Source organism: Tympanuchus pallidicinctus, unplaced genomic scaffold, assembly GCF_026119805.1.
Source record: "Tympanuchus pallidicinctus isolate F22 unplaced genomic scaffold, pur_lepc_1.0 scaffold19, whole genome shotgun sequence".
NCBI lineage: Eukaryota > Metazoa > Chordata > Aves > Galliformes > Phasianidae > Tympanuchus > Tympanuchus pallidicinctus.
In genome coordinates, this window is record NW_026294710.1 from 6,881,360 (window position 1) to 6,953,055 (window position 71,696).

The window sequence follows — 71,696 nt, forward strand, 5'->3', positions numbered from 1 at the left end:
AAACCACTTCTAACTGAGTCCATATTTGGAGTTCCACTGGAAGCAGTGAATTTAACCTTTTTTTTTTCTTCTTTTTCCTATGTATAATAAAAGAAAAGCTTTCCCAGATTTTAGTTGTACTGACTTCATGATTTGACTGTAGTTTCTTAGAAAACTAGATCCCTAGATAAATACTTGCAGAGATATGTTTAGGTCTTTTTCTGACAACAGTAGTCATGCTCTGCGAATACAGAAAAGTGTAGAGTTGTAGAATGCACAAATTTGTAGGACTATGCAAAGAAATCAAAGATAATCCTTGGGGTAGATACTGCATCAAGCCCTGAATTCAGCAGAGTTTTCAGAGAGCATGTAACAGTATATTAGGAGTGTGTTCCTCATAAAAAGTCATTGCTTGTAAAGTGATCTGCAAATGTGAGTTTAGGGATTTAGATAGGCTTGACCTCTTTGCATGCTGTCAGGAATGTACTCTAGGACAAGCTTTCTGTACTTGCAAATACTTATAAGTCTCCTAAAGGGAGAAGACTGGTTAAACAAGATTACTGAGCAGGGTGCATGGTCTCCTAAAAAAAAATTATATTGGGCTTTGTTTTGGAGTCTATGACATGACTAATATAGCCACGGAATGTGCTTAGTAGCCACTATATATGTCATTCGGGAAGCTGTGCTTCTTTTACTCTTGTATAAATAAAACTAGCTATGTTTGGTTAGAGCAGTCATCTTGAGTTGAACACTACTCCACGCTTCTCTGTCCTTATTCAGAACTGAAACCTATGAGCTGTGACTTCAGTCATCTATTGGAAGCCAGATGAAATTTATTCCTTCTATTGACTCCCAGACATAAGACTGAACAAGTGAGAAAAAGAAGAGAGATTGAGGTAAGGTGAATGAGGCTTGTAGCCCTCTTCTTTAGCACTATTTAATCTGTTCATGTGTATGGCCCAAAATTCAACTTGATAGACAGAGATAGATGTTTATTTGAGGTCAAGGAAAGAGCAGGAAAGGAGAAAGTAGTAGCAGAAGTTAGCTAGTCAGTTCACTAGGAAGATACAGTGTTGTGAACTTTAAGACAGTAAGCAACTAGCATAATTTTATCTGAAGGTAATAAAATAAGCAGAATAAGAATAAGCTCTTCATCTTTGGGAGGATTATAAATACTGCAGTAAACAGGATCGGGGTGAAAAATTCTACTGAAAATAACCTGTAATTTTAAAAAGTCAGTATAGTATAATATTTATGAAGGTGAAATATCTCAATATGACTCAATAATCTGAGACTTCTATGAAAATCTGAGGAAGTTAAAAATTATTGCAGAACACTTTAAAAATATAATGTTATTATGAAGAAAAGACTATCATTTTTAGGTGGTGTCTGAGAGACTTGTAAGACTGTAAGTAGGGTAAGAACTACCAAGAACTACCAAGAAAACCTGGAGAAAATCCAGAGGAGAGAGACCAAGACTTATAAAAGAATGCATGATCGCTATGCGAAGACTGAATGAACTTTGTTCAATCAATACTATGAAGGGCATAATAATACAGCACTGTGTAACATCATAAAGAGTCTGGTGAACAGTTTTCCCTATGTTAGCTGAAGGGAAATATGCCTAATTATTAGAAAATAAGATCCACAGTGTATACTCACAATCTGGGAGATTGGGGAGCATCTTTCCCTGGATCTCTTCAAGAAAGTAAACTACTATTTATTGCTAGTTTACAGGTTGCTTATCTACAAAAAACACTGTTTACAAATAGCAAAAAGTATGTACAAGGAGCATGTCAGGCTACATGGAGTACTGCAAGATACTAAGAAAAATAGTAAGGCTTTCAGGGGACAGGAATTATTCTTTTTCAGTTTTCAGCAATGGTAAAAGCCAAAGAAGGAAGAACCAAACACAGGAGGGGAATTCATGATACAGTTTAGGTTACGGATAAAAAGATTGATTTCAGCAAACTATGGGTTGCCATTCTGCTGAGAAACATCAAAGGATAAAAATCTGAGAGATAATTTACACTGTATTTGTTTTGATCTCGAGGAAAGAAATTGGGCTGGAATATGAAAATCATCACAGGGCTTTGGAAGTGACAAAAAATCAATGGAGCTACCAAAACTGTGCTCGAGTTCTCTCAGCTTAGGCTCTTGCACTGCACTACTTTTAATCAGCTGCTGATAATAGTCCTTTACAGATGTGTGTGTGTGTGTATAATGATCAACAGAAAGAGACTGAATGCGTAAGTTCACACCTATTTATTAGGCACACTAAGGTCAATTAATGGTAAGTATCTGAGCCATATAGTCTGAAATGTTCCTCTTGAGGGGAGTGGAGGTGCAGGGACTGATCTCTTATCTCTGGTAACAGGATTGGGACCCAAGAGAAAGGGATGGAACTGCATCAGGGAAGGTCAAGTTGGATATTAGGAAAAGGTTCTTGACCAGATGACAGGGGGAATGGAATAGGCTGCTCAGGGAAGTGGTCACAGCTGCTGGAGTTCAAGGGGCATTTGAACAATGCTCTCAGATACAGGGTTTGAATCTTGTCTATTCCTGGGTGGAGCCAGGAGCTGTACTCACTGATACTTTATTGATCCCTTCCAATTCAGGATATTCTGTAGTTCTATGATTCTGAATATCAAGATTATGTAGAGTTAGGAAGAAGAAATTGAAGTTTGAGTGCCGAAATAATGAGGATTAAAATAACTGAGGATTAAAATGCTTGGTTGGAGAAGAAATAGAGCAAGAATATTCATATATAAAGATATAGCCTTTCCCAGTTAAGACAGATTCCTTTCTCAACAGAATGTAATCACTGAAAGTGCACTATATCTGTACATTTAACGGCCTTTTCCAGGGACAGAACATGGGCAAATCTTAATTATCCACTTAAATGTTTGAAAATGATAGACTGACAAGTTTTTGGAGGGTGTTGGAGCAATTTTTTCTTAGAAGTGTCTGAGCAAGTGCTCCAACTGGCAGTATAGTTTGCCTCTCTTGAAAAGGAGCATACTGCCCGAGAACAAAAAGTTAAAAAGGTATTACCATAGCAACTCATCAAAACATCATACTGCTTACTCAGGCAAGGTCACAAACTTATTGCTGTTTTATTGCTTCAGAAGCTTTAAAATGATAGGCAAGGCAATTTAGATCTCTGATTTATGACAGACTTTGAAATAATCTCTGTGTATATAGAAGACTCACAGTTCAACACCAACTCAGGAAATTTCTGGATTTATTCTTATGGTATTATACAGTAGAAAAACTATCCGTTACCAAAATGACAGTCTTAAAAGCATAACAAAAGCCACTGAAAGGAAGAGAGATAAGAATCACAATAAAAGCACTATAACTGCATTTGGACTTCTTCAATAACTACGTGTGGGAGCAGTGAGACAAGAATGATCATGACTGTGACTTTGTCTTCAGACTTTCTTGGTGATGGAAATTTAAACTCTTCGTTCAGGGATAACTAAATCTACAATTACAACATCCTTGGTGGGTACTCACATCATTTTTACAGATACCTCTGCACATGCTTGTGAGAAAAATAACTTATGATGGCTTAGTGTTGAGTTTGTTCTAGGTGTTCTGTAAATGTTCGCACAAATCCAGGATCATTTAGGATCTTTTAGCTTCTAAAACTTAACCTCAAATCTGAAGAACACAGTTCACGTCAATGTTCTTGGTGTAGTTTCTCTCCTGTGCCTCATGTCTTTGTGATATAAGTCAAATTTTGAAACTCTAGGAGTGTAGGAAAAAATCTGTGTGTGCTTATGTCCTGAAAACTGGACCTGGATGTATCTTTAGGCATTTTGTATATCTACTGTATTTAATATATTTTTTAACATGCTTGTTAACAGCACAGAGAAAGCAGTTGAGTCACAGGATTTAACATATTGTACCTAGTTCATCTGACAGAAGCTGAAGGCTGCTCCGTAGCCACATAAAGTATGTTTTAATATGGGGAGAAAAGATACTCACTGGCTGCAATTTTAAGTCGTTTGGAGATCACAAATGTAGTAACTAATGTAAATGAGCAATGAAAGATAATTAGTTATCAAACAAAAAAAATTTCCACATTGGCTGTATCATGCCTGTCAAATTTCTGACCTTGCTTAAAATAGGGAGGTTTTCTTTTTCTTTTTAAATTAATGCTATACCATTTCATGCAAAAATTCATTGTCTGTCTAAGTTAAAACAGAGTAGAACCAGCAGCTCTGCTGCCAGAGATAGGTGTCCAGCCTTGGTGGAGGGGCTTACTGCATTTTTTATGTTTTTTGAAAAAGCTGTGGCAGAATGACAACTATCCCATTCAGTGTATGGAAGTAATGCTGTAAAACTAATGCTTATGTGCCTCCCAGTATGCAATTAATTTTAGAGGGCATCAAGAGTGACTCTTTATAACTGTCTCTGTGTGTTATAACACCATTCTATCAGGTAGATGGTGATTGAAGCAGGAGAGGAGGAAGGTAGGCTGTATTTTATTTTATTTTATTTTATTTTTTGAAGTTTGAGATCCTTCATCCTTTTTTTGGAGTTCAAGATCCTTCACTTTCATTGCTAAGTGCCTTGCACCTACTTTTTTTCCTTTTTGTTTTCACCTTATGCTTCTTATTGGGTTTGTGATGTTTATAGAGGATATTTCAGTCCTATTTCCTTTCTCCTCCCCATTTGAAAACAAGGGAGATGCTCCTGGATGTGAGGCAGGAGAAAAATGGTGGGATGTCACTTCTTACAATGGCAGGACAGTGAGGATTGCTATGAGTCCTGGAGATAACCCAGGAGGTCAGTAGAGGTCTGCAGTTATATTATTTTTCTGTCAAGGTCCTGAGGGCACAAATAAACGTTGTTGTCCCTGCTGACTGGGATTGACTGGGACTGGGACATCCCACACTGTCTATGGCTCAGGTCCCCATGCCAGCCACTGCCTTAGCTGTGAGGCTCTGCCCTGCTGTGATGGTGTACTCCCTACCATCTAAAGACTTTTAATCCTTATACCAAGGCCTCATTCAGACAGTGACTGTGCTACTGGTAACGCCAATTTCTTTACTTTCTCAGATTCATTCTATGATTCTTGCTGGGGCAGATAGCAGCTGGAGTACTGTCCTAAACTGGGTTCTGGAGGAACTAATGGACAGATGTCTTGCTCAAAAGCTGAAGGCCGATTGAGCATGCACTCCATCTCCTTATCCCATAAATAGTCAAGAGTCTAAGAGCCCCGTGAGCTCTCCTGCCCAGCAAGTGGCTGCATGACAGCATCTCCCTCTGAGTAGGGGCACCTCATAGGTTATTCCTATTGTAGAGATGCTTTCTACCTTGGTGTGAAGACACTCTGCTGATACAGATCCTTGGTAACTGACTAATAGTCTTCTAAACTTTGTAAGCTTTCCTAAGATTATATAGTATTAACTATATGCACACAAATCTTGTAGACATAAATGGTTTACCAAGTCTGGGACTAGGAGTGGATTCAGCCTCACCTGGGTTCCTTACCTTTTCATTTCAAGAAGTTTAGAAAGCAAGTGGATCCATTCTGAACTTTGTGACTCAGCAGAAGCTTCTCCTCAACCTTTAGAAGTAAACTATAGACTTGGACTAAATTTGGGTCAAGCTGCACCTCTGAGAAGAAGTTTAGGAACTAAACTTCCACTCTGAACCTCTTGATTCAGTAGGAATCTCTCTTGAGTATGCATAATTTTTGTGTTTGTAACTGTATGAAATACTCACTGTGTACAAGCGGGTTTAGGAGTGCCATCTTCTTGGAAAATAGAAGCACAGGTAATTACTGTGTACTTCCAAAACTTTCAACATTAAGCGCTGCAGTAGAAGTTCCCATGTTGAAGGCTGCCATTCCTACTTTCAGCTATGGGCATTTCTACAACTTAGAAAATGCAACCCCCCCCCCCCCCCCCCCCACCAAAATAAAAGAAAGAAAGAAACAATAACAACAAAAACCAAATCAAATCAGTCAACCAAACACTGTGTATTTACTGTTGTCCACAGAAAGTGCTGAGTCAGGATTACAGAGCTTATATAATTGGCAAAGATAATGGTTAGAACATTTTAAATTTCCAGAGTGTACAGCCTATGCAATGGAATAGTTAATCCACACCCTGCAATTTCGGATTAGGGAGCATTGCATTGCATTGCATTAAGCCATATTTTATGCAATGTTCTCATTAGGGAACATTTTTTATGGACATTTTCTTAATGAATAATCATAATAAGTATTTATTCCTTGTTACTGGAATTACACTGCTTCCTTTCTTTTCCTTTCTTTCTTTCTTTCTTTCTTTCTTTCTTTCTTTCTTTCTTTCTTTCTTTCTTTCTTTCTTTCTTTCTTTCTTTCTTTCCTTTCTTCCTTTCTTCCTTTCTTCCTTTCTTCCTTTCTTCCTTTCTTCCTTTCTTCCTTTCTTCCTTTCTTCCTTTCTTCCTTTCTTCCTTTCTCTTTCTTTCTTTCTTTCTTTCTTTCTTTCTTTCTTTCTTTCTTTCTTTCTTTCTTTCTTTCTTTCTTTCTTTCTTTCTTTCTTTCTTTCTTTCTTTCTTTCTTTCTTTTCTTCCTTTCTTCCTTTCTTCCTTTCTTCCTTTCTTTTCCTTTCTTCCTTTCTTCCTTTCTTCCTTTCTTCCTTTCTTCCTTTCTTCTTTCTTTCTTTCTTTCTTTCTTTCTTTCTTTCTTTCTTTCTTTCTTTCTTTCTTTCTTTCTTTCTTTCTTTCTTTCTTTCTTTCTTTCTTTCTTTCTTTCTTTCTTTCTTTCTTTCTTTCTTTCTTTCTTTCCTTCCTTCCTTCCTTCCTTCCTTCCTTCCTTCCTTCCTTCCTTCCTTCCTTCCTTCCTTCCTTCCTTCCTTCCTTCCTTCCTTCCTTCCTTCCTTCCTTCCTTCCTTCCTTCCTTCCTTCCTTCCTTCCTTCCTTCCTTCCTTCCTTCCTTCCTTCCTTCCTTCCTTCCTTCCTTCTTTTCTCTCTTTCTTTCTCTCTTTCTTTCTCTCTTTCTTTCTTTCTTAGGAAAGTCAACTATTGTGCAGAATAAAAGAATAAGAATGAGTTTGGAGAAAGACAGATTCCTGTGTAGTCAGAAACCTGAAAATTTTGTGTGGAAATTATGGACAGTATTACTGGCTATGATTTAGAAAGAAAATGAACACCAGGATTTGGAAAATAAGTTACCAGTCATATAGAAAAGGATTTACTTTACATCAAATAAAAGCTCTTTTGACCTTAAAAGGGTGAAGAATGGCTGAAAAGGAAGCAACAAATTGAAACATTTGATGGTGGTTATTTGTAAATATTAATTGATAGTTCAAACACTAATGGAATACTTCCTGATTACTTCACTTATTTTTATAGGAATTTTCTCTTCTAAGAAAACCTAAGAAAACCTAAATAGAAAATCAAATAGGGGTCTGGAGCACAAATCTAATGAGGAGCAACTGAGGGAATTGGGATTATTTTGCCTGGAGAAGAGGCAACTCATGGAGACCTTAAGGCTCACTTCAACTACCTGAAAGGAGTTGTAGCAAGGTGGGGATTGGCCTCTTCTCCCTAACCATAGGAGTAGAGGGATTGGGCTCAAGTTGCGCCAGGGAAGATTCAGGTTGGACTTTAGGAAAAATTTATTTTCCAAAAGAGTGGTCAGGTGCTGGAATGGGCTGCCAGGGAGGTGCCTGGAGGTCCTGGTTGTCCCTGGAGGTGTCCAATAAACACTTATTGTTGCACTAAGGGACATGGGGTAGTGGGGAAATATTAGTGGTTAGGTGGATAATTGGACTAGATGATTTTGGGGGTCTTTTCCAAACTTGGTAATTCTGTGATTTGATTCAAATTTAAAATTCATCACAAAAACTACCCCCTTAGGGTCATGAGACTCTTGATTGTTTTTGTAAGTCCCTTTGAAAGAACTGTAACAGCGAAATGCCTCACTCGACTATTAAGCATCCCAATGTGTCTATGCTTTGTAACCCTAGAATCAAATGAGATTTAGGTGAAACTCAGGTGAGTAACATGCTCACCTTTCAACAATGTTCATGGAGAAACTCTTTGTGACACCTTTTATTAATTCTCTAGTTTGAATACACTTGTCACAGTCTCTAGAGGAAGAGATTCCTAATCCGCTACATAATGAAAAGGGGCACACCTACACAGCACACCAATTTTAGAGTGCCAAACTGTTACCAGGAACCATAATATCTGCCCACAAAACCTACCTGCCAAATGTTTGTATCTCATAATTTTCTTTATTCAGGCTCCTCCTCAGAGTACTCTGCAGTGAAATTAGTTGAAATGACAGAGTGTTATCTGCAGACAACACAAAGTCACTACAGGGAAAAGTGTGTAAACACTCCTAAAAACGTTTAATAAAGTTAATCTCATGATCAATTTTCTCTCAGAAGTGCTCTTCTGTTCTGTTTAACAGTGACATTTTACTCATCATAACAGGGAGAGGATCATAATTGAGAAACAGAAAGTGGATCATAATTGAGAAACAGAAAGTGTATATTCAGTTTAAATTCAGTGGCTGTTCTCCTTGGTATTACAGGAAATACCTAGTTTTCACAAGGATATAAAAACAAGAATATGAGATCAAACTGAAAGGCCACTTAGCCTTGTATGTCAAACACTGAAAAACAGAAAATACTTATAGAATAATCAAAGAAGATAGCAGGTTTCCCTGAGTACTCCTCCAGCCTCTAGCATGCTGTTGCTTACTGACCAAGAACTTTTGGACTAGATAGAACTGAATATATTCTTTTTAATATATATATTTTTTCCTGGTACTGTCTGAATCCAAGCAAATTAATGGCAGCAAGTAATTTTATAGTTTAGCAATATAAAGGCAAATGCCCTTTGTTTTACATCCATTTTTGCCTATGGTTTGGTTTCATTTATTCCTCTTCGAGGGTTAATAAGTTTCATTCCTGTCTGGAAAGAAAGAATCACACTTTTCCCTGGCCAGTTACAGAACTCTGTCATACCTCAGCAGTCCCTTCTGGAGCATAAAGAGCTCAATATTTTTCTCAACATTTTGTTTGTTATTCAGGAAACATCAGTGAAACTGCCTATTCTACCCAAAATCTCTCATCATTCTGATTTCTCACTGGCAACAGCTAATGTTCTATCAATTTTAGCTCTATTTTCTTCTTGCATAGTCATTTAGCATCATTAAACTTTTCTAGGATTCTCCACGTGCGCTTTTCACCATTACTACCTGAGTAAGTTTTTATTAACACTAAATTTATAGGTTCACTATTTCTCATCATTATAGCTATGCTGATCTCCATGAGCCCCAATACAATCTGAATCTCTAAGCTTTGTAAAATTATTTTAGAAAAGCTTTATTACGTCTTGCCATCTGTTGTCTATCTTTTATGCAGTTCTTCATTTACACAGGATTTTGCTACTTACGATTTGCCACCTTGACTTCTTGTGGAGTATTTGATGGATGATTTTGCTGAATGATTTTTTCAAACTGAAGTGGCTTCATACACAGATTTCCTGTGTTCATTTTTGCTCACTTCTTAAAAGAAAACTCTGAGGCACAGCTTCCTTTGACAGAGGAGAGGATTTTATTAACTCTTCCCTAGTACTTACCCACATCCTTCAGTTATGCTAGAGGAAAGTTCACATCATCTCCCACTTTCAAATTAGCAAGGAAATTTTCTGAGTTCTATGCAACACTGATATCAGACTACTTGGCCCATACTTGCATATGGATCTAGAAGACTGGACATTCAAAAACACAGTCAACTTCCTAAAAAAATTAAGACCATTTCACAACTGGGATAAAGTTCCTTTCAAGCTATTTAAATGTTAGGTAAGAAGCAGAGAAAAAACATAAGTAGTCTCAAAGGCAATTCTTCATATTCTGAAATAAAATGGAATTACAAGTAATACGTTGATGTCATTAGGCTGTAGGACTGAGCTTCTTCATGCTGGCATAGAGATCTAAATGAATGTGATGAAACTAAACACAGGTGCTAAGTTGCTCTTGTGCCTTTGGCAAAAGTACTTTTCTTTTGAATAGAAGAATATCAAACACATATTCTTTCTCAGCATGCCACATTTCACTCATTACTGCAAAACAACAGGTAAGAAAATGAACCTTAACCTTTATACAGGTGGAGTCAAAATGTTCTTTAGAAAATAAGCCAGGATTTTGGAATAGCTGTTCAGTAGTTCAACTCAGCAGAAGACATGGTAGCTAACAGGAGATGATACCAATTTTTGCCACCTTATCAAAACTTTCCTAGTTTCATCTTACTGTAAGTTCCCTTTTCATGCATCCCTTTTTCCTTTTATTTGTGCAGTCCTTCCCTTTCAGATGTCAGCTGTTTACTTTGGCTGCAAAACTCTTGTACCTGCTTAAAAAGCTTAGGGATCCTTGCACTTTTTGATGAAATTTTTATGAATATCCATGACTATGTGTCTGTGTTATTTCAATGCCGAAATATATTAAAGTGCTGAAATTTCCAACTGAATTTGTTACACACTGCCTTGTAGCTGGGCCTCTCCGCTGCATTGTAGCCCCTTTCTTTCTTCCCTTCTACTTGCCATTGTGGACTGCAGCCCAGCAGAACCTACTGTTGTTAGAAACAAGCCCAGTATTGCCAATGATGCTGGTACAATTCCCAGAAAATTACCTGTCTCCAACAGGAAAAAAAAACTTTTGCAGATGTTTTCTGCAAAAACCTTTAGGAAAATTCTGCCTTCTGGTTCTATTATCAGCTCAAACTTATGATTTGTTTCTTCTGCATGCTTTCAGTTTCTTGTGGAACTATTATAATCATCATATGTCACTTATTTAAAATAGAAAAACATTATCTTAATCCACTGCCTATATAATTTTGTCTATTGATTAGACCAAATAGATTAATGGGTTAATAGACAGTAGATTAATGCTCTGCTGTTTTGATTTATCTCTAAGACTGAGTTTAAAAGATAAATGCTTCAGGGCTTTTCTGCATTGATTTTTAACACATTCTACCCCATATAGAATAAAACAAGCTAAAATATAACGACGTAGAATACTGTACAGCAACATTTACATAGTCTGGCTCAGAAGGAGAATTTTTTAATTAATAATTTGTTATAATGTTTTCCCAGACCCAATTTCAATTCCAAAAGTTTTTGAACACTTTTTTATTTTATCCTTTCTCTGATGATCTCCTATTGTCAGAAAGGATTTCAGGACTTTGTTTTACAATCAATCTTTTATGTAATTAAATGAGGATTTATCTAAATATGCTAACATTCTGACTGAACTGAAGAAATCCCTACCATGTACCGCAGTAGATGTTGCATATACTGATGTGGGTTAAAGGCCCAATAAAAATATCTTAATTCTTAAGATATTCTTAAGATATTTTCCTGTGCTTTGAGGACACAAGTATATAAAAGAATATTTGGCAAACTGTATTTATTCTCTGGATTTTGATCTGTACTTAAACAGGTTTATTTAGATTTTGTTTTCTATAATTTAGCACAGAAATCACAATCTAGACACTCAAATAAATTAAATTTCAGTAACTGCTCACAGCTCTCACAGAAGTAAGAATTATCTGTCTTTACCAACCATCGTAATATAGAATAAGTTCTTCCATTACAGATTTTGTAATTGAGCTTTTTATTTTTCAAAAAAGTAAATAAAATACGGAGAACAGCAAAATGCCAGTTCTCACCTCCACCTCCAATCTCCTTAACTCATATGTGTTAGTGAGCCTCACCTACAGATAATCAAAACCCAAACTGTGTTGGAGCACCTTCTCTATTTAGGTTCACACTGACAGTGAAAGAAAAATAATTCAGTTTTTGTTCCTGTATGTCTGCTTGGCCTTACTTCAGTGGTTTATTCATTACAGATATCAGGAAAATCATCATTTAAAGTGGGAGGTAAGGAAGTGCTGAGGTGGGAGGGAAGGAAAGGTAGGATTTGCAGTCAACATTCAGAGCTCTCATTTCAGTCCAACTCATATGTTGTTGAAGGTTTAACTTGAGAAATTAAGACAAGTGGTTTACACAATATGGAACATTGGAGTGTAATAATATTTAATGCTATTGAACAGTTCAGATAAGCCTCACCTTAAATAAACACAATAGGAAAATTTGAAAAAAGCAATGACTGTGACACAAGTGCCTGCTGCTCTTCATGAAAAAAGCAGATACTCTTGGAAGCTCTCATGGCATGAGAAAACAAATGTGCCAAATGTATCAAAATTCTGTTTGTTCTCTTGCCCCTCAGCAAAACACCAGGATTTTCAGTATATAAATATGCTTTATCTTATCAGATGTGGATGTAAGCTAATCAGTAATATGAATAGGCTTGTGATAATACATCTATGAATACAACTCTTTCATTAAGTACTTCTTGAAAGCAGCTTTGTTACTATTACATTTTTTTCCACACTCAAGCATAGCTCACACTGAATATGTTTGATTTCAGCTATTTTGTTTATAAGTTTCTTTTGGCATCTAGCCCTCAGCAACTCTGTAATTGTGCTTTCTAAATAGGACTATTTTAAATCACTTACACAGCTTGAAGTAACTGCTAATTTGGCCAGCAATTGCATGTGACAGATTTCTAATTGTTAGATGGATGACAAGATGCTAGAAATAAATGATGCATTAAAAAAAACCCAAACACTTAAGAAATCCTCCCTCACACTTAATGACTGAGGCAAGGTCAGTGCTGTCTGCCTTGTGATTAAGTGCTATCTTCCTTGTTTTGTTCACTTACCGACTTCTCTCTGCAGGGAAACTGTGACACTGAGAAATCAGCAGCAGAATATTTTTCTCTTAAGCAATGTTTTTAAGTTGGATTTCTTTCACTTGCTGTGTTTCAGACCGTTTCTAAACATAGCGAGTTCCTTAGGTGCTATTGAAAGACCTGAAACTCCAGAATATTTTCTTGCATTTTCAGCTAGATTATCAGCAGAAAATCGGGATTAGAAGAATCAGAAGTATAATCAATCAGAACAAAGCTGCCTGAAGAACATTTATGCTAATAGCTTCCTGCATTTATGTGATTTGAAAACTGTAGGAGAAGGAATTATTTGACAAGGACACTTAGAAGTGGCATCCAAAAATCATCTGAATAAAAAAAAAAAAAGATATAAATAATCTTCCATGGAAATGTACTGATCTCCAGAAAAATCACAGAAAGTAATTAGTACACACACACTTGAAATAAAAACATAATTTAAGTAAACATCTATACCTTTTTTAAGAACTGCTACGAAAACACTGATTTGTGTCCCTCCTTCATTCTTCAGGGTAAAGGATCTGATTGTTCCCCTCTGTTACATTCTCACAAGGTTCCACATGCAGCACTGCACTCTGCTTTGGGTTTCCAGCACAGGGGCAGGTAGCTACTGGAGCTGGTTCAGAGCAGGAACACGAAGATCATCAGAGGGCTGGAGCACCTCTTCTATGAAGACATGCTGAGAGAGCTGGGCTTGTTTAATCTGGAGAAGTCTCCAGGAAGGCCTTGTAGCAGTCTTCCAGTACGTAATGGAAGCCTTCAGACAAGATGGTAAGGGTCTCTTTACTATCAGAGAACATAGTGATCGAACAAGGGTAGTGGTTTTAGACTAAAAGAGGTTAGGACTGTATTTGATGCTAGGAAGAAACTGTTCGCTATGAGGCACTGAAATAGGCTGCCCAGAGAAATCGTACATGCCAAGTCAGTGGAGGTGTTCAAGGCCAGGTTAGATGAGGTTTTCATAGGATCATAGAATTGTAGAGGCTGGAAGGGACCTTGAGAGATCATTGAGTCCAAGCCCCCTGCCAAAGCAGGCTCCCTAGACCAGGTTGCACACATAGGCATCCTTGTGGGTTTTGGACATCTCCAGAGAAGGAGACTCCACAGCCTTTCTGGGCAGCCTGTTCCAGTGTTTCATCACCCTCACTGTGAAAAAGTTCTTACACACATCTGTGCAGAACTTCCTATGCTTCAATTTGTTGCCATTCCCCCTTGTCCTATTGCCTTGCACCACTGAAAAGAGTCTGGCCCGTCACTTTGCCTCCCACACCTTAGATATTTATAGACATTGATCCAATCCCCTCTGAGTCTTCTTTTCTCAAGGCTGAACAGACCCAATTCACTCAGCTTTTCCTCACAAAGAGATGTCCCTCTGAAGGACCCTTTCCAGGACAGTTTTGTACAACCTGAACTGGTAGGAACCGTATCTGTCTGTGGCAGAGAAGTGGAGACTTGATGACCTTAGAGACTCTTCCAACCCAAACCGTTCTATGATTTTATGAAATCAACTGTGAAGTTGATTTCTCTTCTGCATATAGTTTAGTATAGTATAGAGGTACACTGGCTTAAAATGATGATTTTCTCCCAAGAATTAAGTAAAAATAGTAGAATCCAATATTTAAAATGTAGTCTTAGAGTTATCCAAGTGCCGATAACATTTTGCAAAAATAGAATTTTCAACACAAATACTCTCAGTCACCAAGAATAATGAATAAGGCATTAGGAGTTAAGAGACTGATTGCTCTACAATAATAAAAATATATTTTTTTCTCCAGTGTTTTTTTTTTCCAATAGCTATAATTGCTAGAAACTTACTTTCTTTTTCAGAAAAGAGAGCTGAGATACTTACATCAACACTTATTAACTCTCTCTCTATATATTAACTCCATAAATGGGAGCTTAACAATGTCAAACATTGTAGGATCCAAAGTAAAATAATGAAATCATTGGGTAACACTGATTTAATTGAAGTCAGTTAACTGATATATTTTCATTGGTTTTCTGTTTCATATTTTCACAGTAATCTCTGTCTCTCTCTTTTTGCTTAATTTTTTATTTTCTTTGTAATTGTTAATATCTCTTTAGAATCTTTACTTTTCTCCCAATTTCCTTCCATATTTTAGTCGTGCTTGAGAACTGTTGGTCTATTTACTGTCTTGTCCCTTGAGGCTGTTCAGTCACCACTTAAGCCTCATTTTCTTTTAGTAACAACAGTTTCCTTTACCCTTTTACATACTCTTTGGAGCTGAAATTTGCCTCCCAGCTTTCCTACAATTGGGTATTGTTTTATGTGGAACAAAATGATTAAACATAAAAAGAGAAGCCAAGTATCTTTGAGTTATTGGCCTCTGAATAGTCATTTTTGGCACTTACTTATGTGTGACTTGTGCAATGTCAAGATCTGTTTCAATCCCAACGTTGCTTGCTCTTGACTTTCCGGTTTCACATCGGCTGCTGTTCTTCCCACAATTTCTGCCAGAGCCATTAGAGATTCCTGTGTAGTTCCAAGTCCTCACAAAGTGCAAAAAGCATTCTCATGACATTTTCTTCAGTAACTTCTCCATTTAACAAGCATCAGTGCCCATTACTGCTGTCCGGTAGGGGAGATAGTCTTTGAGCACAAGATACACACATTTCCATTTTCACATCTGCATTCTGACAATTATAATAATGCAAATGGCAGAGGATTTTGAACAAAAGTCATAATTTGGACTTCTCATTAATTAAAAAATCTGCATATTCCAGAAGGAATAGGAGAGGTTCAATGGGCTGTTTAAGCTTGTAAACTTTGAAAAAAAGAAAAGTGTTTATTCAAGTTCGAAAGAGGTTTAAATTCTTATTGCAGGTGAACTCACAGGGCAGCTTTTCTTCAAAGAAACAAGAATATTACTGCCACTTGTATATTTCCTTAAGGGAGATTTTATTTCGAACTGTAACGTACAGATATATGAATCTTAGAACACATATAAAAGTTTTAAAAACAGAAGATATAAAAAGTAAATTTTCACATTAAGATGTTTTGAGTATTCTCTGACAATAAACCTGGGACCTTATTTTTAAAAGAATGTGTTTTGAATTACTTCCTTCATTTAGAGTATGTCTACTGAATTGACTTTAGACATAAAATTTGGGAAGCAGAGCATGAGCTCATGAATTCAGATTACTATTCAAAAAAATCTGATTTTTCCCTCCCCACAATATTTTAATTAAGAAATAATCAGGTGTGGGTTTTTTTGTTGTTTTGTTTTTTTTTTAATCTGATGTTGCAGAAAAAGAAGGGCTTGTATGAATTCTTTGTAAAGTTTATGGCTTTAATTTCTGCACCTTCATCTGCTCTTAAATACATATTTTGTAAATCAAGAACTCATGGAAAAGGTGTTCTGAGAATGGATGTGCTTAAACACACACAGAGTATAGAATCATAGAATGACTTGGGTTGGAAGAGACCTTAAAGATCATTGAGATCCAACCCCCCTGCCACAGGCACATTTGCCAACCACTAGGCACCATCCAGCCTGGCCTTGAGTACCTCCAGGGATGAGGCATGTATAGTTTCTCCAGGCAGCCTGCTCCAGTACCTCACCATACCCTAAATAAAGAATTTCTTCCTAATATCTGATCTAAATCTCCCCTCTTTTAGTTTAAAGCCTTTCTCCATTGTCTTACCATTATCAGACTGTGTAAAAGTTGATCTTCCTCTATTTATATGCTCCCTTTAACTACTGGAAGGATGCAAAGAGGTCTTCCTGGAGCCTCCTCTTCTCTAGGACAAACAAGTTGAGCTTCCTCAGCATTTAGTCATAGAAGAGGTTCTCCAACCTTCTGATCATTTTTGTGGCCTCCTCTGGACCTGCTCCAGCAGCTCTGCATCATTCCTATGCTGGTGGACCTCAGGTCTGGATGCAAAACTCCAGATGGGGCCTCACAAGGGCACAGTTGAGGGGGACAATCACCTCCCTCTCCCTGCTGGTTGCCCATCTTCTGATGGTCATACTGACAGTTGGACTTATGGGCTGCAAGAGCACCCTGCTGGCTCATGTCCAGGCTTTGGTCCATTAAGATCCTCAAGTCCTTCTCTGCAGGGCTGCTCTCAGCAGTTCTCTATGATATCTGGGATTGTCCCAACCCAATTGGATCATCTTGCACTTGGCCTTGTTCAACCTCATTAGTTTCTTGTGTGCTCACTTTTCTAGCTTTTGTAGCATTTTTTTTCTTTTTTCTTTTTTTTTCTTTTTTTAGTGGTATGAGCAAACTTGCTAAGGGGGCACTCAATCCCACAATCCAGGTCATTGATAATGATTTTGAAGAATGTTGCTGGGGGAATCACTTGTTGTCAGCCTCCACCTGGACATAGAGCCATTGACCACAACCCAGTCATGTAACCATCCGACCAATTCTTTATCCACCAAACAGTCCAGCTTTAAAATCCATATCTTTTTGACTTAGAGATAAGAATTTGATGTGGGACTATATAAAAAGCCTTGCAGAAGTCTGGATAGATGACATCAGTCACTCTTTCTTTGTTCCTTAAATACCACGTAGCAGGCCACAAGATTGGTCAGGTACTATCTGCCCTTCATTAAGCTGTGCTGGCCATCCCAGATTACCACTTTGTTTTTCTTGTGCATGTATACTAGAAATCAATACTGGTTCAAGAGATATATATATATATAAGACATGCTCAACCTCACAATTTCAGAAGAAGTATGACAGATACCACTTATGTTTGGAAAATACTGGAAGCACAAAAGAGTGAAAAAAGTTAAAGACTGCTGAGACGAAAAACGAATTTTAAGAATCTTTAAAGTAGGAGAGAAGCTGAGCATGTGACTGTCCTGCTGGGAAAATTCCTCATATATATATATATATATATATATATATATATATTGTTTCAAGTCTTGGGAGTTTCAAGTATATTATCGGCTCCCCACATCTCTCAGCTTCCCTGTGGGCTCTGTGGGAATTTGATGTGAATGCTGTCAGCTGGGTAAATCTTTCAGGGATGGGTTTTGGTTGAACAAGGAACTACATTACCTGACAATTTCTAAATTCAAATCAGAATGTAACTCTTGAACACGCAAAGAAGACATTAAAAGTAGATAACGTTCTGGTTACGATTTTATTCATGATTTTGAGACAGTCAGAGTCTCTATTAACAAAAACCAAGTAAAACATTTGTTTCAAAGGGTCTAAAACTTCATAAACTCAAAGTATATTTATCATGTTAAGGATGAGGCCACTGAACTCTCCAGGACGTAATTAATTCCCGACTTTTTGTAAGTTAAAATTGTTCCTGATAGCCTTATTTTAACTGGTGTCAATTATTCATGCAATAAAAAACAAAGACTCCTCTTGTGAGTAGCTTCTGAATATAAATGCACTGCTATATTTTAGATCTTCTGTTATTAGAGAATACCAAAATGCATAGCATACATACCAAATATTTGTAAATGTAGTATTTCTTCAAGAATATCACTCAGCATTGTATGTTTCTGGATTTAAGACATGCTTGGTAAGCCCTAATATTGAACTTAGTCATATATGAATATCTTATTAATTAAAAGCCATAATTAATTCATTGAAGAAAACAACTCGTTGCGATTGTGTCAGCACTCTACTAATCTTAGGCAGAACATTGCAAACAAGAGTGTTTAGCAAGTTTTAATTGTTAATTAATTATATATTAAATTAATTGCTTATTAATTAAAATATGGTGTAATGAAGAATAAGAAAATATAATAAAAATCTAAGTGAATCAGATAGAATAGGACAATGTTATGTTGCAATTATTTAATAACGTGTTAGGAACTCTTTCAACTGAGATGAAATTCACCCCTAGCAAAACAGAAACAATGGCCACAGGCTGTTTTAATTCAAGGTATTTCACTGTATTAAATTCTACTAACTGCAGTACTTTCTCAAGATGAAACTCTTTCCATAGCTCATAAAACTCAGAATGAAATAGGTCCCAATTACAAAATAAAGATGAGATCATCCTAGATAAATCTTGTATTATTATTATTTTATTAGTTGCTGCTTTCTTTGAATTTAAAAAATTCAAAACTAAATTGAAGCTATTTCAGAAATCCTAGAAAGCCATAAAGATCTTTGGAATGACTATGTACAATACTTGGTATGGTATTATATAGGATAATATTCCCTCTTATTTGTTTACTAAAAAAGGAGACACAGCATCTCACACTGGGAAATATTCTGAGTAAAAATTTTCCAGAGGAATAGGCACTCATGGCAGATAGCCCTTAGAAACAATTGTTACTTATCATCTAGTAAGAATGAGAGGACTCAGCTCCTAGAAAGATCTGTTCTCAGCAGACAGTGAAGAGATTTCAGATAGACATTCAGATATCTACAATGTGGACAACTAAAATTGGAAAAGAGAATCATAATCTCTCAGTTTATTTCTTTCACTTCACAAAATTAATGTTGATTCACAATCAACTGAACATTTTTCTTTTTTTAAAAAAAATTGTGGTCTGTTACATATTTTTATTTGCTTGTTCGGTTTTAACTGAGATTGATTAGCTTTTAGACCTGGAAGATTTGACAGAAGTTCACAAACAGGAAACTCAGTTCTGCTACAGCACGTGAAGACTTTACATTACCTTCACAACTGGGAACCACAGTGTGAAGATTTCCTTCAGTGAGGTGGTATTCATTTCATGTATACTTATAAACCAGCTTATGCTGGATTTTGATCCTTAGAATTGTAAGATCCAATTAAGACATATTTTAGGTGATCCAGAAAGATGTGGCAGTGAAATCAGAAATTGTATACATTTGCATTGGGTCTATACCTCAGAAGTTGATCTTGTCCCATCTACACAATTTTATCACATTTTCAGTGCACAACATCCAGTTCATAGTGTGAATTATACATGAAGTATTAAAACAGAGCTTAGATGAGGCATAGTTCTAAAAGTGGAAATCTGTTATGAGCAAATTTAATCTGAAGAAAAGGAAGGGTACAGAGAAATACAGTGGCCACATTAATGGAGGCTGTAGTACCTCAAGGGTGACTGAAGCAATAATATAGTACATGTGGCAATATGCCAAAGTAATAGAGCTGTGTTACTCCCCTATTCTTCAGGTGAGGAGCTTGAATGGTATGAAAAATATAGCTTGGCTAAGCTGTGTGTAACACAATTTCAAAGGTCTTTGTAAGCACAAGTCCATCTAGTCACATGTGTTTCAGTGTGAGGCACACGCATGTGAAGTTGCAAGAGGTAAGAGAACTCGGTTACACACCAAGGCTTTGGAGACATGTTTTGAATTTGAAACAATGCACCTATATGTGCATTCATGTGTGTACTATATGTATGTTCTCATATTTAGCATCTATGGAAATACTATCTCACCAATTCATAAGGCAACATATGTCTAGGATGCCAAGATTAAGATTCTTTTCATTACATTCAGATGAAGAATCAAAATCTCTTCTATCTCCAAATGACTAAGTGATTCTCTTTTACTAGGATTTGTATGGGGTTGGTCTATCAGAGGATTCTGCCAGGATTGCTGTTGGAAGGCCATAAATTAATCTATACAACTGTTTTGATCTGATAGAAGAAGATTTGTACAGATCACTGAGCGTACATATGCTGTTTAGCTATAGATAGATTACAGTTGTAGACATTAAAACGTCTGGAAGACACACAGTAGATAAACTGACTGATATCAACTGGGTGCTCTCTGTAGTGTTTGATCAAGATTCTGGCATGCTTCCATGTGTACATGGACTTTGGAATAGAGAATGTTTGGTAATTCTTAGATTGGATAAATGTTGTAAAAACTGTTCTCACGTGCCAGGAATTACAGAGGGATGGAATTTCTTGTTACACTAAGGTGCGATGTTGTGATGGGAATTGCAGTCTGCTCACTTGAGACTTTCAGTGGTAGTGTTAGTGATATGATGAAGATTTATTCCTAAAGAGGAGGTGAGCAGCAGCCTAACAGCAAGGTTTAAGTACGGAAGATGAAGTCTGTATCAAATAGAATCTGGCAGCTAAGTAAAGGAATTTGGAAGGAAAGACTGGTGAAAAACTAACAAGAAAGCCACTAACCAAGAAGAATGCACAGTGGAAGTAATAGCTACCAGAAGCTGGAGGAAAAGAGTATTTACATGCCTGTAATCCTGTGGCTGAGACTACTCAGATAGGCTTGGGAGTGCCCTGCTGAATCCTCTCCAATACCATTTAGGGAATCTGATAAGTGGCTGTTGTTACTTTTTCCCCAAAACAGAGAAGACTGGGTATAATTAGATGGAGGGTGTGCACTCCACCACAGTGCCTGGGGTGCTTCATGCTATGCCCTGTCTTTGCAAAGCACAAGGCAGTGGTGAAGGATACAGCCTATTACCTTTCTAGCTGCTGTGGGATGGAAAGGCACTGCACTGGCAGTCCAACATTTCTACTCCTGCACTGAGGCTGCATACAGAGAAGTCCGTGCTGCTCCCAGCTTCTTCTCAGATCCTCTCTCAGTTCTGGAACAGGTAAGTGGAGGATGAGGATCGCCTTTCCTTACTTAGAAGATCTGCTTTGTGTATGGACAAATCTGCTGAAGATTCATTTTCTTGGGAGTAGGAGCACTTCAAAAAGCATGACAGCTGGACAGGGAAAAAGTAGTTGGCAGGAGCACCACGAGCTTTGTCTTTTGAGACTATTGGAAGGAATACTAACAAGAACAAATTACAGGATTAAGGTAGTAAACAGTAATTATTTATAATGAATCTTTTCATATAAAAATCATATTTGTACCTAAGAGCACTGATAAAAATGTCTTTCAGTTTCCCAGTTGCAGTCAGTTTTTGATTAAGTGATAAGAAAGTCTAGGACTAGGACTTCAAAAAGGGGGAAAATGGGTAGAAGAAAGAAAGAAGTAATATGAGAGATTTGAGGAGACATAAATACTAATAGCATGAGACAAATATAGAATTGATTGCAAATTCTGGAAGTGAGGGAGAAAAAAAACCAACACAATACATAGCATATAATTTGATGAAGGAGGAGACAGATGTGAGGAGATACTTAATGGAGGAGTGACCACTGAGATGATAGGTTGAAAGGTGAGAGAGAGGGAGACAGGGAGCTGGAGGAGGGTGGAGATTCTATGGGAAGGAAATAGGAGTCAAAGGTATCACATGTAGAAAGGGAGGCAGAAGGGAAGTCTGGCAACAAGCTGAAGGCTGCAGCTGCGAAAGCCATACAGGAAGCAAGCGACGGGTCTCCAAGAAGACCAAAGGTAGAAAAGCAATATTTATATAAACAAATAGGTCAGAAAATATTCATAAATGGAAGTTTCTGGAGTATTTTTTTCCCTTTCCCTTTTCTTGTTTCTTCATTTTCTGACAGGCTTTAAAGATGGAGCTTTGCAGAAAGCAAGGCAAAGAGGTTTATGACACTGGTTGATTCCTGTGTGCATGCAACAAGTAGCATTCTAGCCCTTGTCACGCTGTCTCACTTCAGGGTTTTGTTAACCCTCTATGAAAGGCCATGACAGCCAGGCTGCCACTGTTGCTGTTTGCTGTAACTGTCTGTTAGAAAGTGCTTCAATCTGCTGTTCAAATCCAAAAGTAAACTAAACCCTGGACAGTTCATCACTGCTGTGAGAAAAGGATCTTGCATGAATCCAAAAAGGCAGCAGGAGAAAGCAGTGACTATCATTTGACTTATATGTTCTATTAGACATAGATCAGAACCAAAGCCTGTGAAGTTCTTTAAAAATAACAATGAATTGGAACATGTGTATCCACAGATGTGATCCCTCATTCTGATCTGTCTGTGCTTTATTTAACTGAGAATACAAACCTGAATCTAAAGAGTTATTTCCAGCGTGAAATGCCTCACCTGCCTTGCAGGGTCTTGTGGGGATTAAGTAGGATTTAGACTGTGTTTGCAAAGAGTTGTTGCAAAGACAAGAAGCAATTAAACTTGTTCTGGATTGGCAACACGGAACTGACACATTGTCTGCAAGTGCTGCGTTATTGCAGAGGTTAAGGAGTGCTGAGGCAGGGGTTAGCGCTGAAAGGATTTCTTACAGCTGGTCTTTCTTGCAAAGCAGGAGGGTGAAAGAGTATTAACTTTGGCATCACTTGAGACAGTTTGTCTACTGCAACTTTCTGTTTATCTTTGTGGCCTCTGTTGTCTTTGCACCCATTGGACACTGGGCAGCTGCAGAATTGCAGTAGAACTGCTGCAGAAACTCATTTTTTCTGTAAGGAGCTAACTTAGCAGACACCCTCCATACAGGTATGTAACCCTGCTTCTGAACTGAATGCAGTTTCTCAGCAGACAGCTGCACACTGTATTACTGTACATTGTATTAGCACACAACTGCTATGAAAATACTACTACATGTCTTAAGTTCTGAAATCAAAGGGATCATTCAGCTTCTATTTCTTGTCTGCTTATAATTCTAAGAGCCCATTTACTAGAATTTATAAATAAATATACTGCCAATAAAATGATTTAATTGCATATTAATGTATTGTTAATTGTAAAGTCTAATTAAAATGAAGATACTCAGTTTCAAACTGTCTATAACAAGTATATATAATCATTTGTCTGTGAGGCATTATCTTTTTTATGTGTCTGTGTTACATATGATTGTATATATTTATTACAAACATGAAAGGAAAGAATCATGTGGTATGGCTGCTTATAAAATAAATGTGTTACAAATGAATGTGAAAATCCTGACATAATAGTGAAGGACAGAAAAATGTGTATGTCTGAGTAGATTTACAGTTATAATTCATGCCCAATAAAGACTCTGATGTAACATTCTGAGATAACTCAGAAAATGTACTGTAACCATGCATATACTAATAACCTGTTCTGCTTTAGTGATCTGATTCTCTTTCAAAGCAGATGTAATCACTATGATAGAAACTCAATTATTTTTTCAAATTGTTAAAAATACCTTATTTATGTAAAAATTGTAGTCTGCAGTTGTCCAGTGTCAGAGTTTTTTTTTTTTTTTTTTTTTTTTCATGCCCTCAAGTTATGCTTCATGGACCCATAATGAGCACAGACAGGAAAATAGTAAAAAATGCAGTTTTTTTTTTTTTTTTTTTTTTTTTTTTTTAACCAGTTAAATTATTATATTTTGGATCTACTTTGTATGTAACTGATAGTTACATGTGTATTTCTGTAACATGTTTTCATCTGAAAGTATAGTGTCATGTCTCAGCATCAGAATAGTGTATAATCTGAGAAGTTCAAGGTATCTATTAGCTGCCCGTTTCTTTCCCTACCAGAGCACAAATTTCACCACTAGTATGTTTTCTACTTGCTGTTCTTCGTAGTTGTTAACTCTTTCCTAATGTGCAGTAACTCTCCACATGTTTTCCTAATCTCTCTAGACCTTCAGCTGTTGCCAAGGTATCTTTTTGTGGCCTAGCTCACCAGATCCATAAGGAAAGGTTACAGAAGGTGAAAAACGGTTGTAGCACATTTTCTTGAAACAGTCTGAATACTGCTCTGTCATGCGACTGTTAGGCAAGACCCACACGGTCTGTACTGCTGCTGTCAGCTGACGGGGAAGATGTGGTTTTTTCGAGCGTTTCCATTAGCTCTGTGCTGCTGTAGCTGTTGTCTCTGATATCCCCTCGAGAGACAAACCTGCATCAGGAAGGACTTTGGCCCATATTAATTGTGTAGATAATGTTTTCTGTTTTCCTTTCTTCTAGTAGGAAAGCTTCTGTCTCCTGGCAGAGGTCTGGGTCTCCAGATTCTACTTCAGCTACTGATTCTGACTCACAAGGAGAAGATGGTAAATTGTCCCAGGACAATTTAAATAGGACTATTTAAATAAAGACCCCTCTGACCCCTTTGAACTTGGGCTGGAATAATAACAGATACATATACAGACTGGGAAAAGAACTCCTTGAGAGTAGCCCTGTGGAGCTGGAGTTCCTGGTGGATGAAAAACTGAACATGTGTGCTCTTGGAGCTTGGAAGGCCAGTGGTATTCTGGGCTCCGTCAGAAGAAGGATGGCCAACAGGGACAGGGAAGTGATTGTCCCACTTTGCTCTGCCCTCATGAGGCCCCATCTGGAGTACTGTGTCCAGGTATGGGGTCCCCAGCTTGGTAAAGATGAGGAGCTGTTAGAGAGGGTCAAGAGGAGCCCACAAATATGATCAGAGGCCTGGAGAACCCTCTGCTACCAAGACAGGCTGAGGGAGTGGGTTTTGTTCAGTCTGGAGAAGTGAAGGCTCCAGGGAGACCAATATTTGAAAGAAGATTATAAACAAGAGAGAAACCAACATTTTTACCCAGTGATAGGACAGCAGTGATAGGACAAGGGGAAATGGTTCTAAACTGAAGGAAGGGAGATTTATATTAGACATCTGGGGAAAGTTTTTCACTAAGGGAGTGGTGAGGTGCTGGAACAGGCTGCCTATAGAGGTTGTGTATGCTCCAATGGGGCCCTGGAGTTGGTATAGTACCAGATTTGGAGATTGGTGGCCCTGCCTGTGGCAGGGATATTGGAACTTGATGATACTTGGAGTCTCTTCCAACCCAAGCCATTCTGATTTTATGATTAAAAGGATCGAAGGATTAGAGGATTAGCCCAGGTTTTTGGTTTTTTTTTTTCCAATTTTCCTTTATATTTTTATTTTTCCTGGAAGTAGGTTTATCATTTGGCTTTAATGCTTCGTGTTTATGGTAGAAATGAAGTCTTGGGGTAGATCTGCATGTTGCTCAGACCAAGGATGTCTCTCCAGGCCTGGAAGATGTCACCTAAAAGAATAAGTTTTCTATTACTTGCCAGGACTCCATCACCAGGGAAGTCACCAAAATGTTAAAAGTGGTTCTTAATTTATTGGAAAACTCACTTGTAAGTATTCTACAAACAAAATTCTGGTGTAGCTGGTAGGCAAAAGCTAATATAACAACTACCTTGTCATTCATCAGAGCCACTTCCACTGTCTGGTTGGGATGATTCATTATGATGGCTGTTTCTCAACCAGGTATTGCAGCAGTGAAGGCGTTTAAAATTACTCTATTATTCTGTGACTTCTAAGCCAAGGAGCAGAGTTTTGCAAGAGGTGGAACATGTCCAAGTGAGGACAAGATTTGTTAAATTTCACTTGTCTTTCAAAAGATATCTGTTTCAAAATTTTTCTCCCTTACCATAAAAGCCTGCTCTCTGTGTCCTCCTTAAGTTTCTAATAGAAAAGTCTCTGGCATTAACAGACTGACCCAGACCTTTAGCTAACAGGCTTTTATAGGCCTGCGTTGCTTCAGACTCACACAGAAACTTAAGTTGATATATTACATATTCTGTATTGTGTTCATTTCTACATTCTGACTAGTTCACACAAACACATGGGAGTGGAAAAGATGAAGCTTGCTCTACCCCTGCCTCTGTTATGCTTTCATACCTGCTAAAATGAATTGAAAATAGCTTTTAAATGGAACTTTGAGAACTGAGAAAGGCAGTAGTTCATGCATGCTATCATGACTAAAGAAGAATGCAGAATGAGTATTTTTGGGTAGAAAAGAATTGAAATGGCTAATGGGTCTTCTATTGCCCATTTTGCCCTTAAATAACCTAGTTGCAGTTTAATAGAGAAACACATAATTGGCAGGAACCAAATGTATCACACTCTTTCCACTGTACTACTGCCAAGTTGGCTTGAGTCAGTAGTATTTTAAGATGCTTTCCATACCATCAGAGCACACTGAGAATCACAAGGGATAGCACCTTAGGTACAAAAACTTCATAGAACTGAGAAAACTGCTTTTGAGAGTCACGAGTGGGTAACGAAAAAGCAGTACAGCAGCAGTTCAAAATGAGTCTTCCGGGGTATTCTGGTGGGATCATGTATGGTGTGCTTGGGAGGATCTTTTTGCAGGCTGAAGCAGGCTGAAGACTGCTTGATATGAGTGGCTGCAGTATGCATTATGGGATGCACTGGAAAGCCTTGAAGGCCAACACATGTGCAGTAAATTTTATGATGCAAGGTGGGCAAAAAATGCTACAACACCTCTGCAATCTTTGTCCAAACTTTGTCCTTTGATGTCAGATAGCAAATATTTTGAACTTTTTCCATTAAATTTTCTATTTGCTTTGCAACTTGTTTGCACTCACCAAAACCTTGTATAACTGTCATGGTACTATTGATATGACACACTGATGAAAGGACGAGCTGAAAATCTCACTGGGGAGCCTGACCAGAGTTGCTCTAATATTAACTATTGAAAATTTAGATATCTAACTTAAGCAAGTCATTTTGGTGCAAATCATTTAGGAGAGGACAGGAAATCAATGCCTCTCTCTTCCTTAGTTCATATAGTTAATTTTCACATGGTTAATATTATTTGCAGCAATATTTGTAGATAACGTTAGATAAGAAAAGAATTGCTATGAAAATAAATTTAGGTCCTTAAGCGAGGAGATGTTAAAAGCAGAACTGAGACAACTGAAGTATCTTAGTATTTCCCTCTTTAAAGTGAAGTTAGTACTCTATGCCATGTAACCTTCTTTCCTATGGCTTTTGGAAAATAAGATAGCACAAAATGCCAGTCGCAGTGAGAGTAGCTGAGACAAAGACAGTGAAAATATCATTTAGGAAAATAAAATTCTGTTTGTTTATTTGTTTTTTTTTTTTTTAATTGATTGGTGTTTTGTATTCTTTTCAGGCAGTATCTTCATGTAGGTGAACGTTCGCACTAGGGGATCCTCATACACAATAGGAGCAAAGCAAATTGTTGAAGCTGTCCAAGTGGAAAGCTTGCTTACTGCTTTTGTATTATATGATTAGGTGATACACAGCAGGTTTTCACTGCCAGAGGAAATCACATTATCTTTTGTGAATACAAAACTTTACTCCATATAAAAGAACATTTCCTAGTATCTCTCATGCATGCAGAAGGGCAAAATTCTTATCTAGCTGGTAGCATATTGCACATTTTCTTCTGCAGATGATTCAGTTTCCTCATTGTCCTCCTTAGTAAATCAGAGTTCATAACAGAAGACAAGTGCGCTGAATCGGAATGAGGTTATTTGTGAATAGAAGACACTTGCTCCTATTTTTGGTCTTATGAATGCTTTGAATTTGTCATGACTAAGTATGATACAACCCTTCTTGTAGGACTTAATAACTTTCGGTAAACCTGAGAGGACCAGTGCGTGGTGGCAGCAGGATTTTGAACTACCCAAAACAAACTGTTGCTTTTTCTTGCCATAAAAGGGGGTAAACATAACTTCTCACACCTTTACTTCAAAATAGGAAGAGTAGCTAAAATATTTTAGAAAGACAGGCTTTGAATGCTGACAAGATTAACTTCATCTTCTACTGTACAGACTGACACTTTATTTTAAAAATATTTATTTGAAAATCTTCCTTTCTTCCTTTCTTTCTTCCTTTCTTTCTTCCTTTCTTTCTTCCTTTCTTTCTTCCTTTCTTTCTTCCTTTCTTTCTTTCTTTCTTTCTTTCTTTCTTTCTTTCTTTCTTTCTTTCTTTCTTTCTTTCTTTCTTTCTTTCTTTCTTTCTTTCTTTCTTTCTTTCTTTCTTTCTTTCTTTCTTTCTTTCTTTCTTTCTTTCTTTCTTTCTTTCTTTCTTTTTCTTCCTTTCTTCCTTTCTTCCTTTCCTCCTTTCCTCCTTTCTTCCTTTCCTCCTTTCTTCCTTTCTTCCTTTCTTCCTTTTTCTTTCTCTTTTCCTTGTTATTTCTGTTCAGAGAGTGCAAAAGTAATGATAAGTGTATCTTGGAGTTTTCTAATGTTTTGAATGTTAACATCAGAGAAATGAAGAAAACCCAGCAAGTGGCTTTTCTGTGAGTGTGGAATCATGCCATATAAAGTCATGCCTTACAGTACATCAGAGAATTTCCACAGGAACATGGGAACATTTATGTGGCCATACCTCAGAATTCAAATTATGTGAACCATAACAGTATGTCATCCCCTCTGATAGATAGGATCTTAACTTAAAAACAAACAGAACACCAACCTCCCAAAAAACCCCCAAACAGAATAAGTTGTTGAGTATTTAGTTACCCCACACCATACAGAAAGATTGTATCTCTCCTCATTTGCTCCTTCTATGTTTAGAAAGCATGCCAAAGAAAGTGATTTTCAGAAGTCCCTATTATGAGTTTTCTAAAAAAGCCAGGAATTATGCTAATCTCATTAGAATTTTCTTATCAGTGGTATAGTTACATCAAGAAATGAGGGTAGAGTTCATACAGGGTGCTTCCTGTGGTTTTCTATGTTTTCATCAAGTATATGCGTGTCATTTCTCTACAGTCTCTTTGTGAAAGCACACTGTAAATTCTGATGAAGTATGTAATTTTTTGCTTTCTCTGTCATTACAGTTCTTGTTTTGTTTCTGCTTTCTTCCCTATAATCTCTGAAGTCTGATCTGAAGCCAGAAACAGAAGTACCATTAAGTACTTTTTTTTTCTTTTTTAAAAATTCTTTTATGAAACAGAAAAATAACAGGCATTTGAAAGTAAACAACTCCCTTTGTTTCAAATCCCTTCAGCTGGTTTCTGTTGTTGAATCTGACAGGCCTGGTTTCACCACCAAACACAGCTTGCCAAAAGTGATTTTCCTTCAATGGCTCTTTGTCCAGGTGGAGACCAGTCAAAAGTGGTGCCTCCAGGAGGCTGTCTTGGGACTAGTACTCTTTAACGTCTTTATCAGTGACATAGATAATGAGATTGAGTGTCCCTCAGCAAGTTTGCTGAAAACATCAAAATGAGTAATGCAGTTGATACAACAAAAGGAAGGGATGCCATCTAAAAGAATCAGGATAGGCTCTAAAAGCAGGCCTGTGAGAACCTAGTGAGGCTCAACAAGGCCAAGTGTAAGATACTGCACGTGGATTGAGGCAATCCCAGATATGTGTACAGAGTTGGAGAAGAATTCCTTGACAGCAGCCCTGCAAAGAGGGACTTGAGGGTTCTGATGGAAAACCTGGACATGAGTTAGTAGTGTACATTTGCAGCCCATAAGTCCAATTCTATTTTGGGATGCAAGACAGTGGCCAGCAGGGAGAGGGAGGTGATTGTTTACATCTGCTTTGCCCTTGTGAGGCCCCATCTGGTGTATTGCATCCAGGCTTTTGGCACCCAGCTCAAGAAAGATGCGTATCATTTGGAGTGGGTTCAGAGGAGGCCATGGAGGAGATAAGAGGGCTGGAACACTTCTCCTGTTAAGAAAGGTTGAGGGATTTGGGCTTGCTTAGCCTGGAGAAGAGAAGACTCCAAGAACAAAACAAAACAAAATAAAATGAAAAAAACTTAATACCACAAAAAGCAGCAGCAGACATTCTCCTCTCTTGCCTATTCACATTCACATTCATTTTGATACATACTGGTCTCCATGTATTGCAGAGGAAGAATGGGCATGATAGAGAATATATCCACAGGCAGATATGAGTAATTGGAATTGCTTCCTTTTAGAAAAGAAGAATAAGTAGAGAATAAGGCAGAGTAGCTTGGGAAGAAAATGAGGGAAAGAATTCCTAACATAAGCATCCTAAGGACAGTATTTTGTGAATATACTTCCAATGGAAATAATGATATTTATAATCAAAGAATCACAGAATTGTAGGTATTGGAAGGGACCTCTAGAGATCATCAAGACCAATCCCGAAACTATACCCCCCAGACTACCCCCAGAACTATAAGGTTTGGAAGGGATCTCTAGACCATCATGTTCAAACCCCTTCTAAAGCAGGTTCCCTACAGCAGGTCGCATAGGTAGGCATCCAGGTGGATCCCAATTATCTCCAGGGAAGGACACTCCACAACCTCTCGGGGCAGCCTGTTGCAGCGCTGTCACTCTGACAGTAAGGAAGTTTTTCCTTGTGTTAGTATGGAACTTCCCATGTTCCAATTTCTGCCCATAAAAATAGTGCACATGAATCATAGCATGAAGGACAACTTCTTTCCACAGCTAAACTTCAATCTTTAATTAGAAAAAGTGAATAATAGTTCTACTGCACTTTTCAAGGATGTGAAACTGGAGTTAGTCAAGGTCACCAACATTTCCTGTCAGTGAGTCTACTACAAAGACTGACCTTCATGTTACTTTCTAAGAACTAGGATCACTGTCACTATTGCTTTCCCCACCAGGAGAAAAAAATCGGATTTCTTAATCCATTTTGGACTGATTTAGAAGTGGATTAAAGGAAGAGAGCTTCTTCCACACCAGTTCAACTTTAAAATAGGGCAATATCAAAAATGAAACAGTAAACAGGAAGTTAAAACATGTAACAAATGCTGAGTATGTGAATCACAAATTCACATGCAGTGCTATATCCTGAAAGTTTGCACCTAATAATCTATTTTTAGGAGTATTTTCTCTCTTGTAATCAAGAAAACCATTTATAAATCACTTCCTTTTGATGCTGCCAGGACCTCTTAAAACAATTCATTTGTTTAATTCACATGGGGTAAAGAGGTATATAAAAAATACATTTTTCCAAGTTTGCCCAACTGATAATTTTTGGTATACACTGTGCTGGGATAACTCTTTGGGTGATGTAAATGTAAACCTAACTGAGTTTTAGATACATTAATGGAAAGGAGCTTGGGATAATAAGTTTTTTGAACTTGCAGTTCAAGAGGAAGAGCATTAGCCCTTTGTGAGGAAATGCTGTAATCCAGTTTGTAAGATTGTAAAAGATTTGTGGATTGTAAAACAACCAAAATCTGCTGTTTCCTAATTTTTGTTTTGTTTGAAAATATACTGTCATGATGATTAAACTGCAGAGTGTTTCGTACTGTACTCTGACACAATAACTTCAAATAGTAAGGCTTAATACAGCAAGGCATGCTGTGTAGAAAAGGGTATTTGTAAATATTCAGCATCTTTAAGAAGCTGCTAAGCAAGTTAGTCATAACTTGCTAATATGGGTACTTTCAAAGCAAATGGATATTAGGAGAGAAGTGACCAGGAACCAATAGGGAAATTACCCTTTTGTCTCCTTGACCTTTGACTTACTTGGATCAAAATTTGGCAAAGATTGCAGCTGCTAAGTATATTACCATGGGATGTAGGTAGTGGCATTTAGTCAGACTGCAAAAATAGACAGTCCCCTCCCCAAGCACCAATACAGTTTAATTTTTTCTTCTGGCAGAAAGATAAACAGGGAACTGACATCTCTTGGAATATATAAGCACCCCCTCGAAGCTCTGAGGGTTTGTGCTTGGTGGGGAGCTCAGCTGCTTGTCCTCTTGTAACTTGATGCAAGTCGTGTGCTAAGTGCCTGTACATTCAGCTGAAAAGTCAGTTGCCCTTATTCAAGGTGAGTCATATGATTCATTTAAAATCAGGGAGTTTTCCTCAGAAATCCTTTTAAATTCACTTGATGGAAAAATCTTGAAAGTACTTATTTGTAATGTAAAATAAAATGATAGGATTTTGCAACACTGCAAGGAGAAATAGAAGTTTGTACGTGCATTAGTGGATCTCTTCATAATGTTAATAGTAGGATTATATGTTCAGTGTTGCTGGTTTTCCCAATTTTATTCTGTCATTTGATATTTAATATTATTGAAAGTACAGCTCCTGAAATTAGGTGGATATTTAGAAAATGCATGTTTTAAAAGTGGTATTTGTAACATATGCTATTGTAATGTTGTAAAAATTTAATTATTACAATTCACAATAAAAAATTCAAAACTATAATTCAAAAGTACATCAGCCTTTAAAGGAAAATGAAAAGCAGAAATAATCTCTTATCTGAAAATGTATCTATTAAATATTTCAAAATTTTTAACATCACTTTCTAACCTCGAAAGAAAAAGTGGAATTATGTTTTAAAATAACCATATTTGTGGGTTAAGATCCTCACCAGTATTTTCAAAATCTCTTGTTTTCATTATGAACACTTCCCTGTTTACTTTCTGTTAGCTGGGGCAGCAAATCAAATTCAATGACAGAATCAAAGAAGTCCACACACACACAAAAAATGTTTTAAAATAACTATTGGATCTGGAGAAATCATTAAGGAAGTGAAGACAGTATTCTTCAGTTTGTGTAAGGGCTTACTTTGAGTTGATATGTGCAAATATAAGTGAAGTTGGGAAGAAACACTACTGGAGGAAATTACTACTTTAATCTTTACATTTTATGTTTATGTTCAGTTATGATAGAAATATGTTATTTACTTCTGTGCAAATAAGTTGTGAGTGCTCTTCACTGCAGTTGTGTAATGGATAATTGGAATAGCATAAATTGAGCTGTGTCTAGACTATTGTTACATTGTGTTTGGTGGGAGAAGGGTGAACAGGTAGAAGCTATAAGCAGTCATTGCTTCTATTAATTAATAGTGATGATGAGGGATATCTATTCTACCTAATGTAAAAAATCCACTGGAACAGCTTGTAATATATTTCTGTTGATTCTGAAAAGCCTCATTATATAAGCAAAGAAAAATAGTCTGACAATATCTAAAAGCCCTTTTCAAAGACTTATGGAAAAAATAATTTCCTTTTTTTAGTTTTAAAATAAATATTTACAAACTTTCTCATTTAAAAAAAAAAAGAAAAAGGCTAGGGAATATAAAAAACAGGCACAAGATGGATTTCCAAAGCAGATGAAAGAAGCAGTCTGGGCTCAGGTATAGACAGATATGATGTTATTGTTGTTACAACATGCAGGACACAAGAGGACACCAGCATTAACCTGCTGACCATGTACATGGTGTCAGTACATGATGTGTGTGTCCTTTGTCTTACCCCCATTAAAAAGGGCATCATAACTGCATATGGGATTTACAAAAATAAAACGTGGCTCATCCTACAACTGCTTTACTATTTGGAAATCCAGGAAGTTTTTTAGCCCTTTAATTGTGAGTAAACTGGGAATTCAAGTTGAGTTGTTCTTTCATTACATCCTTCTGCTTTTCTTTGCTCTGCTTGGCCATGAGTGTGTAATTAACTCTACAACTAATACCTGCTTCAAAAGTGATTTAGAAATGATCCCAACAAGCTGACAGATGTAGGTAAAAATAAGAAGGACTATGGCAATAATGTCTGAAGTAGAAAAGAGCTGATTTACTGTTATTTGGAGGTTCAAGGCAAATAAGAAACTTAAATTCTGTGGGTGTAACTAATTCCTGAGCAAGTATAAATTATGCAGCTGTTTTCATAAGCATTATTAAATATGACAAAATATCGCTAGGAGCTTATATGTTACCATTTCACAGCACTGGTATCATTGTGATTTTGTTTCTGACATCTTCAGATAGGGGCCAGATCTCAAGATACTTAAACTCATACTGCCAGCAAAGGTTGTTTCCCAATGGATAATTAAAAACTATTTTTTTTTCTTTTTTTTTTCTTTTTTTTCTGAGACTGAATTAAATATAAGGTGTTATACACTCAAAAGACCAATACCTAGACAGTTGTTAAGAAGTCTGCCTTTCTGTAAAGCAACTGAGATTGGTGAAATCAGCTGGTGGGGTAGATGGCTGAGAGTAAGAATTCAACTCCTACAAGGAAAACCCGGTAATGCTTTGGCCTTGAAGTTGCTGAAACTTTGGGAGAAGTTTTTCACAGGTGCTGGAACAGGCTGTCCAGTGAGGTCATGGATGCACCATACCTGGTGGTGCTCAAGGCTGGGTTGGATGGGGCCCTAGGCAGCCTAATCCAGTGCTTGATCTAACAGTCAGCAACCCTGCCCACAGTGGAGGTTGCAACTGGATGATCTGTGACGTACCTTCCAGTCCAAGCCATTCTATGATTCTATGAAACAAAAATTTTATCCCTTCAGTAGTAGACTGTGGACTGACAGAGGTACAAGAAGACAGACTTTTTGTAGATGCCTCTTATTAGAGACTGCCATATCCACTAAGGTGTGTTGCAGGCCTAGCCTGGGTGGCTTACACAAGTGCTGTAAACTCCTGATTTTGCCTGAAGTGGTAGCCATGGGCATTGCAGGCTGTGATCAAGGCTGAAGGCTATAACCTCCTGCTTTGGAACAGGGAGATTTCTGAGAAAGTGTTTTCCTAAAGAAGAATGTCATCTCAGTACTGTTATGACAGTTTTCCTTTGTACTACAGAGCCATAACACAAAGAAAAAGGGAGAGGAAAAAAAAAAGCAAATGAAACAACGTAATGGCCTTTAAGAAAATGAGGAAAAACCAGATTGTTGTATGTGTCAAGTGACTAGCATGCCAAATGTGTATAAAACTTTTTTCCGGTACTGCTATCCTCTATCTGACTGTTGTTGACATGTTATCTTCCTACCTATTTCATCTCATGTACTTTGTATTTTTGACCTTTAGAATGTAATTTTTGTTCACTCTCTGTGTACATTACCAGCTTCTCTCACGAAGATCAGTGAGTCTGTTGGGACCAAGAAGTGTGAAAAAAAGCTTGGAGAACTGCAACAAGGATATTTTTACATTTCCTGTCTGTACCCTGTCAAAGGAGAGGAATGACTTGTAATAGAAGCTGTGGGCTCCTTACTGGGGCTGTCGTTGGTGCTGTGCTGGCCATCTTTGGAGGAGTTCTGATACCAGTTGGAGATAACCTCATAAGCAGAGCAATAAAAAAGGTACAAAATATTTCTTTTTTTTCAATCCAGTGGTTTTCTGATTCCTGAATAGTCATTATTTCTGAATCTTTTGTTCTTTCTCCTTTTTTTTTTTTTTTTACATTTTCTTTTAACTTTTTTTAAAGCCTTATGTAGTGTACAATCCAAACTTTCCTGGGAATAGTTGCTGCAGCACTTACTTTAATATTTTTATTACATTACCACATTTGCTGGCTTTTTCATGATTTGAGTGAGAAGGAAAAATATTTTTTCAAGATTAATTTTAATATAATTCAGTCTATTTAATTTTATTACAATTACAATAGTTACTGTTTTCTTCTTTTACCACTATACTGATCCAACTGTTTTTCTGCATTTTTTTTTCTTAATTGGGACTCACTCCATGCATTTATGCATGCACTTCATGCAACTATGCACTCCTTACTACACATAACCTAATATGTGTACACATAACACAAATTTCTAATGCAGAATCTAGTCTTACTCTTGAGTTCATTCAGATCATGTTCTGTGACTGTGTAATTGAAACATGCTTTGCTTCACGAGACTACAAAATCTCACCACACACCTTTCCTTGATTTAAGGAGTGTGAAGAATAACTGAAGTAGAGTATTGTAGACTTCATGCAGAAACATTTCCCCCTTGCTCTCTCTCTCAATCTCTTTTCACCTGATTTTCTTTAGAATCTAGTTTTGACTGTAGTTAAAAATACAAAGTTAATTTGTTAAACCTTCTGTCAAAATGAGTACATAACTGTGGGTTTAAGCCATACTGAAAAGAAATGACCATGGAAGCCATGGAAACCAGTTAAAATTGGTCAATTAGACCATCCAACAGTTAGAAATCAAGCTTTGGTTAGGCTTCCTAACAGATCTGCTATGAAGTTGAATGTGCTGGAAACATTGGAGAGAGATATTTAAAAACCTTTCTGGTAGACTGGACATAATTTATTCATCAGCAGTATAAATCAGAGAACTGGATACATGGTCAGGAAATGTTTCATTGCCTATTGAAGCCTTGCCTAGATTCCACCATCACTTTGTGGGGAAAAAAAAAAAAAAAAAAAAAAGACTAAAAAAAACCAAAACCCTAAAAAAAAAAGTCTTCTGCATTCAATTCAATTCTTAGCATCCATTGTATTCTCTCATGATCTTATCAGATTCATAGAAAAATATAAAAAAAAATATATTAATTGAAAAAGAGGAGTGTCTCTGCATAAAGTTTCACCCACCTTCTAGTATTTTACAAAAAAAATAAAAATAGACATTGTCTACAACTGCAAATAATTTCAACTGATTGAAATATTGAGGAAGTTGAAAATTTTCTTGTAAACGTGTTATTTTAGAATGTATATCTCCTTATACCAAAAATTTTCTTTCAGTTAATCCACAATGTTGTCTTGTGCAGTTAGCATTTTTGAAGCAAATTACACACACTGCAAATGTTGTGTTCATCTGTTTACTTTGTGTTCATCTGTTTACTTGTAATAACGGACCAGTTATACAGCATATTTTGAAAATATCTACATATTATACATGCACAAATTCTTATTAATGTTTTAGACAGAGTAATTTTTCTTTTCCCTCTTTATAATTTTCTGCATTGCGATCATGTTTCAGATGTTTGTAACTATTTCAAGACAACTTGTCAGAAGTATATAAAAATGAAAATTAGTGCCACAATTAATCTGAATAACACAAGAGTAAATTTGTAGAGTCTTTGTTTATTTAAGTAATAGGGATGATTTGTTTTTCTAACCACAAGTCAAACTGGATTATTTCTTCTCTGTTTATCATGCTGATTATTCAGTGAGACCAGGAGACTGCAAGGCAATTGCTTTTCTCAAAAGATAAATACAGCTAAAATACAAGATCAGTTCAGAAGATGCGCGAGAGGGTCTTGAATCTACCTAGAGACATAGAATGGTTCCTAGTTCTGATTTACTTGTGTAAATGAAATTGCTAACAAGAATAACAAATATTTTTTATTCACTGTTATAATGCTTAAGATAAATATTAACATATACTATTTTTTTTTCTAACGCTTTTTGTTTTTTAAACAAGAATAGAAAATGTTTTTTAAAGAAAATTTCAGTGGCAGTTTCATTGGAATTTGTCAACAAAGATTGTAGAATAGAAACAAATGTACAAACAAAAAAAAGATTTTTTCCAAGATACGATCTGTAAGTATGCGTATTTCCATTTCATCTGATGTGAGGCATGAACATGACAACAACCACCAGTAGCATTGTGCAAGAGATTAACTAAACAAGGTCAATTTCAAACTATTTCAGCGTTGGTCCTATACAGCGAAAGGTGCCTTTTTTTAAAGGCACCTTTGATTTCAGAACCAAAGAAACGAAAGTAGTTTTCCCAAGCTGCACCTATCCAGAAGGCAAAGATAGCATTCCATGAAGACCTCTACAAAAAGTATTTTGTTTGAGGCTATCAAAATATGCATTTCTATATGACTCAATACATTTATGTTGCTCACTGTCATGTGATATAGAATCGTAGAACTCCTCAGGTTGGAAAACACCTTCAAGACCATCAAGTCCAACCACAACCTAACCGTACTACCCTAACTCTAACAACCCACTGCTAAATCATGTCCCTGAGAACCACATCCAAATGGATTTTAAACGCAGTCAGGGATGATGACTCCCTTGGGAGCCTATTCGAATGCTTAACAACCCTTTCTGTAAATATTTTTTCCTAATTTCTAACCTAAACCTCCCCTGGTGCAACTTGAGGCCATTTTCTCTTGTCCTGTCACAAGTAAGAAGAGACCAACCCTGTTTTCACTGAAATCGCCTTCATACCTTCATTAACGTTAAAAAAAAAAAAAAAAAGAAAAGAAAAAAGAAAAAAAAAAAAAGGAGAGGTCTATTCAAAACAATTGATCAGAAAATTTATATCTGATACTGCTGAAAGGAGATGCATAACTGAGCCACGTCAATATTTTTTGCCTTTCTCCCCCTAAATACAATATTATTAACTTTGAAAAATCGAGTTTATTTTTTCCAGTCTAATCATTCAAAGCCATTGTTAGGTGATTTATTTTCCACTTTTTCTCTAAGATCTTTTGCTGCTTACCAGAATGCAAACTCAAAAGATTAAGAGAAGCTACATGATATTACTTAATATATTAAACTCCTGGTGAGTTGATAATACAGAATATTTTGTCATAATACATCAGTGCTCTACTATTTCAGTGGAGTCCTCAGGTTAGCTTCTGCTATTTTTGAAGGAAAGCTATCAGTTTTAGCTATTAATTACTGTGTTAAGGCATCTGTCTCTCTACACATCTATTATACATGATTGGCCAGATCATTGCCTTTTGAGTACCAGAGGCATAGGACACACTTTAATTTTTTTTTTTTTTTTTCTGTGAAAGACATATGCAACTTCTCTATCTTAACCAATGAAACTAAAGCAACAGCTGGCTTCAGAAACATACATGATCATATAACATGTATTTCAGCAGTGGTAAAATTGATTGGCTTCCATAATTTTTTTATGACCAAGAACTGAAAAAGGACTCAAAGTTTTGATTCAACAAAGCCTGAATAGGAAGTCTAATATGTGGGAGAACTATCATGACATAAAAAGTAATAAATGTTTATTCCTACTTTCAGCTACAAAATGGGAGATTGTTTCCATGGAATTTAGTTACTTCAGTTTCACAGGACCATGTTGTTATCCCCAGCTTGCATCTGCAGCCTAAAATATGCAACACACAAAAACTAGTGATAAACTAGTAGCAGTTTTCTTGCAGCCTAAGGTACACACAACATCTTTCTGTTCCCCCAGAATCGTGACATTTTTTTGCTTGATTGTGTGCAGTTTTCTCCATAAGAAATCATAATTACTGATTTTTGTCTAAAGCGGCAAAATACAGCAGGCTTCTATTGTTGACAGCCTGAGCCTTCAGTTTGTGTATTGTTGGTTGACCCATCATCAGTAGAAAAATGTCAGAAAGACAGGGGGGTTAAAGTTCTTCCTGCTGTCACTCAGTCTTGCACATGTAGGTCATGAGCTGAACTTATCTGTGTAGTAATTGCATTCTGTATAGCTACTTTTGCTAACGATAGTTAAATATTGCTTAAGGAATTAGAGATAGATACTAGGAGCTGATGTGTTTATGTCTGTCCATGGCAGGCAGGGTGGAACTTGATGATCTTTAAGGTCCCTTCCACCCAAAACAATTATACAATTCTAGAACTAAGGAGCTGAGACTTGTTTCATATTAACAGTTGTGAATTGTTTGTTTCCCATATTACTCCACCTTTCATAAAATTACAGTGGACAAAAAGCAGAGCAGAATTACTAAGTGAGTATATGTGAAGCCAGCTACAGAGAGGGATAGTATTTAGGGGTGGCCTTGCAAGTGATCAGACAGCCAAAGCCCAAACACTTGCTGGTGTGAGTACACTAGTGCTATTAAATGAGAACTTGAATAAGGACAGGCTTCTGGATTTTTTTCCACTTTAACCCATGATCTTCACTCTTAAAATATGTGGCAGCAAAATGTACACACCTTCTTTTTCAAAAAAGTGTTACAATAATGGCCAAATGCCAATAAAAAGAATAGTCTTACTCCCTTCCTTCTCCTCCCTCTTTTGTTCTTCTGCTTCCCATGTTTAAACCCTGATTCTCATTTGATCCTCACCCCTTCCCACACAGCTGAGCCAAATAACTCGCTGGCAGAAAAGTAACCAAACAAAATAAAAAAAGAAAATAGTCTTCCTCCAGTCCAGAAAGGAGATAAAGTTCCTGGAGGAATGAGAACTGGCCCAATACAAGGGGAAGGTGAATGCATCAGGTCTAGGAGTTGGTAGTAGGTCTTTCCCTTCAACTGCAAAGCTGTCAGGATAGGCTGGCTGTCCTCTTAAAGCTGCCTCCATGTGGTAGTAGTGCCATTTTGTGGATGGGCTGCAAATCCATAAGGGAGCACACTTCAGCCTGGCTGCCCCGCTACTTTACTCCTTGGGGCCTCTTCATACAATATCCAAGATCATTTTTCACCATTAGCATTTCCCAAGCATATAACACAGACACAGTTATTCCTGAACGAAAAGAAAGGGAGAGTCACTCCACCTTTCTAGGTGAAAAGCAAATTAGCTCTTGACTGATAAGAAAGTACATAGTACATATGAGATACGATCACTGCAGAATAAATGCAAAGTGCTCCTAATGTCTAAAACTGAGGTCAGATAGGATGCTACTTCTGCACCTCTCAAGGAAGGAGATGTCCAGCATCTCTGAGCAAGATCTGCAGTGGTGGGGGAGTCAGTGTGTAATTCTGTGCAGCTATAATACTAGCAAAGGGTTATAGGAGGAAAAAGGGGTGGGAGGGAAATCTTAAAGATTTTAAGAAGCCAGTAACACTGCTTTCAAATTTTGTCCAAGTTTGCAACTCCTCTGTTCATTTTGTGCCTGTTACATGCTGTAGACTGTATTACAGAGAGTTTAGTTTGTCTTCTTGATCGTGTAACTGACAGAGATCCTTGAGCATTCCCCTGTCCCAGCTGCACAGAAGTAGGAGGTCAAATTCTTGCCTGTGCTCTCATCCGAATACCTTGCTGAATACAGTACACAAGCAGACCCTTAGCAGGCTGAGCTGCGCGTGAACAGACTACACTACACTAAAGTAGAATAATTAAGTTTGCATAAGATCTTAAAGATCATCAAGTCCAACCATCTACCTAACACTACAACCCCAGTGCAAAACCATGTCCACCCATTTTTAAAATGTCTTAAGGGATGATGACTCCACCACCTCCCTCAGGAGTCCGTTCTAATGCCTGACCACTCTTCTTGTGAATAAATTCTTCCTGATATCCAATCTAAACCTCCTCTACTGTGACTTAAGGCCACTTCCTTGTATCCTATCACTTGTCACCTGAGAAGGGAGAATTAACACACTGCTCAGTGCAACTTCTTGTCAGGGAGATGTAGAGAGCAATGGCGTCTTCTCAGCCTCCTTTTCTCTAAACTAAACATCCTCAGTTACCTCAGCTCCTCCTCATGTGTCTTGGTTTTCTATTCTCATCAACAGCTTCATTGCTCTTCTCTGCACATATTCAAAGAACTCAATATCTTTCTTATAGTGAAGGACCCCAAATTGAGCACAGTATATGAGGTGTGATCTGACCAGAGCCAAGTACGGAGTGACAGTCCCTTCCCCAGTCCTGCTGGACACACTACTTCTGATGCATGCCAGGACACCATTGGCTTTCTGGGCCACCAGGGCACACTGTTGGCTCATGTTCAGCTGGCTGTTGACCAGGATTCCCATGTCCTTTTCTGCTGGGCAGCTTTTCAGCCGCTCTTCCCCAGGCTTATACCACTGCATTGGATTGCTATGAGCTGAATGCTCCACCCAACACTTACCCTTGCTGAATGCTGTACAACTGAATGCAGTCCATTAATCCAGCCTACCCAGATTGCTCTTGCAGAGACTTCCTGCCCCTACTGCAGATAAACACTCCCATCCAACCTGGTATCATCTGCAAACTTACTGGGGGTGTACTCAATCCTCTTATTAAGGTCACTGATAAAAATATTAAACAGGACTGACCCCAATACTAAGCCCTGAGGAACAGCACTTGTGAGCAGCTACCAGTGAGATTTAACTCCATTCACAATGAACCTTTGGGTCTGGTCATCCAGCCAATTCTTTACCCAGTGAGCAGTACATCCATCCAAGCCACAAGTAGCCAGTTTTTCCAGAAGACTGTGGAAAACAGTATCAAATGTCTTGCTAAACTCCAAGTAAACAACAATTTGCAGCCTTTCCTTCATCCACTAAATGGGACATCTTATCATAGAAGTACATCGGGTTAGTCAAGTAAGATCTGCCTTTCATAAACCCATGCTGACTGGGTGTGATTACCTGAGTGTTGTGTATGTACTGTGTGGTAACATGCAAGATGATCTGCACCGTGACCTTCCCTGGCACCAAGGTCAGGCTGACAGGCCTGTAATTCCCTGAATCCTTCTTCCTGCCATTCTTTTAGATGGATATCACATTTGACAGCCTCCAGTCTTTATGTTGACCTGTTTCTCCCAGATCCTTTGAGTAATTATCTGTGAAACTTGAAAAGCTAATTCCCAAACCAATGAAAATCTCTCTTCACGAAAGGAATGGCTTTCCCAACTCCGGATCACAGCTGGAACAGTCCTTGGCTTCCTAGGGTTTGCAAGACAAGGTTGAAGGGAATTGTAGCTGTTAGGTCTGAGTGCAAGCCCTCAGGCTGATAACACATTTGCAGTGGAAATGTTTCCCTCCCCTAATATAGAAATGCACATGAATTATACCAGGAATTTGGAAAACAATTTCAATGCCTTATACTACCAGCAGAGGATTTGCAGCTAGACTACAGAAACAGCCTTTTCTCAGGCAAAACATTGTCTTTGTCAGTTCTTCAGGAGGTCACATTCACTTGTCAAACTGTGGTTCTTAATTAGTACTATTCTTTTTTGAATGGTGTTTGTTAAAGAAACTCTAGAATCAGAAAATTAACATAGAAAGAAAATCTAGTAAATTTAAATTGTAATTTAAAATGTCTTTTCTTGCTGCATAACTTTCTGGAAGATTCCAATTCTTTCTTTTCTGTAGCTCAAGTGAACTCTGAAACTTAAGTAAATAATATTGCACAACTCAGCTAGAAAGTACACTGTGGGTTGCAGATAGCCTGCTTAGAATTATCTTCCTATTGTAAAACCTTTTCTAAATCTTTACCTCCAATGGATTTACAAAAATGTATTGTTCCAGCTATTTATGAAAATTACATAGAAATCTAATGTAGACTAGACAGAGCAGATATACCTGTCAATATGGGAAATATACTTTCAAACTCTTACTTTAACTTTTCAGTCCCAAGTACTCAATATGCATTAATCATTGTATGTCTGAGTGCCATACAAAAAGCTGTTGGTCACTCCGTAACAATTCCCAATGTCCTATCTGTTCCTTATGTTTCTATTCTGTACTTATCTTCTGAACCTGGGAAACCACTCTAGTGAAACAGAGATTTCATACTAAGTGTCAGTCTCAGCCACAAGAATATGCTGACAAAAAATAGTCCTACATAAGCATTATTCACTTTCCCTGGCTGTAAAATGACTTAGTACATGTGTTAGTGCCGTGATCAGAGATAGTGCTTATCTTCTCCTGTGGGATACTGGCAAATGTACCAAGAGGTAGCTTATGGACTTCAAAAACAGCTGGATAAGATTCAGATATTGAAAGATTTTCTTCTTAGAAGTCATCAGTGGATTTGGAGGGGGAAACTAAGGAAATGTGCACCCACAGCACTAGGAAAGCTTTCTACGGGCTACAGTAGAAATTATATCAGTTTTGTGCTCACTGATTTTAGAGGGACTTAGTTTTGTCAGTCTGCCTTCACATGCTGGCCAAACGCCTTTTCTTGATGACAGAACAGCTTTTTTTTTCTGTTTCCTTGGGAACCCTCTATAGATATTTGGAAAGTAAGCACTACTTGTCAGTCATTTTGTTGTTGTTGTCTTAACTGTTTTTTTTTCCCCTTTTAGGAAGTTGTCATTTCAAATGGTACCATTGCATATGATAATTGGCTTGTGCCAGGAAGCTCTGTTTACAGGCAGTTTTGGATCTTTAATGTGGAAAATCCATCAGAGGTTTTGAACTCCGGAGCACGTCCAAAACTTGAACAAAGGGGACCTTACACATACAGGTAAGCAGAGTCCCCACTTAAATGATATATCCTATCAGAAGTTTTGTTAGACAAAATTCTGCTGAGTTAAAAATGGTTTTGGAAAGCCCGGAATCCTATTTTAGTCAGACTTGTAAAAAATGCCTAAATATTTGCAGCTATGCAGAGCAATCACAAGCACTCTCTGTACTCTGTTTCACATTTGGAAAAAAAATATAAAGTAGGTATCCAGGTATGAAGCTGTTTGTACTTGTGAAAAATGACTGCCAAGTGGGGAGGTGTTTACCATAAAAACACATAGGCATGATTCATTTGTTGCTTTTCAGTGTTTGCTCACCTCTTAGAAAAGTATGCCAGGTGCCTTGAAAATGAGAGATTGTCTTATCAGCTATATATCACACATATTTATTTTAATAAAGTGTCTTGTGTTATTGATCTTCATTTTTAATGTACAGATTTTTTGTTTCCAATTTTTTTTCCCTCTTTTTTTTTTTTTTTTTTTTTTTAAATGCACTACCTAAGAGCAGAGTCCATCCTCTTTCAGGAAAACTTTTAATTAAGCTTTTGCTTGATTTTAAATCTGAAGTTGACATAGGAGCAGTTGATGCTTCCCAAATCATTAAGCTCAGTTAGTGTCTGCCTGTTGCTGGCTCTCTTGTTCGACATTCTTAATATAATAGGTTATTTCATTCTTAATATCTTTGTGGTTGTATAAAATTTTTGCAAAGATAGTTTTGGACTGCAGCATCTAAAGGTGAGGTGCTTTAATGCCTGAAAAATTAATTTATCATTCGAATATCTTGGTTCATACATTACCTGGGAATACATTACCTGTTCATACATTATAAAGGAAATGATAACACAGGGGCCAAGAAACCAAGCAGCTAAGAAATACTGCTGAAGGAGAATTCTCACTAAACATGAGAATGCTGTGGGATTTCGTATCCTCTCAGGAGTAAGTCTGCTGAATGTGTAGATAAAGCTATGTAAGAAATGATGTCTATTACTCTTCTTACTGCTGCACTCATGCTCACCTGTGAAGTGAAAGATGTGTCCCATGATCAGAGATATCAGGTCTACTTGAATGTCTGGAACGCTGGGTCTCTTTCTCAATCACCCTCTGAATTTTTAATTACTTACTGCAAAGTAGAACAACTGATCTTGACATGGCAGTTATCCCAAGGATTCTCTTCAGAAGTGGAAAACTTTTGAGTCTTTTGTTTCCAGTTATATGTGACATTAGAAAACAAACCTGACAACTTCTAGATAGCTCCTTTACACAGTAGGCCATTAATTAAAGTGGCATGCTCTCAAACCACTGTTAAGAAGCAAAGATCCAGCTGCTTTGGGGGTATAGTCCACCTGCACTGGTTACATCTGTACTGTAGGTAAATGTGCTCTGAAGTTTCTGGTCCCCTCACATCCAGGCTGTAAGATCTGATAGAGCATGAATCCATACCAGAATGGAGCCAGTATGAACTTAGTGGTCCCATAGTGTAGATTAACCCATACAGTGCTTCCTGAATGCCACTCCCACAGTAAGGTCAGAAAGAAGATGGAGACGTAAAGAGACAGAGCCAGGAGTGCAACAGCATGGAGATTTGTGCCTCAGTGATTGACTAATAGAAATATAGGCACTTACAAACACACAAGAGAAGGCTTTTGTGTTTCTTAGTGGTGTTGAAAGACTGCTTGTAGATCTCCATGTGGTTATGAAATGTTAACAAAGTGATTTCCATTATAGATTTAACCTGTAATCTCTTTCATTGGAACACAAGCTTAACATATCAAATCTCAAGAGTGTTTATTAACAATTCTGAGTAATTCCATTCTAAGAGCATGCAACAATTAAAAATCTTAGAAAGAAAATGTGATGAAACTTAACTAACTCAGATCAGAATACAGGAAGATACAGAGCTGATTACTGAAACAAAAAATTACGAAGAAATGTTTGTTTGAATTTTAGTGTCAAGCAAAAATCCGTTAGGCATTAAGGAAATAGTTACAAGAGAAATGTATAGTACATGTTTACAAATATTCAAATGAAACTTTAGAATCTTTTAGTGGCTATAAAATGGTGAACATTTATTTTCAAAAGTGTTCAAAGAAATTCAGTCAGGTCTGATTATATGTTAATGCAAACATCAGATTTTAAAATATTCTGTTTTTATTTTGTATTTCAAGGGTGCGATATTTACCCAAAGAAAATATCACAGAGAACTCTAATGGCACAATATCTTACATGTTGCCTAACGCTGCTCGTTTTGAACCTGATATGTCTGTTGGGACAGAAAATGACACCATCACGTGCCTCAACCTCGCTGTTGTTGTAAGTCAAGAAACCAATCCATAATATCCACATTTAAATGTAGAGATAGTGGAGGAAAAAGAGGAGAATATAGCATTAATAATGCGCGTTCCAAGGACATACGGCTTTTACATTAAGGTTTCCTTATATGCCCAGGGTAATCTCAACTATAAAAGAAAACTGACTTATTCTTGCCAATGAAAGCAAAGTCACCAGCCTGGACAGAATGCAACAAACAGCATCCTTCTATGCAAGTTTTGTGTGGGAAAGAATTATTATCAGCCATGATTGTGTTGTTGGAATGTCTCCTGATGACACTATGGTTCCTACTTGAGCATTTTCAGGATAACTGTGAGAGTGAATGCTGGTGTTAAAATGAACAGGTGATTGGTTTAAACAGAAAATAATGGCCAATTGTCTATGTTCCAATCTGGGCTAGCAACTTCCTTTCAGAAAGTTGCTTTTGTTTTGGTGGATCAAAGTCCTTCATGCCATGGCATTCACGAACACTGCTCATTCCCCTCATTTTGAACCATGCAACTCTATGGATCTAAACATAGGCTCCTTCCTGGAAGAAACTATGTCGGGGTATGTAAGGACAGATTACTCAAGCTCCATATTTGTGTTCAGAACCAAACTGGGATAAGTCTAGATTCCCAGAGAGGTGATGCCTAGCTCGTGTGGCAGCACTGATGACAGTCTAGTAGAGACCACCTTCTGTATCATAACCTTGTGGTGAAAATACTAAGAAATCAAGGGAGACGTTTTTCATGCTTAGCCATGAGAGGAATTGAATATACATCTCTATCTCATAATCTTTCCATATTCATGCTTGCTGCTTGCTCTGAGTTTGAATTCAGGCAAGAATGAAAGATTCATGGGTTAAGAGAGATTTAAAAAATAAAAGCAAAAGAGAGATCAATTCTGTCTCTCGGAGTTCAACTTTCTGGCTGGCTGTTCCATAACTTTCTGTGTAGCATTGAACACAGAAAGATCCTGTAGAGCCTAAGCTGAGCTTGCTCAAAGAGATTTTTCTTACACAGATTCATCCTGGAGAAGGGAAACCATCAGGACCATATAGTGGCTTTCCAATGCCTGAAGGGGGCCTGCAAGAAAGCTGGAGAGGAACTTTTTATAAGAATGCTTAATGACAGGACAAGCGGAAATGATTTTAAACTGGAAGAGAATAGATCAAGATTAGTTAGTAGAAAGAAATTCTTTACTGTGAGGGCAGTGAGACACTGGGTCAAGTTGCTAAGAGAGGTTGTGGATGCCTCCTCCCTGGAAGCATTCAAGGCCAGGCTGGATGGGGCTGTGAGCAACATGGTCTAGAGGGAGGTGTCTGTGCCTACAGCAGGGGCTTGGAACTACATGATCTTAATGGTTCCTTCCAATCCAAACCATTCTATGATTCTATGATTTACTTATCAAAATTGTCATAATTTTCTACTTCACCACATGAACCAACCTAGATTCTTTCTGCTTGTTTTCCACAAGCTATCTGATGGATTTAGGAACATGTTAACATTGTTCTGGAAAAATTTGTTGCAATTACTGCTGGTAAAATACGTCATTCTTCATTGGAATAGAAAAAGTTCATCTGTTATGTAGAATTAAAACTTTCTGGAAAGGATATGTTACTTTCAGAAATGTATTCCACCAGAGCAGAAATGTATACCTTCTGATTAAAAAATAATTGTACTTCAGGAGTTAATTGTTTTTATTCAGGATACAGTCACATTGTTGATAGCATAATTTCTTCACCATATTAAGTTTAAACCACAGCCAACAGGTAACAAGGCATGTGTGTGAGGCTGGTGTATGTGACATACGGACACAATAGGTAACAAAATGAGAAGTGGTACAGTCCATGTAATATGCATTGGGACCTGAAGTTTAAAGAGTTTAAGGATAACCTAGTGAACTTGTGTAAACACTGAAGACAAATAGTCTGGTTTTATGCTAAGTTATATCCAGCAATTTTGTTAATGACTGTCAGTTGTAAATAAAAATTTAACTTACAGTGAGTTGTATCCACATTACCTACCAGCTTTGCCAGAGATTTGGAGTCTTTCTGTGTTTTTCATCCAAACTTTAATTTTATTGCTGTTGTAGGCTGCGCCTGCCCTCTATACAAACAATTTCATCCAACTACTTTTAAATACGTGGATTAAATCTTCTAAATCAAACATGCTGCAGAACAGAACAGTGAAAGAAATACTATGGGGATACACTGACCCCTTCTTAAGCAAGGTTCCCTTCCCCTTGGACCCAGTTCTGGGAGTCTTCTACCCGGTAAGTGAAACCAGAGAGGAAATAATGATTCAGTTACAATTCTGTGAATGAAAGTTAAGGCTGCTGCTGTGAGGAGGAAAAATCTGACAGAATTTTGTTATTCCTTCTTGTTTCTGTTACAGTATAATGGGACATCTGATGGACTTTACAGAGTGTATAATGGGAAAGAAGACATAAGCAAAACAGCAATAATTGAAAGTTATAAAAACAAAAGGTATCATGATGTTGTATATATGAAAAAATGTACGTATTTCCAAGGTGTGGTTTTTAAAACATGCCTCACTAAGAGCTATAGTTAAATGGAAACTCGTAAATGATTCAAGAAAAGCTTGATCAATCTTCAGGCTATTAGTTATTCTGTTATGAGCTTGGATTTAAGACAGTTACTGATTCTTTGTTACAAATAGTTGCTTCTGCCTTGTGTACTTAAATAGGCACATCCAATTTATCCTATTCTACTGTATCATATAGTTTATCTGAATGGAATTTATTTCTGTTCTGTGTCATTGCTAACGAATCAGGCTTATAATGGAGCAGTGAAGCTTAGTAATAATGACATGATTTACATGTTATAATTAATGAAGCATGACTTTTTTATGTTAAAGGAATCTATCTTACTGGGAAGGTCACTGTGATTTGGTTAACGGCACTGGTGAGTCTATTAAAGCTTTCTGAAACTTTCTGAAAGTCATTTCTTAATATTGCAAGATATAGTTAATACAGCAATATTCGAGATATTAATATTAATTATTAATATAATTATATCAATTTTGCAATCCAATGAGATACAAAATACAAGTTAAACCCCCTGGGTTGTGAGTCATGTATTCTGCAGTTAAATATCTATATATGAGTATGTATACACAAATGTATACACACTGCTGCTACTATATATGCATACATCTGTCTCCATTATATATTACGCATCAGTATACGTTATCTTATGCACTATTTTATATATTCTTAAACACACTCCAGCTACAGTAGGTGCGGAAGAAGAACAAGCAAGGATCTAACTATTTCTACTATCTGTCTGTTACAATATAAGCAAGATTCTTTCTCTTTGGTATAGCATTTGAAAAACAGCGTATTTTCCTTTTAGTAATGTATATTCTTTTGTGTTGTTGAATATTAAGATTACATGTACAGAATGGACAGAAAAGTTTTTCCTGAGATAGGAAAGAAATTGATGTGACAAGGGCAGTAGCAAGTGAAAATGGATAAAGAATAAAGGTAGCCCTAATCCTAACCCATCCCCACTCCGCCCACATCCACGTGCAGTGTGGTATAAATGAGTGAACTTGGCAGTTCATTTTGAAGTATCTCAAATACTTCCCAAGAATCTGAATTTCCAAAAGGCTGTGAACAGGAATAATTTCTTCTTTTGCGGAGTAATTTTATTAGGAGCAATGTTTTCTTAGGTTCTGGAATTTACCTTTTTTATTATGAAACCTGAAATCCATTTGTTTTTCCACTGTTAGCTTTGTCTTTCTCTACAAGTGATGGAATAAACACACTCAGGTAACAGGACTGAGTGCTTCAGTCCTTTGAAAGTGAGGAGAGTTTTGTTGTTGGCAAAGGTCATTGCACAGTTTACATGAGCACTCAGTATGACTGCTAAGGAGGGGATATATATTTAGAGAATCAGCAGGTTTAAAATGTCATGTGAGTTAGAATTCCTTTGCATCTTGTAAGCTTTCATACCAGAGCACAGCATTTTCTGAGCAAAAGTAAACAACGAGATAAAAAGTCTAAATAAGCACACTTATACAGTTTGAAATGAGTCTGTATTTGCAAACATTCCAACACTGCCAAGATTTTACAATAGAGCGTGTCTCCAGGACAATCTTGGATTGTCTTTAAGAAAAAGTGCTTCTGTCAGCAGTGGGCAAGCAGCAGTGTGTAATTTGGCTTTCTGGATCTTGCCAACTAGATTCAAAGATAGCACAGTTGTTTTCCATTTCTTGGTTAGAATTGCTGACTAAGAAACTGAGCTGTAGCAAGACGTAACAAATGTACTGGTTAGAAGATTGTTACAACACCTTGCTTGGAAAATGGGTGAGACTCCTCTTACTCAACACTAGATGCATGTAGTGCAGAAGTATGCTTCTAAGCAGGCAAGCTGCTCTCTTCATGGCAAATGGGAGAAAGACATCAGAAAAAGCTCTTCCTGGACATCCTGTGCTTGTCTCTCAGGAGTTCCAGTTGAGCAGTTTTGGGTGAAAAATGTTTAGTACTTTTTATTAAATAGGCACTTTTGAAGACAAAAGCTGCACTTCTTAAAGCACTAGGTGCTAGCTGAACTCCAAGTGAACCAAGAATCTCTAGAAGGCCTTAGAGTACATATACACTGAAGCAGTGGGAGCACGTATTGGGATTCTTATTAAGTAGGAATTGTATTTTTATCCTCTGCTTTTATGGATTCGATGACCATAGAATCATTAATGTTGGAAAAGACCTTGAAGATCATTCTAATCCAACTGTCCACTGCCACCATTGCTGCCCACTGAAACATGTCCCTTAGTACCACTCCTACATCTTTCTTGAGCACTTCCAGGACAGTGACTCCACCACCTGCCTGGGCAGCCCATTCCAGCACCTTACCACTCTTTTGGATAATTTTTTCCCAACATCTAACTTGAACCTCCCCTGGCCCAACTTGAGGCCACTTCCTTTTGTCCTATCATCATTACCTGGGAGAAGAGACCAACCCCCACCTCACCATAACCTCCTTTCAGGTAGTTGTAGAGGGCAATAAAGTCTCCCCTTGGCCTCCTGTCCTCTAGACTAAACAATCCCTGTTCCCTGTTCTCAGATGCTTGTAAGTCTTGTGCTCCAGAACATTCACAGCTTTATTGCCCTTCTATGCATACGTTCCAGGGTCTCAATGTCTTTCTTGTGGTGAGGGGCCCAAAACTGAACACAGCATTTGAGATGTATCTTCAACAGGGCTGAGTACAGGAAGAGAGTACCTCCCTAGTCCTTGAATCACTTGAGTTGGCAGGGAACTTTAAAGGTCACCTAGTCCAAGCTCTCTGCAATGAACAGGGACACCTGCCACTAGATGAGGTTGCTCAGAGCCTGGTGTCTTGAATGTCCTTGAATGTCACAAAGGATGGGGCAATGGGGTATTCAGTGCCTGTCTTGACAACCTGTTTAAATGCTCTTAGTAGAAAGAAATCCTTCCTTATATCCAATCTAAATCTCCCTTCTGTTACTTAGAAACCATTTCCCTTGTCTTATCACAACAGGCAAAGGATATAGAATCATAGAATCACAGAATTGTTAAGGTTGGAAAAGACCTCTAAGATCAACCGGTCCAACCCCAAGCCATGCCACCATATCCACAGACAGTGTCCCTCAGTGCCACATCTTGAACACCTCCAGGGACAGTGACCCCCACCACCTCCCTGTGCAGCCTGTGCCAGTGCATCACTGCTCTTTCTGAGAATAAATAGATTGACAACTTTGGGGAAAAAAAAAGAAAAAAAAAAAAAGCTGCCATTATTATTTGGCTCACTCTCAAAAACAGTTCTGTGGAATACTTGCCATCATACAATAACTGACATAAATATTTTCTCTACAAATTACTAATTACGGCTACTTTTAGCTTTTTTATGGGAAAGTAACATCTGAGCATTGAGCTAGAAATTAATTAATGTTTTTTTTTATTATTTTTTTACAGATGGGGCATCATTTCCTCCATTTGTTAAGAAGAATCAGGTACTGCGCTTCTTCTCCTCTGACATTTGCAGGTACACTGGCCCCTTCCTGCTGTGCATGCGTGTGTGTTTCCCAGTGTTCTTTCATTTTGGAGAGATCCCTGCTGGAGCAGTACCACATAACTGCTCCACCTAAACATGACTTAATGTGTGAGCTGCGCTCGTGAGCTTAATTCTACCACTTTCATTTGTGTCAAGTAGTAAGTTATTTATGGTGTGTTTCATTTCAGAGAATTACAGGTGTGTAATTCGGGAATGCCTTTGCTTATTACAGAGGGAGACACTGCTATGAGGTGTTACAGACACTGGAACCCACAGGGTTCAAAGACTTGATCTTTTAGAATGAGGACAGCCCCTTGCCTGCCTATGTGGTCTGAGCTGGCAGTTCGCCCCTCTGCAGGGACTGGCTGGGCCCATTTTGGTGATTTCTGCTGAACATCGTCTGTGCAGAGGAGAATTTGCCGTCAGCCTCTAGATACTCAAAATTGTTTTCTCACAGGCTATTTTTACATATTTTATGTATTTACAAACAAACCTGCTTAATTCATCCCATGCTGATGGCTTTTCAGCATGCTTCTTCTGTTTTGGTTATCTGGTGTCTCTGAGTTCTCCAGTGAGATATCTTAAATCAAATTGAAGAGATACTAAGGGCATCAGAGTGTATTTGTTTTGGGAGGTTCGATCCCAGTATTTATTTTGCTGCCTGGAAACATCTGCTTCCTTTTAAAAAGGGATAAAGTAGATCATATGTTTTGTGAATTGTTTGCTTTTAAAGATCACTGTTTTTACATGCAGATTTTTTTTTATTTTTTATTTTTTTGCAAAGTAATCGTATCTCAAAACTGGGCAATGTTTCTCAAGTTATGGAAAAGGAAACTTACAATTCAGAAATTATAAAATTCTTTAGATTAATTGAGCATAATTTGAGAGATACCTCTGACCATACAATTTTCACAATTAATGAACAAAGAAGGGCAATAACAACCTCCCAAAGGTCTGGGATGAAACAAGGTCATGGAAAAGTTTCTCACCATGTTGCAAGTGGCAGAATCCTTCTTTCCTCTGGCTTCAATACAAAGTGTTGCTGCCTTGGTTAGATTACTGCATACCAACCATATCTCTTTATTATTTTGTAATGTATCAGCAAAACAGTTTGAAGTGGTATTTTGGCTCATATGCAGTTGAGTAAGGTAATATCCAATATGCTGCCAGCACCATGAAGCTTAAATCTTTAACATGAGGTCAGGAAAGCACTGTAATCAAGAGCATATATATTGTTAACTATCTCTAGTGTAGTAAAAAAAAAAATAAATCAAACATTTCATTACAACAGTGACTGTAGAAAAGTGTAGCAAAAAAGAGCTCTTAGTGTATTCATTTTGTATATATTCTTTACTGGTATTTTTATCTGCCTTTTTGTGTCTTACTGTGCTTATCTTTGAGTGAGTACACCCCTTTGTGACTGTACAGAATAATCTTTGTTACTGAGGAACGCCCTTACAAACTGCTGAACGTGGGTTCTGTGAAGTACTTCTTTCTTTTCAGAGGCAAAATTCAGATTTTCAACCCAAGTGACATTTCTCCTCTTTTATATTCAGATCAATCTATGGAGTTTACCAGACCACGAAGACCGTGAAGGGAATTCCACTGTATCGTTTCACAGTTCCTCGCGAAGCATTTGCATCACCGATTGATGTTGGAGATAACTACTGCTTCTGTACAGATCAGGTCATATCACAGAACTGCACGCTGGCTGGAGTCCTAGACATTAGCTCCTGCAAAGCAGGTATGGCAGGGACGTGATACTCCAAACATGTTATCTGACTGGGGAGAAAGCATGTGTCCCGTAGCTGAAGTGTTGCCCTAGGATCCAGCAGCGTATTTATCTGCACACTTTTCCACAGGCTACCTGTGAGAGCTTTCCATTTTTGTAGCCTCATTTCCCAAAATGATGGCTATAATATTTCTCTGTCTTGCATGGCACTATGAAGAAAAAGACATGATACTGAAGATTGCTACTGAACTTCTCAGGAATACGCATACAGAAAGGAATGGAACTATATATAGGAACTATATGAAAGCCAGAGAGTCACAGTCTTTGTATTTATGATAATTCTGTGTGGGTGTGTACACAACTGTGTGCACATGCATCAAGTGAGAGACACCATTAGCTTAATTTTACATTGGTACAATGTACACAGTCTTCTTTTGGTGCAGGGTGGGCAGCATGAGTTCCTTTCAGGCTTGCTTTCTACTGAAAAAAGATCACGAGCATGGGGTGACACAGTGAAAGATCCTAACCTCAGTGTGGAGCCAGGAACGCTTCCAACTCCATGGCATAGACACAAAGAAACAGGATTTTGTAACCACAACTTATTTCACCATTCACATTCTCATCATGAGAATAGAATCACAAAAAAATCTCAATTTATTCTGGTGGAAACAGAGGAGATATTAATGATTTTTTTTCAGGATTCTTTCTGTCTGTATGATAAATCATGTGTGCATAGAAAATAGCTTCAGATGATGAGCACTGAAGCAAGGCTTAATGATTCAAATGAGTTTTTCATTTGTTTGCTTTCATATAGGAAGGCCAGTGTATATCTCTCTTCCACATTTTCTTCATGCAAGTGAATCCATATTGCATGATGTTGAAGGTCTGAGCCCAAATGAGGAGGAGCATGAGACATTTCTAGACGTAGAGCCTGTAAGTCCAAATATTTAATATTTCTAACTCAGTCTTTTACCAGAGGGACAAGCGAAGAATGCAATATTTTTGTGATCTTTTCTTAAGATCTGCTCACAAAGGTGTTAAGCTTTTAGCAGGGGAAATTTAGAGCAAAACTTTGTCTTAGTCTGACATTCGAAGTTTGGAAAATAAGCTTTGATTTTTCCTCATTGGGAATACAGGATTAAATAGATTGCACAAAGTTCTGAAGCGTGTTGAAGTTTATCTATGACTTTAAACTGCTTTTTAAAAATTCTTTTTATGAGATACTTTCTATTGCTTTTATACTACTGTTTTAATAGTTAAAAGTTGAAAAAGAGATGAAGAAAAGATCTGACCTTCGTTAAGATTAAGATATGATGCAAAGTGTTTTCTGCCCTCTGCCAATTAAATTTACATCTCTTACTGGTGCAAAACTTTTAGCCATTTTCTGCTTTTACTTTTCTGCATTTATGCATCCGATTAAAAAAAAATAAAATTAGTGGATTCTTTTTTTTTTCCATTTTTTTAGACCACTGGTTTTACACTGCAATTTGCCAAAAGACTGCAAGTAAACCTCCTTGTGACTCCTTCAACAAAAATTGAGTAAGCATTTTTTTATTATTTTGTTTTTATATACTTCATGTTAAAGTACAATGGTAGAAATGGAGAAAGAAGAAATGAGAATACTTTGCCAAAGTTCTTCCTGTATCTCGCAAAAACTTCAGTCACAACTTCCCAGAGAATATAAATTTCAGTGAAAGCAGCTTTCGTATGCAAGGCACTGCCCAAATATATTGACACATATCTGATTTCCCCATAGAAGCTTACAGCGCAACATGTTCTTAAAAATAACATTCTTACAAAACTCAAGTAGAGAATGAAATAGAAAGGAAAATACATTTTTCTGTAATAAATTCAGAGATGTGATTTATGTGTTCTCTGACACTGGTTGGATTTTGTCAGAAGGGCAAAGGGTCCCCTTTCTGCTTCACTTCTCTTCATTGGCCCAAATGTCCGTGTACAGCTTCTGGACATTTCTTTGGTGAATACCACACAGATTTTCAGACCCTTACTCCAATACATAGACGTGTCCAGCATTTCTTTCTTCTGACTGCCTGCACATGGAAGGCTAGACTAGTGATAATTGCCTAATATGTAAAATGAGTATTAGAAACTCTAGGCTTGTTTTTTCAATCCAAAACTGCTATAGAAGTATGTCTGGGAGATACAGCTGTTACTGAAGGTGAAAAAATGCTTAAGTAGAGAGACTGGTGTATGCAACAAGCTAACAATAACATTCTGTGTGTTTTATTTTCTTGTTCCAGGGCTTTATCAAAAGTTCAAAAACCTTATGTTTTCCCTATTCTTTGGTTAAATGAGGTTAGTATATCTTCTGCATACGTTCACTGTCAAAAAAGCACAAACAAGACTTTTTCTGTCTTATTGCCCTGAAATTAATCAATTAAACTCATGCTATGATATGTGTGCATTGTCCCCCTTTGCTCTGCCCTATGAGGCCCCATTGGAGTACTGTGTCCAGGTCTGGGACCCCGAGCTCAGAAAAGATGAGGAGCTATTGGAGAGGGTCCAGAGGAAGGCCACAAAAATGGTCAGAGGGCTGGAGAACCTCTCCTACAGAGACAAGCTGAGGGAACTGAGCTTGCTCATCCCAGAAATGAGAAGGCTCCAGGGAGACCTCATTGCAGCCTTACAATATTTGAAAGAAGATTATAAACTAGGGGGAAATCAACTTTTTTACCCAGATAGGTAGTGATAGGACAAGGGGAAAGGGTTCTAAACTGAAGGAAGGGAGATTTATATTGGACATCTAGGGGAAGTTTTTCATTAAGAGAGTGGTGAGGTGCTGGAACACGCTGCCTGTAGAGGTTGTGGATGCCCCATTCCTGGAGGTATTCAAGGCTAGGTTGGATGAGGCCCTTGGTAACTTGATCTAGTGCCTGATCTAGTGTTTGGTAACCTTGTCTGTGGCAAGGGGATTGCAATTAGAAAATCTTTGAGGATCCTTCCCACTTAAGCTATTCTATAATTCTGTGATTCTATGTACACATGCCAAGAATATATTCAGCAAGTGAGGTCTTTGCATATTTACCTTTCACTGACATTTTTATTGCACTATTTCAGTCTGCTGTTATTGGAGATGAAAAAGCAGAAATGTTCAGAAATAAGGTCACCGGTCGGGTCCATTTACTGGGTGTGGTGCAGATGGCATTAATCATCACAGGTTCTGTGCTGTTCCTCGCATTCATGGGTTCCTATTTCATATGCAGAACAAAGAAATTGAAATAAGTAAGTAACACTAATGGCTCAGTTCTCAGCAGCAACTTCTTTCCAGGGTTTAAAATGTTCAGATTTATTACATGTTTATCAATTGTCATTTTTCAAGTGATAGTAATGCTCAGCAGTTACTATTTCAGTTCTGTTGAAAATGTAGATAATTTAGATAATGTTTTCAAATTCTCTTCCAAGCCTTAATTTTTTAGGATGCTCTCAGCATACCCAGGAGAGGATATTGGGAACTAAATCCATAGGACCAACATTTCTTTTTTCCAAAAGACAGCGTGATTGTTGTGACTTCATGAAAACAGACATTTTATCTAAGACCGTTGAACAGTTCAGAAGCTCTTTCTAGTACTTCCTTGGGACAAAGGCCACTCAGCTGTAGATTCCTGCACTCTTCCAGGACATATCCCTGTTTGGGGTTCAGGGAATTCACTTTAAATTACATTTCTTATCAAGAGCATTGGATAGGTTTTCTCACTTTTTCCCACAGTCTTACCGAGAGCCTCAACACCTCCCAAACATAGCTGGCCCACTAAGATGTAATATAGGTCTGTCCTGGATAGGATAACCAGGTGGTGGAATAAAGCAGAAATGTGAATGTTACAATGAAAAGATTATGCTGTTGTAAAGAACCATTTTTAAGAAGACCTACCTTACCACATGCTAAATTCTGATTTTATCTCACTACAGGTAACAAAAGTCTTCAAATGTAGACAAAGGATGAAGTTTCAGTCAAGCATGTTAAAAGTCAGTGACAAAAGGTATGATTCCACATACAATGGAATTCAATGGGCTTTTCCATTTTTAGAAGACCAACTGAATAACCCCAATAAACTGATATTTACAAAGGCCCTCACTTCTGACATCAGAGATCACTGTGGAAATTATACTTTCAAATAACTGATTATATGAACCTTGTTATGAGTTTTAAATGACATTCAAGCAGACTGAAGTTGAAATGCAGTTGGAATTTAGTCCACCCTCTGTCATTTATGCAAGTTGCTACTTCTTTTCTACCAGGAACTACAAGACAAAGGAAAGACCCTTGCCAGTGTTTTAGCTCTGAGCACAGGCTAGGGAATGACAACACCTTTGAGCTCAAGCCATGATACTCTGGTTTAAATGTTTCTTTCTGTTCCTTCAAGGAATGGAAACTGCAGCAATTGAACTGCTCTCTATTCTTTATTCAGGGATGTGAATTGTGTTGAATGTGAAGTTTGTTATGTAAAGCTACTAACTGTAAAACATGAAATTAATAAGACTCACTAAAATACCTGGTTTATACAATTTGTGCAGAAATGGTGTGTGCACATACCACAGTCATTCATTTGCTGATGGTGCTCATCAATGTTTGGCCCCACAGATATTTGGTAATCTGAGCTACTCCCTAACTCCTATCCTCCACTACACTTTGTATTCTCTACTGTGTGCTTCTCTTTCTGGCTCTTCCTTGCATACCAGCCTCTTTGCTGCCTAAGCTCCACTTCACCAAAGGCAACCCTTAGGGAGTGTTGTGATACAACTCCTTCAAGGTGGAGAGAAAATTTCCCAGAATACTGGAGACAGAAGAAATACAAAGATAATGATTTTGATGGTCCAAAGGGTCCATCAAAGTGTTCCACATTTTTGATTTAGAGCATAAATGAGAACAGGTAGCCATAGTTTTTCTCTGATAGGCCATCTGCCACAAGGAAATATGTGCAATTATTTGGTTAATGAAGTGTGTCAGCCAGTAGGTAGGTAGCAAACATTGCCATCTGTACATATGATTTACTTTTTCATTTAATCTGAATGCCATATCTTTGAAATTAGTGTCCTTGAGACAGATGCTGAATATCATGGGGTGTCCCATGGAGACAGTGAATTCAGAACAAGAGCTTGAGTTCTGCATTACGTAAGATTTCTTCAATTTTTTTGTCCACATAAGGCTGCAAAGAAAAAGGAAAATCAAACACAGTGCAGCTTCTGATAATCTGATGCTTGGAAATAGTACTACAATAGATTTTAATCCAGAAAAGTTTAACTTGCTAGCAAAGGACAGTATGTTTTGATAGGTATATTCAGTAAAGTGTTTTCACCCTTTGGGAAGAAAGAGAAAAACCCAACAAAATTTTCTTGTTTTAATCCATCATGTTTAATGTTCCTTGTGAACAAAGTTGTGTAGCTGTTGTGCATTAGAGCTGATGAATCATAAAAATCCCCAAGGACTATTAATGAGGTCAAAGTCTACATAATACATCATGAGAGTCACTTTTTCCAGTCATGAGCTGGAACTGCAAAGTAATAGGGCAGGAAATGCGAAAGAAGCATGACACCAAAGAGAAGTTCTGCTCTCACTTAGAAAGTTAATGTATTTGCTTCCTCATTGTGCTTCCTAGGCAATGACTTCAGTTAACTGAAGACATCCCTAGAGTCCTATGGACATGTAAAAAAAAAATTGAGTACCATTACAGCCATTGACTCACCTTCTGTTTGTTGTGGTTCAAGATCTGACACTAAGTTTTTACATATTTTATATATGTATATATAATGCACTATATTTTATATATACATATTTATGTGTGTGTATCTATATACATACACTTTCTGTGTGCCAGAACCTGATGGTGAGATATTTTCACCAGAGGAACAACAGCAGTGCTTTGATTGAATTTGGTACACTTTTATTTAAGCTAAATTTTCTTTAGTTTGAATTCCACTGTTACCACTTTAACACTTATTCTATTAGTGTGGTTTAGCATGATGTGGTTCTCCGGCAGCAGTTATCCAGCAAGTCAAGTGCCAGGATTTTGAATGTCTCAGGGCCCAATTTTGCATGCACATAAATGTGTTTGTTCATATGTATAATCTCACTGATCTAAATGCAAGTTCAGACTTACAAACTACGTTCTGCTCCTAGACTGTGCTTGAATTAAAATTAATTGTTATTTTGTTCAGAGTGTTGGTTCCAGTTATTCTTAATTGATGTAATTAAAGCTAATGTTAATTATTTGCATTTGTTCAAACTCGTGTGAGATAAACATTTATTAGAGATGTTATTGAACTCAATACAAATAAAATAAAGCTCAGACTTTTCTTCCTGAGACCTTCATGTCTAAATAAATTCTGTGTTAAATAATGGACTAATTTTATTTCTTTTCCTTGGTGTTTTGAGTGTGTTTTCTTTTTCTAAATACTGATTTTATAAACTGATGAATTAATGATTTTGTGCCTAGCCTTCCTTATGATGTCATTGTAGTTTGGCACATCATTGCTACTTGGATGCGCATATTTCTTGTTGCCCTATGAAGTATGATGACATACAGCATTTTTACACTGGGTTACAAAAAAAGAGGAGACTTTGGGGGCAGCATATCCAATACTCAAATGTGCCAGCATGTTGCATACCAAATACAGCTCAGTTTTGGGCTCCTTGCTATAAGACATTCAGGCAGTGGAGCATGTCCGAAGAAGGGCAACGCAGAGAAGGGTCTGGAGCACAAGTCTTATGAGGAGAAGCTGAGGGAACTGGGATTGTTTAGCCTGGAGAAGAAGAGAGAAGTCTGGCTCAGGGGCAACATTATTGCTCTCTACTACCATTTGAAAGGAGGCTGGAGCAAGGTGGAGGTTGGCCTCTTTTCCCAGGTAACTAGCAACAGGACAAGAAATAATGGCTTCAAGTTGCACCAGTGGAAGTTCATGTTGGATATTTGGAAAATTTCTTCTCTGAAAGAGTGGCCAAGCTCTGGAACAGGCTGACCAAGGCAGTGTTTAAGTTATCATCCCTGGAGGTGTTCAAGAAATGTGTAGATGTGTAGGGAGATAGTTTAGTGGGCTTGGTGTTGAAGAGTTGACAGACTAGATGGTCTTTAAGGTCTTTAATGATTCTGATTTTATGTCCAAACTGAAGCAATTCTGAGGCTACATCAGGAACCGAGGTCAGAGAGGAGCCTGCTTTCACATCCTTAGAGATGGATGTGTTGGCACACTGTTGGCACATCCGGCAGCACATCACAACATCATTTGCTGGCTCTGCTGGCCCAGCGGGTTGGGCTGGGGGAGAAGTCTGGTTATGCTCTCATCCCATATTCCACACCCATTCCAGGTCATTATGGGTGAAAGTCATTGATGAAAATCAGACTTGGCCCCAAATATGCCAGCCTACATAATTACAACCCATAGCAGGTGTGCCAGCTCTTAATTTCTAGCTGCAGTAATGCTTTAGAAGCCTTTCTAAAAACCTGTTCTTCCTGCAGTGTCTGTTAAGGTAATGTTAATATGCCACTACGCTGTAAAAGAAAAAAATGTTGCATTGTCTATGCTTTTAACTGGGAGTCTATTCAAGGACTTGTTTTATTCACAGCTGTACATGGTAATGATATTAAATAATTTGATAACAAATGAAATGTGTTTATTTTACACTTTATATATATTTTTAGCAACTGTAAAAAAAACAAAACATTGAAAGAAGATGAAGATGCAAATTACTCACCTTTCCCAAATGCAAACTGCATTTATAAATAGATGCCTTGTATTTTCTAATTTCTGTGCCCTCTTTGCATACCAGATGCCTTTGACTCTCCATTATTGTATCGTCTCAGAGCTGTACCCAAAGCAGCCGATGAGCTGGAGCCCACCCAGTCCGTGCTAGGCTGGGTCCTTGCTCAGCCTAAGAAACCAAATGCTTTGCAGCAGGCGCCACCCAAAGGGCATGTATATACTTTTTTTTTTTTTTTTTTTCCCCTTCTTTTTTCCACAAATTCTCATCAGTATAGCCAGAGAAATATATTCCTGGATAAATCTTGTAATGTTTTAACCAGGTAATACTGGCTATTCAGTAATATCTGATTATTGTTCATTTACTAGAAGCTGAAGACTAAATCTTAAAATGTCCAGTTTCAGTTAGGACTCAGAACAAATCAAGAGATGAGTTTAAACCAGTCATGGCTATACTGCCTGAAACTTATACATTTGAATTACATACATTTCCACCTCTGTGATGCATCATGCACAGGAGACAGTTTTAGCAAGTATCTCTGATCAATCAGCTCCAAGCTGAGACCTGTTAAATATTTTTATGATTGTTTTATCCTTTGACAAGTCATTAATCTACTTGGTTTCATCTGAAAGAAACCAGAACTTCTCACTGTTGCGCAAAGGATGATGAAACAGGTTTACAGATATAAGCATTTGTTTGTAAGGTCCATAAGGTGTGGTGTACTGCATCTTGTCCCAGAAGATCTTCCATTTGGGCAAATGAAAAAACAAACAAATGTACAGGGAAAGAAAGGGAAAAAGTGAAGGGGAGGAGGAGGGAAAGAAATGGGCAGGCAGAGAATTTCTCCCAGAGGCCACAGCTGAAAGTAGGGGTGTGCAGGTAGATTGTATTAAGGGAAAGTGTGGTGTTCCACAAGTGGGACTCAAGGCTTTCCCTCACAGGCTCTAGGCACTGCATAGGCTGGGGCTCTAGGAACATCACCACACTGCTGAGTTTGCTTTCCATCAGCCCTCTGTTCACCAGGAGGAGGTCGTGCTTGACCAACCTGGTAGCCTTCTATGATGTTGTCTCTGGCTGGGTGGATGGGGGGAGAGCAGTGGATGTAGTCTACCTTGATTTCAGCAAGGCATTTGATACTGTCCCCCATGACATCCTTATAATGAAGCTGAGGAAGTGTGGGATAGATGAGTGGACAGTGAGGTGGGTTGAGAACTGGCTGACTGGCAGAGTGCAGAGGGTTGTCGTTGGCGGTGCAGAGTCTGGTTGGAGGCCTGTAACCAGCGGTGTTCCTCAGGGGTCGGTGCTGGGTCTGGTCTTGTTCAACATCTTCATCAGTGATCTTGGTGAGGGGATAGTGGCCACACTCAGCAAGTTTGCTGATGATACAAAGTTGGGAGGATTGGCTGACACGCCTGAAGGCTGTGCTGCCATTCAGCAAGACCTGGATAGAAAAAAACTGGAGAGCTGGCAGAAAAAAAAATGGATGAGGTTTAACAAAAGCAAGTGTAGAGTCTTGCATCTGGGGAGAAATAATTGCATGCACCAGTACAGGTTGGGGGATGAGCTGCTGGAGAGGAGCTCTGTGGAGAGGGACCTGGGTGTCCTGGTGGACGACAGGTTGGCCATGAGCCAGCAGTGTGCCCTTGTGGCCAAGAGGGCCAATGGCATCCTGGGGTGCATTAAAAAGAGCGTGGCCAGCAGGTCGAGGGAGGTGATCCTCCCCCTCTACTCTACCTTGGTAAGGCCTCATCTGGAGTACTGCGTCCAGTTCTGGGCTCCCCAGTACAAAAAAGACAGGGATCTCTTGGAAAGAGTCCAGCGGAGGGCCACAAAGATGGTGAAGGGCCTGGAGCATCTCTCCTATGAAGAAAGGCTGAGTGAACTGGGTCTGTTCAGCCTTGAGAAAAGAAGACTGAGAGGGGACCTGATCCAGGTCTATAAATATCTGAGGTGTGGGGGGCAGAATGGCGAGGCCGGACTGTTTTCAGTGGTGAGTGGAGACAGGACAAGGGGAAACGGCTGGAAACTGCAGCATAGGAAGTTCCGCACAAATGTGCGCAAGAACTTCTTTACAGTGAGGTGACAGAGCACTGGAACAGGCTGCCCAGGGAGGTGGTGGAGTCTCCTTCTCTGGAGATGTTCAAGACCTGCCTGGATGCCTACCTGTGCGACCTGCTGTAGGGAACCTGCTTTGGCAGGGGGGTTGGACTCGATGATCTCTGGAGGTCCCTTCCAACCCCTACAATTCTGTGATTCTGTGATTATGTGATTCTGTGGTAATACCCTAACAAATGTGTGTTCTGCAAGCACATGCAAACAGCCCATGTAAAACAGGAATGTTGTGAACCATCTCAGTTGCCTGTGTAAACACAAGATCCCTAAAAGTACCCAGTATTTTCTATTTGGTGGCTAGTTTAGGAAGGTCTGCATCCCCCATGGTGTCCATATCATACTGCTTGTCTCTTGTGGGTCTTTTAAGTATCCTAGAGCATGTCACGTGAGAGGTCTTTTTTTTATAATCTCTATTTCTACAGCAGTGTTTTCCAGGACTGAGATCTTTAAAAGAGGTTTTGGAATGAGAACAAGACAGAAAAAGAGGCAATAAGTGCAGAGGGCAAACAATAAGTGCAGAGGGCAAAAAGATCAAAAGGTCCTCGATTTTAAATCTACTCATCAGGCCATTTTGACAGAGCCCCTGTGAAATTTGGCCTTTGCATATACGTGTCTCAGGTACTCAATCCAACCTTGCTGTCTGAGCAGCCAAGTTACCTCATTCATAAATATGAGACTACATACTTAAATTCTTGGCTGTTTTTGTTTAACACTTGAGCCCGTATATGGAATCTTTAACAGAAGTCTTTGTGGGCAGAAGAGGGAACTGAATGAAATACTGCAAAGCTAAACTGCTCAAGAGAAGATTTATCTCCTAATCTCTTAAATGCTTTTTATTGATTTTATTTTATTATATTTTATTATATTTTATTTTGTTTTATTTTATTTTAATTTTTCCACAGTCAATTTTTGAATGATCCAGAATATATATAAGAAGAAATACTCTATTCCAGTCTGAAACACTGAATAATATGTTTCAATTGAAAAAAAGGCATACTTTACATAGTTTGGCTTTTGACATTTTGAGGGCGACAGGCACAAAATCACAGAATCACACAATAGTTGAAAGTGACAGACTTCTGGGTCTACCACAGTCAATACATAATTTTTTTACAATATCATAAGTATACTCATATACAATGATCATAAGTAAACTCATAAACTAGTATTACTGAATACTCTCTTTACTCTCCTGTGTGTTTGTGCATCTCAGGTTCAAGGACTCGACATGCAGTGTGTGAGATGGCCGCTAGATGGCAGTACAACATCTAGACTGGTCTGAATTACCTAATTCGATCATATATGTTTGCATATGGCTTCTCGGAGAAATGGATATATATATATATGTATATATATATATATATATATATATATATATGTGTAATATATAAATATAAATACATAAAAATATATGTATATATTTTTTTCCTTGTATCCAAAGTGCTTGCCAGATGCTGCAGTCAGAACATAGCCCTATGCCTGCTCATGAAGCCATAACAGCCATTTCTGAGGAATGACACAACACAGAATGCATAAAACCCTGGAGATGAGAGAAAGAGTCTGGGTGAATGAAGACTTCCTGTTGGTCAAGGAGAATCTGATCTCTGATCATCTAGCCAAAATCAGTGCACACAAATCCATAGGCCACGGTGGGATGGAGAGAACTGGCAGAGGTGACTGTTGAACCACTCTCTATCATCTCTGAGAGGTCTTGGCGAACAAGAGATGTGTCTAAAGACTGGTGCATAACCAATGTCACTCTGGTCTTCAAAACAGCAAGAAGGATCCAGGAAACTACAAGTCAGTCAGCCTCACCTCTGTCCCTAGAAAGGTGATTGAACAGCTCGTTCTGGGTACCCTGTCCAAGCAATTAGAAGAGAAGGTTGTCATGAGTAGTCAGTGGTCAGTGTGGGTTCACCAAAGGGAGATCATGCTTCACCAATCTGGTAGCCTTCTATGATGTCATTACTGGCTGGGTGACAGAGCACTGGAACAGGTTGCCCAGAGAGGTTGTGGAGTCTCCTATGGAGATATTCAAGACCCATCCAGACACTTATGCAACCTATTGTAGGGTACCTGTTTTAGAAGGGGGGTTGGACGTAATGATCTCTTAAGGTCCCTTCCAACCCCTGCAAATCTGCAAATCTGTGATTCTGTGAAAACATCACAGTGTTTGGGAAACCCCATTCATCATTAGCTTACTGCAGTGTCTGGTGCATGGACTCAGAATGACCCAAATAGTTTATTACAAGTTCTCACATAACTTATAGACCTTCACAAGTTTTCTATTTCTAGCTTTCCCATCCACCCCTACAACTTTCCCATCCACCTTTACATGTCCACAGAGCATTCTGCAAGCACTCTTCAACCGTTCATGCAGGCGCTTATCCAATCAGAGCCGTGAGATGTTCTTCTAGAGGTGTCCTTGGTTCTCACGGTTTATCTTGCTCCACGGCTGCTGCTCTGAACAGTTTTTCTTGTATTCCCACAGCTTACCATCGAAGAAGCAGTCACCACTTTTCAAGAGTTCACATTTTTAATATTCTTATTCTCCATCCAGAAAACTTATCTTTGATTCTCTCTGCTTGCTGTGCTCATGAGGACATTTGAACATAAGCTGCAAGACTAAATATAAGAGAAATTAAGGACTAAGATGTTACATCAGAAGTTATCTGTTTTGCAAAATGGAGAAGGTGCCAAACATAGAGCTTGTTGAAGTCTTCCTCTCTGTTTCTTTTATGCGTGGACGTCCTAAAGATATGGTTTTTGTTGTCAAGAAGAAGATACTGACTCTGCATATTAAGGATTAGGATTTCATCCTAAATGTTACAGTTCTTTGGTATAAAGAACTATTCTTACGACCTTTTCGTACGTATAATTATCAAACTTGTCTTTTCACATGTTTCAAATAAGAAATCTCTACCTTTCTCTATTGGCTGAAATTATTTTTGGCACACCTGCCTCTTCCTGAAGAACAGAGAGCTTAGAAAAGCTTTACCCACACAAACTAAACTTGGCACAGAGAAGATCATGCAGGGAGCAGGTATGGTAGTGAAGGCTTTTGTTTTAAATACTGATTTAGAAACTTGTGTCCATTATTCAAATTGGCTCTGCAAATAAGCTTTGCAGCAAGTGTTGTCTCATTGAAGCTTGGCACCAAGTAGCTTGGCTTTCGTGCTGAAGACCAAGCCTTCCTGCTGAGTGCCTGAAGGCAGGGAGAGTGTTTGTTGGTCTGTGGAGGTGGTGGAGGCATGTTAAAATGACAGATATGCAACATATATTAAACTTCCTCCATTACTGGCTTTGCCAAAGCAGATTTCATAGGCAGCTGCCATCACATGAATTAATGTCCAGATGCTGACTCACCAGGGAGCACATGCAGCTGCTGATACATAATATTTTGCTATTCTATCCCTATTGCTCTGCTTCCTCCAGTACTCAGCAGTGGCTGCTGACAGTTCCTCCAGACAGACAGTGACAGCAAGCAAACAAAACATTCAGGACACAAACATGTAAAAAAATGTTTTGTGAGGAAGACTGTTGCTGCACACATGGCACGATATACACACATAAATATGAATAAAAAATAAAGTTGCACCACTTGATAAAGCTGGTGCTTTTAATTAAATCATCTGCAAACACACTCATGACATTGTATACTGCCTTAAACCCTCCTCATCCATTTCTTTCACCTTAATAATCACTGAGTGCATTGGTAATGCCTCTTTTTTATCTCTGGACATGACTGTACCTGAAATCCCCATCTATCTACTAAAGTTGGATAACTAGTAGTAATGTAAAGGGGGATACACTGGAGGAAGTAACAACACATCCTGTGTCACTGCAGTTGGCACAGCAAATCTTGATCAAGTTTCCATTGCAACTCAACAAAATGAAAGTGAGTGCAAAAGGGGAAAAGACCTATAAACATGCACTGGACACTCACCACATTTACCTCTTGTGTGACTTAGTCCAGTGCACAAGATTGATGTTTCTAACTGACCAGAAGGCCCTTTGCTTGAAGAACTTCACAGTTCAGTACAAAAAATACATGCACAAAGCTTTTCCTTGAAGGCCATTACTTATTTAATGTCAGCCAACAGCTGGCCAACAGCATGTCAGAGGGAGAGCTGAAGTGCACAAGGTCTGGTGGCTTGGATGCAATGGCCCTCCACCAGTGAAGGACACAAGAATTTTCAGCTGTCTTTGAATTAGGAAAAAGATTTTTAAAAGTCACACATTTCTTAGCAGAGTAGAGTCTGAGTTATCAAAAATGATTATCTGCTCTGGCATCAAATAGATTTCTCACTCCAGGTACTGCAAATTCAATGGAGAGCTTTCCATTAATACAGTCAATGCTCGTTCAAGACATTTTTCCTTAAAGAAAGATTTCTCATAATTAAAGAATAGCTTGCTTTGTCTTATTTCTATTTTCAGACTGAATGTTGGGAATGGTATGATTTAAGGCAGTAGGCATTTAGTGAAGTTCCAAATGACACCTTCACTTGAAGATTTTTGTTCTTTTGTACATTTATTTTTCCAGTCAGAATCAGTGGTTTGTACTCGAAGTTTAATAAACCTACCAGCTTTCAGCATCTGGAGAAATAATAGTCCAAAATAAATTGTATGCTTCGCATATTGTTTAGCTCTGCTGTGGTCATTTGATTCCTGAGGAATGAACACATTCTGCATGTGTAGAACAAACTCTTCACCCTAAGAATGTGATCTAGCAAACACCAGCTGTCTAGGGTTTTAGCCAATAGAGGAGGAAAAAAATATAAAGAGAAAGCTAGAAAGCTGTATTTACAACTGCATTAGCACTTACTACCATGAATTTCTTTCAGATTCAGAAAAAAGTGATCTTTCAGAGTAGCAAACTTGGGCTATAAATGCAAAACAAAGCCTGATTATGAAAGCTCAGATATAAAACAGGTTTTATTCTCACAGTTCTTGTCAAGCCCTCAGCCTGGAACTGTAAAGCTCTTTGGTAGCCTTGCTTTTCCAAGCAGACAATAAATCTGCCTGCTTTGTGTGGTTTGATGTGACAGCATGGCTCGTGTCATTCTTTTAAGCAATGAAAATATGCCTGAGATCACAAGCTTGTGTCACAGATAAAGGAGCTCTCTTTTGCATTGTTGTTTATTTTGTGGGTTTATTTTGTTTTGTTTTGTTTTATTTTTCCACAGTGATGCTGAGGGTATTGAAATGCTCCTGGCTCATGCACATATGGTCACTCATTGATTGTAGATCCAGTTACAGCGAATGACATTATGTGCCTTCCTCTCTACTTAATTAATGAAATCCTCTTGAGCTGCAAAGATTTCCATATCAAAGTGGGTGGTTCATGTGTAAGTGTAATGGCTAGAGCTGAAGCAATCCTTTTAAAAGCAGAGGCATAAGGCCAAAGGCCATTTCCTACACTTAAACTTGATAATTTAAAATGAAGTTTGATCAGGTGGGTCAGTGAAGTCACAGGGGTGGGCTTTGCAGTCTGAATTACTCTTTAAGAAAAGACGTGAGGATTTTACATCTCCATGTGGACAGAGGTCTGACAGCTGGAAAAGGGTGGTGGACACTGTTCCTAGGAACAGCTTTTTGGCAGTGTATAAAGGTCAGTGATTCCAGCATACCATCCAGGGTCAAAAAGCTTGATTCTGACTTCCTTGCAAGGGTGCAGTACTGCTCTATCTTCTGCCTCTTATCTGCCTTGCTGACCTATATGTAGACTGTTACATGTACATGAACAGTGCTCAGAGCAAAGGACCTCTGTTCTTGCCTGATACCTGTAAGTGCTGTTTTGGTGCAAGCAAGCATGGATGTTATTCAAGCTGTCCAGTCAGAGTTCATTGACTTTCATCCAAAACTGAGGGGAGGGGAAATGAAATTGGAGCACTCACTGTGCACATGTTCCAGAGAATGGCTTTGTGTGAGCGGGCACACTTCAAGTCTTTCATTTAATCCATGGTGTCTGTGCTTTTGCTCCTCTTCCCTGCCTTTACATTTATCTCAAGAGGTGGATATGCTAAAGTTTATCTCACCTAGTGCTACATATCCATAAGTCCTTCCTCTGTCCACAATCCGAGCATACCAGTCATCTAAACCCTCGGGCATTCTATGGATTTCCACAGCAGATATTATTCCAGTGGCAAAGTATGAGCCTGTATTTGTTCTCAGATTGTTTGTAAACACAGCTAAACACATGCAGAGAAGGAAACTTCCCTCTTTCCCTTTTACGCCATAGGTCACAGGACTAACACAAATGCCAATATCTCTCCAACATGAGAATATTTTAATTCACTTATCTTAGAATAATAGAATGGCTTGGTTGGAAGGAACCTCAAAGATCCCATAGTTTTGATCACTCCAAGCCTCTGCTGTGGGCAGGGTTGATGATCAGTAGATCAGGTTGCCCAGGGTCTCATCCCCATCAATATCTCAAGACTCATCACCCCACTACATCTTCAGCAGGGATATTTAAGTCTCTTTCTGAGGATGCTTGGCTTTGCATGGAAAAGAGAAGAAAGGGAAGAGAAAGTCTCCTAAGCTTTAATAACAATATTTACCTTAACAGAGAAATGTTCTCCCTGTATCATTTCTCCTTTTTTTTTCCAGCCCATGGCCTTCAAGAAGCATATCTTTATTTCTTCAATTTTCATATTTGAGTGGAGAGAGATTGGTCTTCCTGTTAACATGCAAACCTACAGTGACATTCAAGGCAATAGCTGAGCCATGATCAACTTTGCTGAAAGACACTGGGTGGAGACAGACATGCTGCCTAGTTCCCTATGGTCAGCTGGCACACATAATCACGCTGCAAACAAACTATGAGGGTTGTGTCAATACACACTGTGTTCATTTACTGTAACTCACTTTCCAGCAGCTCTAATTCTCATTTTGTCTTTGTGAAATGTCCAATATGCAATTTGAGGTCAATGGCGATAAGAGAAGTTGAAAATAATTGGAGGTTAAATATCTTCTGAGACCTGCATTTTCATTTCAGCTGTTGTTGTGCACATGTAGCTGCCCTTAGAACAGAGTGTGAGATCTAAGATGACACATTCATTTTGTACTGCAATCAGTTTTCTGACAAGCTAAATGATAATCTAAATTCAAGCTGTGCTCAACTGTCTCTGCAGCTCTCCCATATTAATTGCATTATATTTTTCTTCAGATTAGAGAATCTGAGTGTGTTGCAAACAAACAAAGGTAGGTGCAAACAAAAGCAAAGGATCATTGTGCAAAAAGAACTATGGAGACCAAGGGTCAAGATTTGTAGCAGCAAGGAAAATTAAACTACTCGACTGATACAAATTCTTACATTAAAGAAGACAAAGAAAGCAGTGAAAGAAAGCAATGGGATATTGCAGCAGCTGCACCCACTGACAATGGAGGAGATTTTTAAAATGTTTATTTTTTGTTATAATTTCTGCCCTTAAAATCATCTCAGTATTCAGTTAATGAGGCACTGTGAGTAGTTTCTAGTCTGGACTGTAATATTCATTGCACAATGTTTAAATGTGGAAGGACACTTTAAAACCAAGCTTTAAGTACCGTCTGATCCACAGTAAGGAGAACTTGAGCCATGTGCTTGCTAATGCAATGAAGAAGTGTGTTCTAGCACCACCTAGCTAACTTCAAAGGCAACTTCAAGCCAGCAAACTAGTGGATGAAGCAGCAAAGTTACAGGACGATCAGGACTGCAGACATTCTTTTCATAAGAGAGAACCTTGATTAGAAAAAATGTTTAGATGTCTTATGTTATTCAGAGTGAAGGAAATAATCCAGTTATTTAGG

The 71,696-nt window shown here is 38.0% G+C and overlaps 1 protein-coding gene and 1 long non-coding RNA gene across 4 annotated transcripts; one reads left to right on the forward strand and one right to left on the reverse strand.

The window, feature by feature from the left end:
- Positions 1 to 6,949: 6,949 nt before the first annotated feature.
- On the reverse strand, positions 6,950 to 9,808 carry LOC128079588 (uncharacterized). Its single transcript, XR_008206220.1, has 3 exons — positions 9,388 to 9,808; positions 8,190 to 8,280; positions 6,950 to 6,999 (listed from the first exon to the last, which is right to left on the reverse strand). It is a non-coding gene; the product is annotated as an uncharacterized LOC128079588 (long non-coding RNA).
- Positions 9,809 to 21,882: 12,074 nt separating this feature from the next.
- Positions 21,883 to 60,435, forward strand: CD36 (CD36 molecule). 3 transcript variants are annotated; one of them, XM_052680903.1, is made up of 14 exons: positions 21,883 to 21,997; positions 35,045 to 35,279; positions 43,838 to 43,998; positions 46,162 to 46,306; positions 48,401 to 48,580; positions 48,703 to 48,794; positions 49,186 to 49,232; positions 52,266 to 52,335; positions 53,901 to 54,088; positions 54,891 to 55,009; positions 55,542 to 55,615; positions 56,338 to 56,392; positions 57,155 to 57,319; positions 58,004 to 60,435. In XM_052680903.1, the coding sequence occupies exons 2-13, from the start codon at positions 35,160 to 35,162 to the stop codon at positions 57,317 to 57,319; spliced, it is 1,416 nt and encodes a 471-aa protein (XP_052536863.1). In that variant the 5' UTR covers positions 21,883 to 21,997; positions 35,045 to 35,159; the 3' UTR covers positions 58,004 to 60,435. The 3 variants fall into 3 exon arrangements, with proteins under 3 accessions (XP_052536863.1, XP_052536864.1, XP_052536862.1); XM_052680904.1 differs by lacking the exon at positions 21,883 to 21,997 and adding an exon at positions 22,873 to 23,004; XM_052680902.1 differs by lacking the exon at positions 21,883 to 21,997 and adding an exon at positions 31,865 to 32,022.
- The last annotated feature ends 11,261 nt before the right edge of the window (positions 60,436 to 71,696 follow it).

Excerpts from the sequence above, each read along its gene's own strand:
- CD36 (XM_052680903.1), top strand. The coding sequence starts at position 35,160 with ATGACTTGTAATAGAAGCTGTGGGCTCCTTACTGGGGCTGTCGTTGGT. Across the intron at positions 48,581-48,702 it reads TTCTGGGAGTCTTCTACCCG|TATAATGGGACATCTGATGG; the intron begins GTAAGTGAAACC and ends TTTCTGTTACAG. Across the intron at positions 56,393-57,154 it reads CTATTCTTTGGTTAAATGAG|TCTGCTGTTATTGGAGATGA; the intron begins GTTAGTATATCT and ends GCACTATTTCAG.